Below are 71,755 nucleotides of genomic sequence, written 5' to 3' on the forward strand. Positions count from 1 at the left end.
TCCTCCTTTATGTCTCATTATCTCCACAGAACTCAGCGGCTTTACAGCCACGACGCCTCCTTCCTCTTACCCTCAGAACGCCAAAATTAGAAAGTTGCAGAGCGGCCAAGGGGAATCTTATGTACTGCCTTAGAGGCAGGTGATTTACTAAATAAGTCCAAGCATTAATAAATAAATAAATAAATAGAAATAAACACCTGCAGCCTCATTTTGCTTAAAAATGTATGTGAACGCATTAATTTATTCCAGAACATGAGCTTGAGGCTTGACCATCAGACTAAGGAAGACCTGTGTTTAGCTAACTGAAAAGGCAAGTCTGAAAAAAACCTTTATCACTGTGTGATCAAACATTGTTTTTGAATACTTTTCACCTGTGTTCAGCTGGGCTGGTGATCACCAATTTAGAGTTAGATGAAAAATCTGCAGATCTCACACGACGTCTTCAAAGGTCTAGTCCCAAACACTGCCAAATGTCCTGTCTCCCACCCGGTTTCTTTCAGATTTAGGTTGTCACAGCTTTGTCAGTCGGGAACCTGTTTAACCAATATGTGAAGCCATGGCACCTCCTTTAACAGCAAAATAGGAATTAGCTGCCCGCTAACGCCTGTAACGGCGCGGCTGCCCTCACCGCCATTAGCGGGCCAGGGCGTGAACTCCCGCCCGCCGTTGCCATGGCAGCGCGGCGCGTCCCGTAATGGCGGCGGCGCTGAGGCGACCATGGTGCGCAGTGAGTGTCGCGGGGTTAAAATTGGCTGCTGAAGGGAAGGTGGTTGTTTAGATGCGTCCAACCTTCCCCTGCCCTCTCCAAGACACTTATTTTTCCGAATAGGTTAACTTTATGTGAAGGTAGGGTGTTATCAGGGCATTATCATTTGCCCAAAGTACAATAAAAAAATAATTCTTCTGAGAAATCTCTGTGAGACAAATGGTAAGATGAAACTAAATAAATAATAAAAGGAGTAACATTATTTCCCCAGATATATAAGGCAGCTGTCAGCAACATTCACCATACTCTATGGTTAAGGGAGATTCACTAGTCCCAAATGCAAGTCATGACTACTTAAATATTCTGTAAGTCATGTGTTGTGGGGGAATCTGTCAAACAGATCTTCTAAAGCAAACAGACTCTTTTAGCAAGGGGGATCCAACCAGGGTCATCCTAGCCTGTGTAAATTAACCTTTTTCACCCCTTTCCCTACAATTGTAGATAGAGAGGCTAAATTGAAACATGATTTTTGGCTGTATTGGTTCAATAAAATTGCCATTCCATGACAGTAAATAATAAAAATGGGCAATTTGACAAAACCTCCCTGAGATAAATAAGCCAAGAAAGAACAATTTTATTTAATTGCTTGGAAGGGATTATTTGTTCTTACATATCTCTATATGTGCTTTTAACTTTATTTTTCTTCAGAGTACTTTTGAAGGGCTTTCCAATCTTCTGTAGGTATTAACAGTCATGAAAATAGCTATGGTAATTTCATTAAATCCCATTTTTTCAATCAATATTACACTCTAGTACATTGTTTTTCAGGGAGATAAAAAATGCAAGTGCTTTTTTGGTTCAGTGGGCTGGAAACAAAGTAATAGCATCTACTGCAAAACTAAGCCCTGTTCTCACAGAATTATTGTTATTAACTTTCATTATACAGAGGCTCTTTTTTGCTTGAAATATTTCCCAGCACTAAATACTGCTGTATGAAAATTCTGAAACAAGGTCTCTGGTTACTTTTGGTCACTGAAACTCTTTTGCTTGCTGCTAATGACCTCGTAGCATCCAAAAATTACCTAGGATTAATTTTTTTTCCCAACAGAGACAGTTATAAGCATGAATTAGTTGTGGCTTCTCCTTAGACAAGAAAAAAAGTTAAAAATATCTGTCCACTTTCAGCATTCATCCAGCTTATTTCAGTGCATGATTTGGTCATGGAAGCACCCCATGTAGCTATTTTACTTTGTTTTTTTTGCTGCTACCTGTGATGTGAACATCTGGCACAGCAAAATAAAAGGCCAGAAAGCACTTCACTGCTTGTCTACATTAATCAATCTTCAATCTGAAGTATACTGAAAGTAATGAATGCTCAACTCATTTCTGCAACAGCTATATTGTACTCTTGGAAGACTCAGCAGTTTTCATATAGATTTTTGAATGTGTCAAGTAACCTCAGGGTGTTTTACAAATGAGGTATGTTGTGGCAGGATGGGCTAAAGTGACCTGGTGCTTGCTGTCTCATGTAGCAGGTTTTATTTCCATTGGTATTTTTACTGAACCCCTCTTTAGTATGACAAAAGATTTATTTGATGTTATTAAGACATGTGAGGGAAATATCTAAAAGGAGATTCTTTTCCCCAGCAACTTCTAATATGTCTTTCAGTCACTGAAGATCTTGTTAGAAGACGTGCAGAACATAACAACTGTGAGATATTTTCACTGGAAGAAATCTCTTTACATCAGCAGGAAATAGAAAAGCTAGAATATCTAGATAAATGGTGTCGAGATTTAAAAATTCTCTATCTTCAAAATAATTTAATTCCAAAAATTGGTAAGTCTTTTCTGGCTATGTGTCTTTTCAAATGAAATTGCATGCATAATTCTGAAATCAAAAAAAAAAAAAAAATCTGTGGGGTGAAAGGGCATGCAGAGAGAAGAACGGCAGAAGATTTTCTGGTGTGTCTGTCCCTGCCAGGGTTTGAGCATCGTTGTTCCCTGTTACTTTAACAGATTGCTAAGAAGCTTGGAAATTTCCAAGAGAAATTTTAAGTGAGAAAGATTCTACTGAGATACAAGTCACTAAAATATGAGTCTTGAACACCTTTTACAGATGTATTAAGATTAATTTATTAAATTTCTTGCCTTTGTGGCATGAACTGTGATATCAAAGAACTAGTTCTTCCCATTATCATTTTTCAATTCAGTTTTTGTAGATATGGATTGTTTCTGCTAACAGTGGAATAATTTTTGTTCAGATAAAACAGTTATTTTTTGTGTATAAAGATGACTTTTTACAGAAAAGTTTCTGTGCTTCTCATCATGATTGGCTAGTGTTTTGTGGTGACAGGATATAGGCTACAGTCTTTGATAGGTGCTCCACAGAAAGACAGAAAATAAGGCCTTGGGCAGGAAAAGCTTCGTCTCTGTCTGTAGTGTGTAGAGTTGAAGTCAAAGACTTCATCTTATTCTTTGATAACCCTCATATTTCCTTCTTTGGTGTGATATGTTAACGCTTGCTTAATGCTTTAGGGACACAAGATTTTTTTTTCAGCAGTCTTATTTTCAAGAGATTCAGTCTTATTCTTAGATTAATATAATCTCACTGTAGGAGTTAGAAAAACATGTAACTTCCAGCTTCCATATGTTCCTGTGTAATGTAACTGCTTTCCAAGATAGCACTTCCATAACATGAAAAGAAAGAAATAGCACTACATAAGTGCTGACCAAAAGCTTTGCTAAGTATTAAAATTGAGAAGTAATTCTTCCTAGTGGGTACCAACCTTTCTGGGTTGCAGAAACAACAAATGTCCCTTCCAGAAGGGACACTGCAGAATATCAAAGCTGTATGGTTTATATCAGATCTGCTGTGACATCTCTCTCCTGTCTTTTAAAAGACCTTTACGTAGCCCTAAAGGTCAGCCTTGCTTACTGATGGAATAACAAATTATAAGGCATCCAAGTGCGCAGAAAATATAGGTGCCTAACTTCTATGACTCCGTGGATGAGACTTTGTTTTCTTTTCTATAGACAGAAGGATGAAAAAAAAGTTGGCTCCAATGCTGTCTTTTTCATATCTTCACGTGTAGAGTCATTGCCATCATAGAAATACTCCAAGAAAAATGAACAGCCAACCTCAGCTAAAAGAGTCCTTGCTGAGGACTCTTTCATTGTGTATTTGTGAATTATGAAAAATATATAATTCCAAGGTCTTGGTAAACTAGATGGTAGAATTCATATAATGTAACCTTAGACATCTATGTCTAAGGCAGTTACTGTAACCTCCTGTTATAATCAACGGAGAAAAATAGGCATATTTTTGAGCATGATTCGGTTCACTGGTTCTAGACATCCAATCTAAGATAAGACAGATTGAACCTTGAACAACCTATTTCTCTTTACTGATTTTTTAAAAAGGCTGGATAAGTAACTCCACTCTAGACATGATCTGTGTTGCTTAGATGAATCTCCCTGTTTGAATTTCTATGCTTGTCTCAGCAGGGACAGTATGTACAGCAGTTAATCTGTTCAGTTTGTGATTTAGAATATGAGATTAACTTTGTTATTTTGTTGAATGGGGTTTCCAGTCAGAAAATCTTCAGCTGACACAAGTTGTAAGGTGCACCTTGCGTCCAATTAGTACCTCAGATGTGTCATGTATCTCTAATGGCATTTGCATTTTTCACTCACTTTGGGGACTGATGTGGTGTAGTTAGTTGCTGCTGAATTCCTTCTCTACCTCCTTTGTATATTTGAAAAGGAGTAAATGTTACCCACTGCGACAGAACATGCCAAAATTTGCTGACCTCCTCCTTTCAATCACAAATCATGAAAAGCGTGTATTTCAGATCCCAGTTACGGTGCTTGGCGGCGGTTTTATCCATCTTGACAAGGACTCTGTCAACAGGACAAAAGCTTTGTTTTATCCTTCTTGAATTCTTGTAAATCTTTATATGAAAAACGTTCAAAAAGGGAGAAGGATGTACAGAATGCTTCTGCCCTTGACTGGCAACTGTCTGCCATCTTATATTTGCAGAAACAGCAGCACAGGAGGTGTATTGGCTTAAATGAGACCTTGCTGGTACACTGATTTTTTCACCATGACACTAACAATAAATTTAGATCACTATATTTAAAAAGACAAACCACTATATATATATATATATATATATATGTATGTATATACACATCTGTCAGGATGATTCCTGGAGACATTGTCTAGCAAATTTTCTCCATTCTTTCCTTCTTTCTTAAGTTAATCAATGCTTATGTCCAGTGTACTATTCCATCTCAACCACCTCTCTGTCTGGCACATTTTTTTCTATAATTAAACCAGACTTTCTAATTCTGTTCTCCCCTGAGAACAAACATCAAATGGTATCTCTTGCTTTCCTCCAATGGTTTCCATTCTGCATGTAGCATCATAAAGCTTTGAGACTATGTTGTGAGAGAAAGTGCTGCACTGAGGAAGAGCATAACTTTTATGAGCACGATATTACCAAAATGTCGTAGTAACATCAGGCTTGAGGAATCAAAGACATAGACCAGGATTTTTTTTTCCCCAAATGTTAGTGCATTCCTCACAGTATTTTTTCAGGTTTATGACAGAAAAGCAGCTTGATTTGAAGTTATTATTATTTTCAAAATTACTTTTAACAGAATTGTGTTTTCTTATGTCATTGGATTGCTTCAATGACACTAGTGAAAACACAAGTCAAAATCCAGCCCATAATTGTGGGCCAACCCATTCCTGCTATTCTGTTAACTGTGTATATAAGATGATCCAAACTGAAAATGAAATTACCTGATTTTTTAAATTTCCTCCTAACTTTCCTAATCAGAGGATTTAAAACAGAGATTTAAATAATCCTGAGTTTATTGAGAATACTGTATTGCTGCAAAAATACTAGAAAAAAAGGCATCTTTCTAAAACAGATTCCAATTATATTCATACTGTCTTATAGACAAAAAGTAACTTGCAGGTTCAGTGACTCTGTATTGTGTTAAGGCTTTATTTAAAACAACGTTAATTCTTCCAAGTCTGATACAATATGGATTTATTAATATCTTTAAGTTTCTGGTATTAGTCCTATAGACAGAAGATCTTTAGAACCTAAATATATACTAAGGAAGAAACTTTCGATTTTCCATCAAAGTGGATGTAAAAGTGTGCCTAAATATTTAGCTTGACTAAATATGGTCTAATGATTCCTGAACATCATGATGAGTGAAAAGCATGGTTTCACCAGGGTTGTTCCAGTCCTCATTTATCAGTGTGCTGCCATTATAGATTTATGATTTGTTTTTAAAAATGTTCGTAGCTTTCCTTATTCTTTCTATTTTTCTTATTTTAATTTTCATTTTTCAGAGAACTTTCTCCTCTCATCTTCATATTAATAACAAAATAAATGTGTCTGATAATCTGGTTTGTGCTTCCCATTTTTTTAGTTTATTGTTTTTAAAGCTAAGCAAATAAGTAAAATCATTATGTCCCTTCCAACAGAGCGAATTGATGTAAAAAATATATGTTTGTTACAGAAAATGTGGGCAGACTAAAGAAGCTCGAGTATTTAAATATTGCTTTGAACAACATTGAAAGAATTGAAAATCTAGAAGGTAAGATTTTTAAACGAAATATTTTGCCTTTTCATTTTGAAACATTTAAATTGTGACAAAAAGGTGTAAGGTGTAATGGAGGATATAAGTTATCAGATATGTCCACCAGTAATGATACTTTGTTGACATCAAGAAGGAATCTTCATGGTCAGTGTTTCAGTTGTCCTTCTTTCTGGCAAATCCTTCCAATACTGAAATTTTGTGACTGTGGTTTCTTAAAATTACTTTGTTTTTCACCCTTTGCATACTCTCCCACCACTGTTGCCATCTCTGACATCTCTATTCTTTATTACCTTAATTGATATTTCAAAATTCTTCATGGACCCCATATGGAATTAGTATATCTGCAACATAAAGATGTCTGTGATACCAGATAATTAGAATGGTGTGGAGTTGTTTTAATGCTGTCTAAACTCTAAAAAGAGTTTATCTTGTAATTCAACCATTTTCTTGACTTCAGTAGTTAAGTCTCACATGGGAAAGATTCACACTGTGCACAGATTGCAAGAACAGTCTGGAGTATTTTTGTGGAGTTTTTCCAATTATTTTCTTTGTTGTTACATGAAGTAATATCTATTTTATCTCTGTTTAACCCTTTATCCTGTCAGAATCATCTACAAAGATCTGTCATTTTCCATGTACAGATTCTAAAGCCTAGCAATTAGCCTAGCTAGCTAGCCTAGACTAGCAATTAGTCTAAATAAAGTCAAGAAGGAAAAGATCTCAAGCTAGAAATGATTCAAATAATACAGAATGTGTTTGTAGATGGCTCTAGGCTTTAGATGATTCTGACAGGATAAAGGGTTAAACAGAGATAAAATAGGTATTACTTCATGTAATAACAAGTTGCTATAAATTTTTTAAATGTCCACCTTGGTGAGGGAATAGTGACAAAAATAACTTTTTCTTTTTTTACATTCAGCAAGCAATTCAGCAAGGTTGAAGATGCTAGTTTAAATCAAATGTAAAAAAAACCACACATAGATTAAAGAGAAGTCTTTAAAAGTTGAAGAAATAGGCAGTACATTGCATATTTGGCAATTTATTGAGAAACTTGCATGTATTCTCATGCCAGTAAATTTTAAGGTCGTCTATCAGGCTGCATATTTATTACTCTAATTTGTAATTTATTTAGCAGTGAAAGCATTTGGGAGCGTGTCTTGCAAAAATATTGGATTATTTAAAACCCCTAATAAATCATTTTGAGTTGTTTATTCACTTTCAGCTCCATTACACATAAAATACTTGCGAAATAGACTATCAAAAAAAAAGTTGTGGTTATGGTGATGAGTGCAGCAGTCAAGCTCTTATTTAGCTGAACTTTTTACTATTAGAGCAAATGTAGTTCATGGACAGATTTTGATAAAAATCTAAGATTTTTTTTTTTAAATCTTCAAATGATTTAACTTTGTGCCTAACTAAAACAAAACCAGAAAAACCCATACTTACTGTAGTCACAGTCTACAGTAAGTATGGGTTCTTTAAAAAGTAGTAGAAAGAGCAAAGCTGTGGCCTGGGGAGATACAGCCAGATGCAAGAAATGTTGTGTCCTCACCAGTGACAGAAGTGAAGGAGTGGGAAGGGTTTGGAGAACAGGATTTAATTGTCTGCACTGAGCTCAGTTTGAGGGATGGAATGTGTTATCTTGTGTGGATATCTGCTTAGCCTTCTCTTTTTCATAGTGTACGTTTTGCCAGTCAGCCTCTGTGAAAGACAGTGAATGGAGAAGGAAACTTTCTGTGGATTTGAATCCCTCAGTGATAATTCATTCTTTCAGTAACCCAATTTTCCATTTTATTAGAGATGTACGTTTATATTATGGGCAGAATAAATAATGTTTTTTTCAAACAGGCTGTGAAGAGCTGAAGAAACTTGACCTGACAGCAAATTTTATTGGTGAACTCTCTAGTATTGAAGTTCTGAAATATAACATACATCTGAAGGAACTGTTTCTAGTGGGAAACCCATGTACTGATTTTGAAGGTTATAGACAATTTGTGGTGGCAACTCTTCAACAGCTGGAAGTAAGATTTTTTAAATTGTATATTATGTCTAAACCAGGAACCAGTAATAACAAGTAATAAATGATGCATTTTCCTTTAATAATAGCATTGTTGACTAAATATACAAAGCAAGCTAAATGCTTGTAGTAGCAACACTAGGAACACTTTGCTTAGTGTCCTCAGAATACTACCTTCTATTCTGAAGAGCAAGTGATTATGATAAATAAAGTATAATTAATAGATTGTTTATTTCCCCAGGTGCAGTTGTTAACTTCCTGTTGTTTCCATGGGAAATCTTTAAACAAAGCTCTGAAAAAATCAATACCCAGTACAGTTCTGGCCTTTTGCTTGTTTATTTTTTAAATACACAATATATTTTAAAGTATTTTCATGACTGCAGAAGGTTACCAGTGTGTTGGAACCGTGAGTTTAAATGTTTTGTGAAAGCCAGCAGAAGAATCAATGCCAAAAAAGAAAGAAAGGGCACTCAGTTACGTTGCTCGTAAATAGATACTTTAAGAATGAGGTTTTGTGAAATGAGTGAGCTTGGCTAATGACTTCTGGAATTATCCTCTCACAGTCAGTCTCACCTGACTTCTTAAGGAATAGATTCAACTCACTTCGTTGGCAATACACTAACATAACAAAATAATTTTCTAATATTTTCATAAGCTGCAGTCTGATGGACACCAGAAATGGCTCAACGGAAGGAACAGAAGAAGCAAAGGAATCACCCCATTTAGCAGCATCAGACCATTATTTGACACAGATATTTTATAAAACTAAAACAACCATAAGGGCTGTTAAATAATTGTTGCAAAAGATAGGTCACATCTAAGCAAACCTTCCCGTGTAAGACCATGAATTTAAATGTAATGCTCTTATTTTTTTCCAAATACAGCTAGAGCTGTAGAGTTCTATGGACTTTTGAAAGGTGTATTATTAGTTTAATAGAGTCATCTCTCAAAATTAACATATTATTCATATAAATACATATAAAATTTCTCACATGCTTTTTTTTTGGAAAGTGTTTGGATAGCAAGGAAATAGAACGTTCTGAGAGAATTCGAGCACTTCAAGACTATCCTGAAGTGAAGGAGAAAATCAGAGAGCAGGAGAAAGCTTACCTTCTTAAAAGAGCCAGAGAGAAAGAAGATGCTCAAAGAAGGATGCAAGAAAAGAAGGAGAATAAAGAAAATCAAATGCAATCTAAGCTTGGAATGGACAGGTAGACAGTAACCAACAGTATTTTGTAAATAGATATCTCTTTTTTTATTAAGAATTTTGTGTTCCTCATTAAATATCGATCATATAAGTCCAATCTTTCATTTGCCTTTTTTTTTCATTGATTCTAGCAGGATTTTTTTCTTCTCATACATTTTTATCTGTATTGAAAAATAACTAACTACAGACTTGCAGCAGTACAACAGATTTTTGTCCTAAAATTACAAGCTAACTTTTGCCAAAGTGGCATGATTGGCTTCCTTCAGTAGGACAATTGAAAACTGCTCTGTAAGGCAATACATATTTTCCAGTGGTTCCAGAGAAAGCAATGGCTCACCTGTAATTTCATTTGCTTTGGTGTTATTATGTGCTATGGATGAAATAGGATTTTACAGATCTTTTGAGGTGAAAAAGGCTATGGGATTTTATTTCCTATATTTCTTTTACTTAGTATAGTGAGACAGTGTAAGAAGTGGAATTTGTATCTGGGATCATCTTTCTTTGCAGTTGCCATTCATCTTATTTTTAGTCCAATAGAGTCTAAATTTCATAAAGATGGCTATGGAACTTACTATCATACGGAAGTATGATAAATCTAGATTTCACCTCATATAGTTAGAAAATTTCTGAAGATTGCAGGGGATTATGGCTAGGGGAAGAAAAAGAGAATTCTGAAGACAGCACTTGAGCAGATGTCTAAGTAAAAAGTTGCTCTCCTATAAACTTATAATCTGCTGCTGCCTACTATTTGGGCTACGTAAATATCACAGGAAATACAGGTTTTCTTTCACCTTTAAATTGTGAAGACTTCTGAAAATTCTGTCCTTGAAGTTCATCTGATGAAATATCTTTAGGCTTTCAAGGCATCACCATAGTATCACTTCTTAGTTAAGCTAATGAAATACATTCCGTCTAAATATTTTCATTAGTAGTAAAGTCCATTGTATTAGTATTCCATTGTATTTCATTTTATTGGAATAATATTCCCTGTGATCTCATATAGCCCAAACTCCCTATTTGACAGTGGAAACTATCAGCCAGAAAGAGAGCAACAAACATGGGAAGAAACTGATGATGAAGAAGACAGAAGATTCTGGGAGGAGCCTACACCATATACGCCAGAATCTAGATTGGAAACTCACAGATATATTGAAGAAAAGAGAGCTAAAGATAGTATAAGGTATATTTTTGTTTTGATGTATTTTTTGAAGATGTGGAATTTTGAAGGGAAAAGAGAAGAGGTAAGCACCTACCTCACACTGAATGTCACTGAGCACTCTCAGCTTAATTTCCTTTTGCCTCTGGAAAAGCACTTAAAAATATAAATAGACTGTTCACTTTGTTTCCTTTTTCTAAACTGTATTCATAATTTCTGTTTTTTTTGTTTTTCTTCAAATTGATTTTATATTTATATACATATAAATATATATATACATATATGTATATATATAAAAACACATATATACACACACACACACATATATATGTATATATGCATATATATATATATTTTTAGAAGTGGCATTTCGGGCACTGTTTCTGTGCATCTTATGATTTTTTTCACATACTTTATTCAAGATACCCATCCTAAGTAATAAGACTCTTTACATTTTCTATTGTATGTTGAAGATGCATGACCCCAATAATGCTTTAATATTTTTAAGGTTGCCACTGGTTTTGTCAATCATTGAGAATCAATGCAGTCATGAACAAAACAGTTTTTTTCTTGCTACAGAGTTTGTCAGTTTTATAAACAGAGTAATCCCTTCCTTTCCTTCCTTTCCATCCTTTCCTTCCTTTCCATCCTTTCCTTCCTTTCCATCCTTTCCTTCCTTTCCATACTTTTCTTCCTTTCCTTCCTGTCCTTCCTTTCCTTTCCTATTTCTTTGCTATTTTGAAATAAGCCAAGAATTTTTGGAGGAAAGCAAATTAAGTTTACATGCATAGAAAGTTTCTTTAGAAATGCTTATGTATACATCAAAGCAAATAAAAATATTGGTACATCATGATTATTGTGATTATTCATGGCTAGGAATATCTTCTTTTTTTTGAAAAAAAAAAGCAATCCACTGATATCTTAAGATAAATTTAATATATTACTATTTGATAATAGATACTCTGTGAAATATGAAAGAAGTTCAGTAATATTACAAAATATTAGCTCATCTTTAGATGATGATTTTACTGTACAGTTGGACATTTCATTTCACCTTTTTGTTCCTGAAATAAGTTATGTCTTTAAAATACCAGATAATTTTTGGTCTATTTTTATCTTTTTTTTTGCTGTTGAACATAGAAGATGAGAATGTGACAAAATAATTTTTCTTCCTACTTTAAGGGAGTCAAAGAAGAAAGAAAAGCCACTTCGGACTTTGATCACCACAGAAGGAAAAGCTCTGAATGTAAATGAGCCCAAGTACGTAAGGAAAACAATGTCCTGAAGAAGTAAAGCAATACTAATATCTTCACAGTTGATTTGGTCTAGTATTTCAAGATATATGGCAATACAGAAATAAGAGGACTGAAAAGTTCTAATGTGCGGTGTTATATTCCTGCTGAGGAGTGACTGAACTGAAGTTCTATTCTTAGTCTAGAAAAAGAATTAATTTTCAGTCATTAAAGTGTTGAAGGGTGTTTAATTTATTATCTTTTACTTTCATGATTGAAGAACTTGTTTTTTCTGTAAAAGGCCAAAGATATTTTACTCTGTTCCCTTTTATGGTAAGGTTCTCTTTCTTTGAGCACCTTGGTAACAGCGGAAAAAGTTTAACCAGAGGCTGGATGTAGAAGATAAATGTGTATGAGTAGCTACTTTAAATGTGGAAAAATATGTCCAAGTACTATTTCTGAACAAAACCTTTCCCTCTTCTGAGGACAGTTGGAGACCTGGCAGAATTCAGCACGACACATAATTCACTTGCTTTGCATGAGATCCTTTCCTTTGACACTGTGAATGGGGTCATACCCTGTCTCCTGTGTTCTGAATAGGTTTTTCCATCTTAAAACTGCCTTAGCTGCAAAAAAGCAAAGCTAAAAGCATGCTTACTGTTAGTATGAAGAACACTTTATTTAACTTGGAAGTTTATAAATCCATAAAAAATTAAGGGTTTCGAAACCTGCATTATAAGATCAATGCTTGTTTTTCATCAATGTAGGTAACATTAAAGATGACCAAAATATGTTTATCACTGTATTTGAGTACATTTTTTGCAAAAATATGTTGACAGAAGCACAAAAAAAGCATAGTCATTTAGAATAAAGCTTTTGTTGACTCTCTAGAAGAAATGTGATCCCACCGAGTTCATTGTTAACATCTCTACTGTTCATTTCACATGGGTTTCCTGGATTAGAATTTACTCTGTGGGTTGTCTAAGTAAAGCCAGATCACTGAACAGTTTGTACCAATATGTCTGCAACAAGAATATCACAGCTCTTAATTCAGTGCAATCTGGCAGAGTATTGCAGAGAAACACATTAAGAGTTACTCCTAAATGGATGCTGCTCTCAAAAATTTTTGCTTTCTTGTATAGGTCTAGTAAACCGGTGTCTTTTCGTAAGTTTACAAAGGGAATAACTGCATACTACTCAAAAAAGGAGGCAACTTCTCTTCCTCATTTCTAGCTAAGCTTCTGCCAAGAAAGTTTTGCAGTTCTTTTCTCATTCTCACTCTTCATTCTTTAGTGAATTCTCCTCAAAATATGTATTATAAGAGAGAGGCATGAACGGGAAAGAAAAAAAAAAGTTATGTTTTATTCTTCTTTGCACTTCCCATTAAAAATACTCATAAAGTGAAAGCTCCATAAGCTTTCCTGTGGGATGAGTATATGAGAATACAATAGCGTAAAGAGCGAAGGGTATAGATGGCAAATGTTTTTTTTGCTGAGAAAATTTAGCCAATCTGAAAATCTGAACTAATTCTGTTATCTGAACCCAAAGTGTCAAAGTACTAAAATGTTCCTGAAATTTACCATATAAAGTTAAGCCTTATCTCACCATAAGAATCTCATTTGTTGATCTCTCTAAGTGGTTCTTAAGCTGGGACTTTTTTCTAACACTCTGGAAGCATTTGAAGTCCTTATTTAGTTTATCTCCTTAGAGTAATAATAATAGATGTGATTCTTTCACAATTTTAAAAACTCATCCAGCAGATCATAAACACATACTTAATAAAATTCACGTTTAAAAAAGGGTTTAAAGCTTGTAGAAACAAGGATGTTCTTCAAACCATTCTTTATATCAGAAATACACAGCCATACATTTGTACTACAGACAATTTAATTGAACAAATGAACAAATATGCAGATTTTTTACAAATTATGAGGTTCTTCGTTCTAAGATCTTCATTTTTTTCATGAACTTTCTTTCTGATAGCACTAAAAAATGATTTTACCAGCAGGTGTCATTCTTTCTGCACTGACAGACTGATTTTAATTAACTCATCTTCAGCACTATTTTTATTTCCGTGTCTGGGGAGTTGAGTGAGGACAACAGAAAATAAATTTCAGACTCACCCTGATTCAAATGCCAATAGTTTTTTCTGTTTGTATAATAGAATTGCAACTCTTTCTAAAATGATAATATGGCATATTTTCTAAGTATTCATATTCATGAATTCATATTAATCCAAAATTGCTAGCAGCTTAATTTTAAGCATGCAGTAATGTTTGTTTGTGCGCTCCGCTTGTATATATCCTGTAGGTGTTTCTTATCTTATTAGGCTTCATTTCACTTTGGAAGATGACGAAGAAACCAACCAATTCGTCTTGGATCTTGCTGTTTACAGGTCATGATTGTTATTATTTTTTTCCTTTTCCTTTTTACTGTTCTTAATTTCTGGTACCTAATATTTCAAATATACCCCTCTGTTCACTGGGACTTTGCAAGAGGAGAACAAATAATATAGTATGTTATAGAACCAGCCTGGAAACCTCTGCAAAAGAAATGGGACTGTATAAACCAGAGACCCTTCAGACTGTTCTGTTCTCCTGAGTAAGCATAGTTTAATAGTTTAATTTTTTGAGTATTCTGTTGTCCACATGCAGGTTGCCTCTGCACTTGTCCATTTTCACTTACGTAAAATCCCTTCCACTCTTCACTGGCACATTAGGATTATAGGGAATGGGGTTTTATGCCCGTACCCTGGCCCCAGAACTGTCACAGTACAGTTCATGACATTCTGTTTAGATTCTTCTTGTCCTCAAGACCAGGTGGCCTTATCAATAGTGCCTGTTGGAAAGAGTCTATGGCTCATATATTTCCCAAATCATGACATGATGCTTGAAAAAAGTCTGGTCGAACCAGGCCAAAATATGACAAGGGATCCAGCCAACTGTTTGAAAGCAGAGTACTCCTAAGCAGGACTGTACTGGTGCTAAACGCTATCATGCCCAAGAACTGATTAGAAACCAAACGTCTTATTTACCCCTACTACAAACTTGTAATGATAAAGTTTATAGAACATGTTTTCTAGCATACAAACACTCTTCATGCTAGGGCTTGCTCTACTTGAGCTCATTAATTTGCCTCAAAACAGAGCTACTCCATTGTTTATGAATTTTTAAATAGAAAATTGATGAATTTCCTATGAAATAAAGCATTAAATATATAGAAAAATACTGCTTACTTTCAATGAAGTCAATGAAGACTTTGAAATCTTGGAGTAGTGTAATACCCTGGAGTTATATAGTGTATTGATATACCCCTGAGGTGGACTTGACAGAACTTAGACATTATTTTATTTGACATTTTGTCAACACATACAAAAAGCATATCCTTCTTACAAAGACTTTAAATCCTAATAATATTTTATATAACTTAATAACTGAAATTGCAGTTTTTAATTTACAACTTACAAAAGCATAATTAAAGATACATATAGTCTGAACTGCTTATTTGCTGGACTGTATTGTATATTGCATTCATTTATTTATATTTCATTGTAAAGACATCTAGACACTTCTCTGCTTGATGTTGATGTCCAGCCAACTTACGTACGAGTACGGGTGAAGGGAAAGGTTAGTGGATTTTTTTTTTTCTACATTAATTTCAAATTAAGGGTTATAGTTATCGTGAATTTTGTTATTTATTTTCAGTGTTTACTTCGGGCCTCTTACAGGCCTCCAATGTGTTCTGTTGCACAAGAACTGATCTTTGTTTATTGAAGTTTGATGGTATTTTTTAACCAACTTCAGTCGAATTTATACCTGACTTTTAGTGATTACTAACCGTGTACACCGGTGCAAAAAAGAAGCACTTTCCTAGTGGCATTATTTTGAACCACATATAAACTATGGAAGTGCTAACCAGAAAGGGTACAAAGTCTGGAATAAGATTTGATCCTCTTTTTCTCTCCCTCTCTTTTCTTTTTTTCCCCTAACAATGTACATCATTTACATCTGATGACCGCTTACTGGTTGCCCTAGAGTATTGCAATTTTATAATCTGAAATTTATAGCTGGTAGAAATAAGTGAATATATGTATATATATATACACACATATACATTTAGAAGGGCCTTTCAACTATCATTCTAGTTTTTGTTTTTTTTTCTTTCTTCTCAAAGATTATAATTTTATATTCATTTAAAAGAAAAGTACTCATGTAGTAAACCAAAATCCGTATTTATAGCTATACCAACTGCATAAACAAAACTTCAGAATTGCTTTACATCTAAAATAGACTGGATAATCATTCTCATTTAATTGCTAATATAAGTCAAGCATCATTTTATAACCTTCTTTAGAAATGTCACTTCAGGAATGAGAACAATTCAAGCATATACATGTACTGTACTTGTAAGTAAAAGCTGCTTAACATGCTAATCATTTATTAGGATTAGTAGTAATATATTTAAATCAAGAGGATTTAGATGTATACTGTGCTAAATATCAAAGTATATGACAGTGATGTTTCTGTGTATGTTCTGTTCAGGTCAAAAAAAAAAAAAGATTATTAATAATGTTACACTTCACTCTTTAATTTTATTTTAGCCGTTTCAGCTTGTGCTCCCTGAGGAAGTGAAACCAGATAGCAGCATTGCTAAAAGATCACAAACAACTGGGCATTTAGTTGTCAGCATGCCAAAGGTACGTAAAATAACTTGGAGAGGCATCATGCAAAGGTACTTGGAAGTGTTGGGAGTACTTTGGAGGTATTTCTGAGTTGTAGGTAGCATCTATTGATGCTCCAAATTTTGAATTGGTTTTAAAAACTACCGATATAGGAGGGACACAGAGATGTATGCTCTACTACCTGTATTGTCAACAGATCCACACTTCCTGGATCTGCTGACCTAAGATGCGTATGTTCCCTTGCAGCAGTTCCACTAAGTAGGTATAGTGACAGAATCGGTTCCCTTTCTCGAGGATTCAACAGAGTGAACACCTGGTATTTTTGAGATACCCATCATTTTCAAACTCTGGTCTATCATAGAAGATGCATTGATATTACTAATATGTATTCTAGGAAGCTAAATATAATGAATAAAGATTAGCAACAACTGAAAGCCCAAAAGTTATTTTTCTTGCAGAACATTGTGGCCAGCATTATCAGCAGTGGTTCAGAATGCTAATTTGATATCATCAACTCAATATTCATTCCTTTCAGTTGTACGATAGAAAAGCCAAGTTCATGCAAGTTTTTCCAGGATGTATCAGTGATAAGACAAGCCTAATTTCTCCATTCCATTGTTTTTATAATCTCTCTTTTCCTGATAAACATTTTTTCTCAAAATTAAATTGTTTGCAACTAGATAAATGGTCTATCACATTCCTTTTGTAGTTGAAATTTTAAGAATACTACTAAGAATAGACTCCCATGTTAGGCTTTCTGCAATACTATGAAAAGACCTCCCTCTTATCAATAATAGAACAAAAACTAACCAAATCCTAAAAGAGTATTTTTTACCTACTTTAGTGAATTTCTGATCAAGTTGCTAAGCCTTTCAAGATTCATGTTACAATCTGTTCATAGTTTCCTGTCTTTAAAATGAGAAACAAAATCTCTTTTCTTGCCTCTCTGACCTTGCTATACCGTAAATCGAGGATAGTAATTTCCAAGTGAAATAAAAGAAAGCATTTTCACGTTTTAAAAGTTTATTTTTCCCTAAATTGATTGCAGAGTTATTATCTTGTTAAGGCAGTCCCTACCAAAAATTTTTGGAAGGTCAGCAAAACACATGCAAAATATGCAACATTTAGTGAAATTAAATAGTGCCAATTTTCAAGTGCAGTGTTTACACTGTAATAATCTTAAAATAATAAGATTAAAAATACTGTTTTCACAAATTCCTTCTATTTTCTCAAATATATGAAAGCTTCTGTCCAAAAAATCGATTTCTAAAGTTCTCTGGGTTATGTTCTTAAGTATTCTCCTTTCTATTTCCAAACAATCCAAATAGCGGTAGTTTAATTTCTATCAGAAGAATTTATATCAGAAAGCTTCATTACATTTATGTATTCTTCTTGTGTATCACAGGCCTTAAATTTCGTTCAGTTATTTTTCTACTGAGCCTAAAGTCTTATATTTGGCCACAGTTATATTTATGGAAGTTCTGTTTTTAACGAACAGTTATTCTCACTTGATCTAACTTACTAAGAGACGGATAGTCAACCCATGCCTTGGTGAAGCTCACGTATTATTGCATATTGAGATGTGCTTCACAGATGAAAAAAATAAGAAAATATCACTTAAAATTTCTCTTGAATTTCTTGTCCCTTGGGTAGAGACAGTAGGACATCTTTTGAGCCAAAGAAGTTTTGAGTGAAATGATATTGGATAATTGATAATAGGTGCTGTGACAGTCAAATCCTAATCGTTGCCGAAGGTCCAGGATCACTTCTTGTCAAGCAGGCCCTTTCAATCAATTGCAGAATCAGCAGGTTTGCTCACCATCCTTGACAATGTTCTCTGACGGCAAAGAAAGGAACATTACTCTGGAGGTGATCAAAGAAATGAATTACTTTCACAAAATCAGAATATTATGGGATGTTATTCTACTTGGAACTAGAAACTTTATAGGCGGATTTGAAGAGAATGCGTGTAAATCAATTGTGCTAGAGATAGTACAATGGACTGTTTTAGTAAAGCAGCTGAGAGAGGTTGTGGTCACCCAGGTCTTTTTATAAGGAATGAAAGAAATTCATAGAGCAGCACAGACTTTCACATTAATTTCTTCAATAAAAGTGTCTGAGCAGGGATGCCAAAACTGAAATACAAGTGTGAAGTGCATCATGAGCAACTTCTCTACGAGGAGAATCAAGAAGTGCATTATTAAAATGTTACTAAAAAAGACAACATATATTCATATATTTGTGTCTATATATGTATTTTCACATGTATATACGTGTGTGTATATATACATGTCCTCATTATTTAGTTAAATATAACTTTATTTATTATATATATTTATAAGTTATATAGTTAAATATATCTGCTTAAAATTTCCTTATGCATGTGTTGAGTGAGGAAGCATCAGGAAGGGTTAAAGTCTTAACAGAATGAATATCAGACGCGAATTCTTTTTTTTTTTACACCGTTTATTTTCTATTTTAAAAGATTATTTAAATGCTAATGAGCCTAAATCTCAATATTTTTTTTTTTTGGTGAGAATTATGGCTGTGTATTTTACTTTTTTTATTTTAGGCTAATGGAATAATCCTGGCTAGGCAAAAAGTGTCAACTTCAATCAAAACATCTGACAGCAATACACCGCAAAAAAACACAAGAAGGTAATTCCATTTTTCCTTTTCTGTTAGTTTCACTTTTTTGTACCTTCTTTATTCACTTTCCAGAATTGTGCTGCTTATTGACTAAGTTATTGTTGGAAATAGGAAAATATTGATTTATATAGAGTAAAGAAGAGATTTGGACTAATGGCCTGTCTGGTACGTTATAAAGTTATCTGCTCCAATAACAGAGCCAAAAAAGTACTTATTTCTGCAATCAGTTTGTTCTATCAACTCCTTCAGATCATTAAACTAGAATACACGAAATCCAGATCACCTACTGTGAACTGCATCTGCAGGGCTCCTTGCTGTGTAGCCCAAGTCTCAAAATTTTCTGAAAGCAGCAGCTTTGAATCTCTGGCATGAATTTTTTGTATCTTTCCCATGAAGTGGTCACTGCTAAAGTATATCAGCTGAGCCATTTCACTAAGAAATGGGATCGAAAAGCAATTTGGCAAGATTATATAACATAGGTCCATCCTATTAAATGAAGTGTAAACTCTGGCTCTTGGAGTCCATCAGCCAGTGATTGCCAGAAGAAAGCAAGTCTTAAAGGATGTACTATTTGTTATTCTTTACTCCTAGCAAGTGACAATTGGTGATTTTTTTCAAGGCAATTTTTACTGGCGGTTACTAGAGACGGACACTGAGGCAGATGTGTACCACTGCTCTGGTCTGAGCAGGTACAGATACTATGATATGTATTCTAAACTTCTCCCCTTTTTTCTTACTTTAAGCAATGACATTCATACCAGAACAAGCTATAGTAACAGGTAAGTTTGTTAAGTTCTAATACTTGAAAGGCTGTGTTTGTTTCCTTGTTTGATTTTATTGTGGTGCATACTAATGGAAAAACTAAATAGTTAAAATTGAATTATGGATCCTACAGATTCTTCTTGGTCTCATGATTTAGGACTCTTAACCAAGTGGCTACCAACAGTCACTTATGTCATTATTTCTGTTTTTTTATTTTCTTATTAAAAAAAAAAATACCAGCCTTACCTTCTTTCTCTTGAATGAACCTGCATGTTGAGTAGGTAATAAGGTGCTGCAAGGATTTGTGAAGATCTTGCTAATGACATAGAACCATCGCACCCTTGATTATAATTACTTCTTGAATACTAATGGTTTCTAGTATATTTTAAAAGGTCTAAGACAAAGTAGTGGATACTTACTTTGCAAAAGCAATGGCTCTTTCCAGCAGGATTTCAGCTGAAGCCTTAGAAACATCTAAAGAAATCAACAGAACTGTCAGTTTTTCTGCAAGGGAAAACAAGATCTTCCCTGTTTAGATACCAGACACAATCTGTCTTCCAAACAGTAAGAGCAATGGGGACAAGTTCCCTTTCCTGCTAACTGATGATCTAAAGCTGCTCCATGGCATAGTAAAGGGACAAATCCTTGCATTTGACTTCATTAGTTTTGAGCAATTAGGAGTTTGCTTACTGAAATTTTGGAAGCAAAAATACAAATTTTACTGTTAAATTTTAGAGGAATACACGTTACAAAAGCACAAGTGGGAAAGAAGTATTTTGAATTACGGTTTTTACTAAAAATAGTAAGTTTTGACCTCTTCAGCTGGAAAATCACTGACTAGACAGATGTTAAAATTTGTTGAATAGTTGTCTCTTAGATTACAGAAGAACATTCATTACAGTGATTTCATTTGACAGCTACAGATATGTTAGCTAAATCCTCTGTCAGACATTTAATCTACTAAACTATGATGCAATGCTTTAAATCTTTTAAATTCTTGTTAGCTTGATTACGTGACAATACTATTATTACTTCAGCCACATAAAAGAGATTCCTTCAATGGTTGTATTCAAAACTATTTCAGATTTTCAAAGGCACAAGTTGCCTTGGAAGGAATTTGATGTATTGATTTATAAAGCTTTTACATATATAGTAGCTGCAAATGCCATAGTCTTTATTGCATGTGCCCACACAATTCATCTGGGAGGTAGAAAAGCTGAATTTGCCAGAGTTTCACAGGAAAAAGTCAAATATAGGAAAGGCCAAGAAAAAAATGATGTTTTCAATCATTTTATTGGATTTTAATTCTAATCTTTGTCTACACGCATTCAGTGATAGATTTCTTTTGTGGGTTGCAATTCTGCAGTGATGTACAAGAATTAATTTACTTACCTTGGAGAATTATTGCTTATTTTTAGTTCAGGTCTTTTTCATTTATTGACCAAAAAAAAAAAAAAAAAAGCACTGATTATTTCAAAAAATATTTTCTTTGTCAAAGGAGATCATTAGAGATGAGACTTAGTACTGAGAAGCCCTAATTTACTGCTAGACCTTGACTTAGTTTGATTCTTTTTGGTGGAGAGGATGCAAAATACAAATCTATTGGAGAAAACTGTAGGTGAAGGTGTAGGAATCTTTTCTTATGTGCAAGGAGTCCTAATTTGAGTGCTTGAAAGAATCCTTGCAAAGTCCTGGAATATTCTCTTTCCTCTCCATGGACTTCATGACTGAGCATAGAAACATAACAAACTGGAGAGAACATGGAATCATAGAATCGTTATGGCTGGAAGAGACTTCAAGATCATCAAGTTCAACCATAACGTGATGCTGCAAATATGCAAACAGTAGAATAAAATGAATAATGTGTTAAGATTGGGAATGTGAGATGAGGTGAAGTCAGAACTTGAGTGGAGATGCAGACACGCACACACGTGCACGAGGGAGTAGCAAGAGGATTTACCTGATCTTTCAAAACCAGAATTCACCATCACTTCTGCTTCTGCACTAAACATCAACATTTTAACTTGGAAAAAACCCAAGATGTATCTGAAATTTGGCCTGAAAAAGAGCTGAAAAAATATGTAGAAAGAGCACAGATGGCAAATATATTATTTGTCCTAATGGCATGTAATATGTGGTCTCCATAAAGACCTGGCAGTAGATTGCAAATCTGTGGAGCTGAAGAGCATTACAGAAATACCTTTGCAGGCTATATAGCTTGTTAACTGCTATGAAGACATGAACTTTCGCCATGCAATTTATGCTGGCTGAAAGGGGAGTTCAGCTGACCTCTTGTTCAGGAAGTGGATTCAGGTATAAGCAACATGTTAAAGAGGCTTTTTACCTCACTTAAGCATAAAATGTAGTTTCATCTGCATTCTCATAAAGACCAGAACTAATCAAAGTGGGTGGTATACACCTCTGTGTGATTCACGATGAACATGAGAGGTGTGGCACCTAGAGGAATGATTTAAAAGTTCATTTGCACGCATGAAGATCTGGTAATCCATGACCATAATAAGAGTGAAAAGGTTTTAAAATAAGGAGGATAGCATATTCAAGAGCAGCAGTGAGTTAAACTTTGATTACTACAGCTTCAAGTCATCTTGAGTAGTCCTTATCTGAATAGGACAAAAGTTCAAGGGCAGGTGTATTCACCTCAGTAATGCAAAACATGAATCTCACTGTGGAAATGACCTATGGATAAGACCATGAAGACCTATGATTTACCTATCATCTCCTTCCTTTTCTTCACCAAAAAAACCCTTCAGCCTAGAAAACAGTCCTAAGTTTTTTACAGTCCTTTTCATAAAGATATCATTTGTCCCATCCTGTATTAACATACCCAAAAATGATAAACAAAAAATGCAGTCTTCCAACAAGTCAACTTCGAAACATATACAGAATATTTATGAGTATATATGAACATGACAAAAACACTCTCTTTTTGGATACCCGAATCCATGTTGCTTCTCAGTCTATCCTGTTGTCAGTCACTGATAGGCATTTGTAGATAACATGCGCAGATTACATCTTGAGAATGATTGATGTGTGTAATCCTTTCTTAGATTAATGACATGGCCTCATACTAACGACACTCGCTGTTAATTAGTTTCTTTTGTATTTAAGCACATTCTGCTAGTAAGCCACAAGCTATTCAAACTCCATAAAGTTATTATATTTTCATGACTAGTAATTTGTAAAATTTCAGAGCTGTTGAGCAAATGCAAGCTATCACTAGTAATTAAATACATCAAATCAAGGAAAATACTTTCTACCATGTGACTGAAGCACATACTGAGGCTAGTGAATTTTCATATTTATGCTTTTTTAGCTTTAGAGCTAAAAAAAGTGCTTTTGGGTGGCAAGTTCACACTTCTCAGAAGCATAACATTCTGGACAGAGTGTACTCATTTTGAGGCCTCCCCAATAGCTAATAATAAAGTGAATCAAGGCCACAGCACATTTCACAAATTATACAAAAGCAAAGAAACAAAAAATTATTGCCTCTTGGGAATAAACGTTTTCTAGAATGTTGCCACAAAGTGAATCCACTTCTATTTCACTAAGAAATAATAGAATAATAAGAAAAAATTGAAGAACATCCAGGGTGATGAAATAGGAAGAGTTGTCTTGCATTTCTCTTCATTACCCATAAAATTCTCCTCTAATAGTTTTTCTTTGTGCAATTTGTGCTTATCTGGATTATTAGAACAGGGGGGCTTCCCCAGTTGTCCATAATCCTGAGTTTAGAATTGTGACCCGATGTATCACACGGGATAAAAGAAAAGTTAGTATTGGGATGTACAAATCATGTTGGAATTTGCAGAAATTAGAACATCATTGTACAATTACATTTCATTTTTTCCTATAAACAGTTGCAAATTACTTGAAAATAGATGACCTTTTTCCATGAAAAGGTCTTAGCTCCTCTGTTGGAGAACAACAGTGGTTTTAAATGCTGCAAGGCAGTAAGTATTGGAATATTTAAAATCTCTGATAGTGATGCAGTATCTGCAACCCTGTTAAATGGACTGTACACAACTTTAAGTGAGATTTAAAAGACAATGAAAAGAAAAGCAAGAATTAGGTGATACAATCAAATAAAATAGTGCAATTATATTTTCTCTCTAAATAAAGGTGTATTTCTACTTTTACAGTTTTAATCTGTAGAGCTTAATAAACATTCCTGTGAAGGTACTGAGCTAAAAATGAAAGACAAAAAGAAAGAAAAGATAATTATGCTCAAAATTTTTATTGCATCAGAAGTCAAACATTTATAATGTGATACCAACAATCACCATCTTTTGAATTAAAACAAATCATAGATGCCAAAAAAAAGCTATTGCAATATTATTAGGCTAAGGTTTATTTTCTACCAAGTCTTAAGGATTTCTCTGTTTTTGTGAGTTTCTGCTAATAGTCACTTTATAATTAGTATAATCTCTTAGCCCTTCTTTAATTGCACTCAGCAGCAAATCTCACACTAAAGTCAACAGGCTTATAAACAGCCCCGAAAATAAGGCTGTTAAATTTAACGCTGAAATTAACTATTTTCCGTTTGTTTCCCTCTTGTTACAGAAGTGGACGAGTTGAGAAATTAGAAGTGGATCCTAGTAAATATTCATTCCCTGATGTGACAAAGATAATCCAAGAGAAGGAACAAATTGGACAGGGACCTGTTAGTTTCCAACCAAGGAAAATTATGGAGAATGAGAAGAGTTATGTTGATGTTGAAAATAATGAAGAAGTTCCACCCTTAATTTGAAATGTTCTCAAATAATTCCTTTGTATGTGACCAGTATCCCCAAGTTGTTCTCATGACTCTATATGTAATCATTATATATTATAACATGCTGAGGTGGGAGAATATTGCTACAGTTCTTATCATAAAGTTTGTTAAATTTGTGTTTTATGCAGGGTTTTCTGTTAATATATTGCTTCTATAAATTCTGTTTTCTTCATTGTTTCCTTACTAAATCTCAAATCAGAATGGGGCTATACAGGTCAGATACTGTCACTGCTCCATGGAATTTACTGTCTACCTTAAATATGTGATTATTTTGAGTAAACTGAAGCTACCTGAAACCTCTGTGGATCCCTCCCCTTCCTTTCCCTTGTGAATATTTTGTGGTTGTACCTTATTCACATCTTTAAGATAGAAAATTAAAAAACAAAACAGGTTGTATAATACCACTTTTGATGTCACAGAGCATTTACATATCCGTAATGAAAAATGTAGATTATTTTCTGCTTCACACATAAAACATGTAAATCTGAGAGATAAATTGTTAATGCGTGAGTCAAAAAGGACATTGTTTTGCTCTCAGATCTTTGGCAGAATTTTTCTTAACAGTGATGAGGGGAGAAACTTTCTTACTTTAAAACATCTTAATTTTTATGATAAACTGTTGTGAGTTATGTGCATTATCCAGCCTCATTTTTTTTTTCACTTTATTGTAATTATGTGGATTATAGCCACAGGAAGTCCTAAAGCTGATACTTTCTTATAGAACTTTGTACCGTAGGAGGAAGATAAGGTAACAGCTAATGTATTTTTTAGCATTCAGATGGGCTTTATTACCATCTTTATTAAAACTTCATGTTTTAATTCCTTTCAAGTCTACTTCCCTTTTTTTTTTTTTTTTTTTTTTTTTTTTTTTTTTCTGGAGTCTGAATTTGGCTGATTTGGAGTTGGGTGAAGAGAGGAAACTCCAGAACCACTGAGATTAATAGGTTTGTTGCCAGATGATCCAAAGATGTACTTTCTATGGCTTTACTTACTGGTGTTTGGATTTTCTGATGTTTCTTATTTTGATGGACCTGTCAAGAAGTTCAGAAATTATGGAGAACACATAAGACACATTACGGAAAACACATAAGACACACAGTCTGATCATTTAGGATTGTTTTGTTCTTCCTAGGATTTTCCTATCCTAGAATAATCAAAATTGACCCTCTGCTGTCAAACCCAAGGATAGTTTTATTAGGCCTTTCCCCATTCCAAGTTAGTTCTCTATTTCATCTAGTTTCCACCGGATAAATAACACTCTCTTTTGTAGCTCTTGAGCTACAATTACATCTCATGGGGAAATTAATAACTGGTGCCAGAATTCATGTGGAGCTCCTGAATGAGCAGCAGGTGCTGTGATCTTAGGATCCAGTCTAAGGATGGGGTATTTTTTGAGAGCCAGCTCCAGCAGAAGTGTCAGTTGTGTGCCACACAGAAGCCAAGCAGAGGTTGACAGCAAGGATTCCTCATAGTACAAGCACAGGATGATACTGGAGGCCCATAAGAGCAGAAACAGAAATTTTACGTTATTGTCGTTAAATGCAACCCTGAGAGCTGGATAAACCAACTTTAAGGAATAAGAAAGAGAACAAGGAACATATAACCAACATAGATAAAATATCCCCTAAATGGTGAAAATACGAAGATCATAAAAAGCTAGAGAAGGACAAGGACAGAGGCAGAACAAAGAAGAATAAACCTTAGCACTGTCTCCTCGGCTAAGGACATGGCACCTGATCAATGCCAATGATTTTCAGGACATATTCAGCTCCCTCACTTTCAGCAGAAAAATCACCACTTTTTGATTTGCCATTTGCCTTATTTTTCCACTGCAATCTCAGAAATTGTATGTATTCCTTTAAGCATTTAAGAATTTTGAACAGTACCCAGTGTGTGTATGTGTGTGTGCGTTGCCATCTTTCACCTCTAACTGTGGCTCTGCGAACTGGGTGACTGAATCACAGACTCACAGAAAGGTTGAGGTTGGAAGGGACCTCTAGAGATCATCTAGTCCAACCCCCCTGCTCCAGCAGGGACACCTAGAGCATGTGGCACAGGGTGGCATCCGGGCGGGTTTGGAAGATCTCCAGAGAAGGAGACTCCACAACCTCTCTGGGCAGCCTGTTCCACGGCTCTGTCGCCCTCACTGTCAAGAAGTTCTTCCTCACATGGAGAGGAAACTTCCTGTGTTTCAACTTGCACCCATTACCCCTTGTCCTGTCACTGGCCAACACCGATAAGAGTTTGGCCTCATCTTCTTTACATCCTCCCCTCAGATGTTTGTACATGAATCCAAGCGGAATGCAGCAGAGGGGTCTATTGAGGAGGTATGGGGATAAGTGCAGTTCCTAGTAGCATTGAGAGTAATGATGATGTACAATGATGTGCAAGGACCTTGGATTTGCCATGGAATCTATCCCTTGCTCCAAAGCTGGGCGATGGGAAGACAGCTTTGGATTTGCTTTGTCTGAAAAATGAGTTCTTCATTTTGATGGACAAGACAGAATATGTCTGAGGAGGAGTCTGAAGGAGTCTGTTTCTTCCCTGAGTTATGTTGATCCAGGAAAAAAAAAGGAAAAAAGCAGACTACAGACAGGAATGTTATACTGTATCTGTATGAAACTATGCTGCGTATAATGCACATACCTTATTACAACTCTTCTGGAGAGAAGCACACTCCAGAATAGCCAAAGCTTGACTCACGACTGCCTTTTGCCTTGTAGTCCTAGGTGCTCAGTATGGACATAGCAAAAGGAGTAGGGATAACTTCTTTGGACATGCAATGTCTGCTTTCCCATTGCATGTTTCTAATGAAAATTCCCTTTAGGGCAAGCCAGTGAGTACCAAATACATTTCTTGCTGGTTAATGATTTGTGAAAGAAAACCCTAAGGTAGCCTCAGTATTACTCTTTTTCTGAGCAGTTGCTAAGTCCAGCTGCAAACTGTCACAGCTTGGCTGGGTTTGCAGCTCTAGTCACATCTACCCAAACTTTATGAATCTCACTTGCAGCGGGTCAGGCTCTTTCTTTTAAAATACACCTTTATAGATAGCATGCTCTACCTGCTGGTGAAACCTAAAATACAGGCTGTGACATGGACAGAAACTACTGTGATTGCCAGGATTCTGATTGGAGCCCATCAAAGCCACAGTCAGGTTAAGCTTTAGAAGGAGGTGCTAATGGTGGGAATGTGACAAAAGAAAGACACTTGTGCAATCAGGATCAGAAGCATTCTGACTGCGTGGCAGGCAGCAGATCCCATGTACTGCATGGAGCTTACTGAGAAACAGGTTTTCATGCAATAATCATAGAATCATAGTTGGAAAAGGCCTTCAAGTCAGATCAAAGATCGTCAAGTCCAGCTGTAAACCCAAATGAAGAAGCGCTGTGGTTTTGGTTGGAAAGGATTCACTGCAGGTAACATTTATCCACCATCCTAATTATCTCTACTCCGTTTGCAGGATGAGGTACTGGAGCCTAAGCACTGATTTGGGTCCAGAAAGTTACTGTTTTTCAACAGCTTCCTGCATGAGTGCACTTCTAACCTTCTAGGAAGGCTGGAATGCCACATTTTTGGATCTAAACCACAATGTAGATGGCATCATGCTTTCTCCTACTCTTCAACACATAGGATTTTTAGTCATTATTTAACTATAAATGTTTGCAAATAAATATATTTTTTCTGTTATGGAATCAACTGCAGCACGTTGGGCCTTAGCTCTCCCTCAGACCTTGTGGGTGATAATGACATGGTTTAGAACTGTCTCCTTCCGGTATTAGAAATGTGTTTTAAAAGGCAGAAATGACCAAGCAGAGTTTGAATAGGGGTAATTTTGCTATTAGCTGCACAATAGCGCACAGGACCTGCAGTCATCAACTGGGATCTGTCTCCCAGTTAGATTTTGTGCAAAATGCTCCTGCACGAAGCAGCTTGCAGTCCAGTCCTGTTGGAGCTACAGAGCACACCAGGCTCCAAAACTGTTTCCTGGATTGGTTTCAGAATCACTTTACAATTATTAAAAGTGGTGCAAGCTTTTAGCATTATCATTTAATATTGATCTATGTCCCTAGTTTCCTTTAAGCATGAATTAGCTGAGCCAGTTTTAAAATTTATGATAATTAGAAGAAGGAAGGGAAATCATGTTCCTGTTGACCTAAGCCTTGGAGATGTTACTGCTTCTCACTTTAACAAGGAGGCTGGACCATCTCCTGCGTTCTGCCTCACAAGCCCTTTCTGAAGACAGTGGAGACCACGTTCCTTCAGAACAGAACCACTCTTGGACAGAAAGCTTCATGTGACCTCACATGTTTCATTAAAAAAGAAAAAAATCTACACCTACCATAGCAATATAGTTGTCTGTTTCCTATCTGCCTTGGCAGGAATGCAACAGGGATCAGGAGTTAAAAGTCTGTTCATTCAAACAGGTCATATGTTATAGCATCAGCTCTCTCCTTTTTCTAGGCATCAGGCACTTGCCCTGAGATGAGTTCAGATATTTACAGGGCGGCGCCTTTTCCATACACGACACTGTATCGATGTAACTCAAACTTCAAGATCTCCTCCTCCTTTTGACAATAACATTTCTAGTGTAAAGCATAGTGATATTGTAAACAAATCTGCATTAGGAATTGCACTGTTTTATCAGGAATGCAACTTTCAGTGTAGAAAAGCTTCGGCACCTTAGAGGGACCCCAAATCTCTGAAATTATAGCATGTATCATATGGACAGATGTATTGAAGAGCTCCATGACTCTGAACTGTTGGCGTCTTCCTCTTCAGAAACTCTACAGAGATAATATATATAGAAGAAGAGGCTGGTGAACATTTGATTATAAAAATGTGGGCTGTGGCTACGTTTTGACCCTTGTTTGTCTGCTTCCAGGGCTAACCATCTGCAAGTCTACCAGCAGGATAATTCTGCCTGTTTACAGTGTACATAAATTAGTGCTGGCTCCTCTGGGGCTGCAGCCAGGCAGGCAGCCATCTGACTTTTAAACTAAGTATTTCACTCACATGGATAATAAAGTTCCAATATGCTTCCAGATTTAAATGAAAATGCAGTACAAAAGAAAATTCAAAGGATATATATCCACAGAGATTTTATGGTCATCTGTGTGGCAGAGCTGAAGTGAAGTATTATGTCAGCTATGAAAGAAATCCAAGTTTTCTGGTTCTCATGCACAGAACTGCATTCTGCAATGGGAATCCTCTAAGGGAATAAAATTATTTTTTTTCTCTTATTGCCTTTTATTTTATTTTCCAAGAGCCTGAGACTGTGGATTAGACTTCGGAACATTTAAGGACACTGGTATCCTGTGGGATTTTCAAAAGCTCCTGTGCACTTATTCTCATCACATAGTTATATCTTCTGATGTTTAAATGCTTACAAAAAGATTATCCCTCCCTTATGTTTAGAGTAAAACCTGCGTTGGTTTCACTAAAATATTTTTAGCTATTCTAAATAAAAATTCTTGTCTGTTTTATTTGGTGCTAAATTAAGTCTCTTTTAAGCATTTTTTAAACTTTTTAAAATGTGGCCTCGCTGCTAGTCTGCAGCGTCTTAAGTGGATCAACTTAAATGGACTTCTTCAATTTACAAAGTGATCTTGAGATTCACTTTGAACATCCTTGCAGTGGTAATGAAGCATCAGAGGCTCCTGAGACACATTAATGTGTACCTTATAGATATGAACACGAAGTCAGATTACTTCATGCTGTTGGGATGATTTCTGTGAGCATAAAGTTATTTATGACACTTTATCAGCTGTGATGAGATTTAACTATATGACCGTGATCTGTAAAGCAAATTCTCCCTCCTTATCAGTGTTTGACAGTGGACGCTTAACAACCTGGCTAATCAAAACTAGAATTAATGAGGCATTGAAAAGGTTTAGTGACTAATTAAAGCTTTTTAAAGCTTGTTCCAAAGGGGTTACTTACTTTAATATTTGCTTCTAGTGGTAGAGAAATATTTGGTGTAGAAGTTAGTTATTCAGTCAAATGATTTTCCCTGGGTCAGCCCAACCCTGATATCTCATCGTTGATTCACCTTAGATCATGTTGTTTTGATAGACATGCTCTTTCTTCTTTCCTGAAATATCAGTTCATTTGAGGCCATCATTGTACAGGATTCAAGGTCAGCTGGCAAAAATGACCATTTAAATCATCTTGGGATTGAAATGGAAGTCATTACTGAGAATAAGATGGCTATAATATCTGAATCATAAGATTAAAGCAAATTGCTATCTACCATTAGAGGCAGAGATGTCTGCCTTTTATATGATGTACTGAATTAGTTTCAGTCCCTGCTAACTCTTGAGATATCAGACCTTAAATTTGTTCCTGGGCTCTTCAGTCAGGAAAATAAATACACGGCAGGGATCACATAATCTTAGATTCTGGGTTTCCTTCCTTGGCTTCAAGACTTTCTGTAGCATTCCTTGGTCTGGAGCTTTTTTTTATCAGGTTGAGACGATCTAAAACACTGTTCATTTTGTCCAAGGAATGAGCACTTGTGTATAAACACCTGTAAAAGTGTTCTCTCCACTACCTATGCTGTGAAATGCTTCCCTGTTTTGTGCTTGTGCATACTGGGTACAGCAATCGGTTCATGCGGTTCTAGGATCTAGGAAAAAATTGCCTGTGCTTCAATGTAAAAGTAAAATGGATGGAAAAAATCCCTCTGATGTCTCCAACTTCATTTCAAAGCAGATAACCCCTCCTGAGCTAAACAGGGTGTATTTTTTCAGCAGGTTCAGGGATAAATACAACACAAAACATAAAACCCAGACTGTCTCAGGAAGGCCACTGAGAGACCACCCAAATCTGTCTTATCTTGTTAGAGATAAAGACTTATAGCTGGGCTCAAACAGACCTGAAATCACCCCGCAAATGCTTGGTGTTTGCCATCTGTAGTATCTCTCATATCTGTGTGCCAGACCCGTGTCCCATTCCCTGCTGTTCAGACCCTTGTCTCCCCATTAGCAGTGGGCTGCATTAGATGCACTCCACACTCCTCAGCAATATTTCTCAGCTTGGTTTCATCCAAAAGGAATCAGTTTGCACAATGGCAATGCAAACAAGGACCCTGCAACTTAGACCCTGCAAATTCTCATAAACGTTTGAACTGCATAAATGTTATAGTCTCTGCTAGCTCCCTGAGGAGGGCTGGGAGCCTTCCACACATAGCTCAGCTTCACTGACACTTAAATTTTCTGTGTTCCAGAGAGTCACAGGCGAGAAAGGAGCTTTATCCTCTTCTCACAGATGAACAAATCATAGAATCATAGAATCATAGAATGCTTAGGGTTGGAAGGGACCTCTAGAGATCATCTAGTCCAACCCCCCTGCACACGCAGGGACACCTAGAGCACGTGGCACAGGACTGCATCCAAGCGGGTTTTGAAGATCTCCAGAGAAAATGATGAACCTTACATAAAGTGACATACCTCATTCACTAAATTCAGCAGTTCAGATGTTCAGAAGTCATGGTAATAAATTTGTTATGCAATGAGCTGTAACAATCTATGTGAGAAATGACAGATGAGGCCAGGCCAGGAATCTATCTAGCCTAAGATGTGTCTCATTACTAAGCCGGACACTACCCAGGCCAGCACAATGCAAAAAAAGGCCCATAGCTCTGTGTGTGGAGAAGTGATGGGACGTTCTAATGCTCTGAGGGAGGATGCACCAGGACTGCAATTGCTTTGCACACTCCGAACTAGTCCTTTCCCTTCTCTCTAATTCTGATGGAGGCAGAATCCAATTTTGCTTACTCTGCTTGGAAGTACTGACCCATTTCTGTGATCTTTCCCTGATATAATCCCAGGCAATTCGCAAATGAAGGTTATTCTGGCCTAAGAGAGGCCTAAGGTGCATCTGTGATGGAACACTCCTCCATTAATTTGTGTAGTCATTTTTTTGGTACCATCTATACTTTTAATCTATTATAAACCTTTGTTCTACATCCTGTAGCTATGTGTTTCATAGTCTAATTATGTATCTTTATATAATTAGACCAAGATATTGGTCTTTGTCCATTCTAAGCTTATTAACTTTTGGGGAAGGATTCCCAGTTACTTTGATCATTCCTGCCATTTCTCTCAGACTTTTCCTACTTCTATTACATCCTAGAATGGCCAGGACAACATGCAAGAAGTGAGTTGGTTTTACACAAGGGCATGCAATCTCCCACTTCCTACATAGTACTTATGCTCTATTATCTTTTCATGACTGTCAAGAACTGAAACTACCTACAAGGACCTCAAATTTTATTTTTTAGGTGCAAATAACTAGACAAGATCAAGTTGTTTTAGGTAGGGTTATTTTCTCCTTTGCATTTGGGGACACTGAATTGTAGCTTCATTCAACCACCCAACCACTCAGGATTTTGAGTAATTTTTGAAACTCTTCTCAGACAGTTTGAGATATGGCTGCTCCAAACCTTTTTATTGCCCCAAAATTTATTTCAGCAAATGCTGTCATCTCACTATTCTTCTGTTTTCTGGATCGTTTGAGAAGATGTTTGAGCAGCTCAACTTTGAGCACGTCTCTTTGGGGAATCCACCGATAACCCTACTCCATTCTGATCATGTATTCCTGCTCAGTTTCCTGTCTGTAAGTAATACTTAATCCATGAAATGACATTCCTTCTTATTCCATGACAGTCTAGTTCCTTTCATAATCTTTCAACCTTGTCAAAAGCTTTTTGAAAACCCAAGTGCATTGTCAGCTACAACATCCTTGTCCACATGCTCACTATTTTTTTTTCTGTCAGTTGAAATATTGACATTAAAGCTTCAAAGTAACAATTGATTTCTTTTGCTTCCATTTTTGATATCTAATCTGTGATGCCTCAAGAAGACTGTGCTTTTAACTGTTTTTCAGAAAGCCCTGAGACTCTACTTTTAGGAGGAATTGAGTTCCCTTGGAGGAATTTAAACTTGAACATATAGCATCATGAGTTCCTACTGATGTTGGTTTGGTGAGGTGAGTATATACAAATAGAAAGTGTAACAAAACAGAATTTCTTATTATTCAGACTGAAGCTGAAGCCAAAACAAAATGTTAAGGAATTAAAAAAAAAAGGTTTGTTCAAAAAAACATGTAAAATATAGACAGATCTTGCTTTGTATCCAGGTTTTTTCATTTCAGTAAAGTAAGTTTTACTTACACAGGCTAAAATGCTACCAATTCCAGAGAAAACAAAGGAGAAAGCTGGAGTGGACTCAGGCTCAGGAGGAGGCAGAAAATGCTGAGGCACCACAGTACAAAAATCCTTCGGGAAGTTTTGTCCATTTCATCTCCTGACAGTGAAATGAGGGGAAGCTTGTAGGTGGGTCCCGGACAACAGGCATCTTCATTGCCACAAGTGTTGAAGTGTTTTTCAAAAACGTCATTTTCAATTGAAAATTCATTCTACCAGAAAGGTTCTCCTACAGTTGGTAGTGTGGAATTCAAACATACCTTTAGGGACCTATTTTGAAATGTCTTTTTATTTTTATTTTTTTTTATTTTTAATGGTAAGGGACTCTTATTTTACACTAGAACTGGAAAGAACTGAATGCTCTTTTGTTCCTCTACAACTTGAAAGAATATGTCATTTTCATGTCAACAGTCTCAGCATTCATCTTGGTAGACCCAATTTGTACATCATTTGCATGCATTTGATTCTACGGCAATTAAAAAATATCTCATGTGGTGTGTTTTTCTGGGAAACAGTAAGAGGTCAGTGAGGAGCTTTACCATATTCGTCATATGCACAGGCATTATGGGGAGAGGCAATTATAGTGGTTCTGCTAAATTTATTACTGCAGTTTGTCAGATGATTCAGACTTTTGACAGTCTACCCTTGGATACCCTGAGAGGGTAATATAGAAATATGGTGAGACATAAAATGCAGGAGTTTTTTAGACCTTAGTTAACTCATTGTGATTTTCATTATGAAGTATGACGCTGTAGTCTAAACATAGCCTTTCAAAGAGAAGTAGAGAATACATCAGTGAACTTGGGAACAGCAGTCAGGAGAAACCTGTGGTCTTATTTACAGGATATGCAAATAAATGCTAAGCCTTCTTTCACCAAATTCTTATGAATCTGGGCAGGTTTTATCAGTGTTTTTCTCCATTATATGTATTTCAAGATGTGAAGAATTCCACTGCATCTCCATTCCAGGATTTTGAGAGGTGAACAGAAAGATTCTGGTCCACTTGTATCATCATAACCTCCATATGTCAGACTTTCACCCCATATGTCTTTCATGGCAAATATACAAATTTCTCCCGTCTACCCTTGGAAATAAGGTCTGATAGCTAATGCAGCTACTCATGCACTGTGCAAATTGTACAGGAGTTACTGCGTCTGCTTACTGTGCCAGCTCTATTGCCTTTCATGGAACACTGTCTGTCAAGTGCATAATTTAATCCGTAACAAGGCCTGGAAATGAGAGGACTGTTGGCTGTTCCCTGTTAGGCAAAGCTTCTTTGTCCTTCTGAGGGTCTCAGCGAATGTGCAGGTCACAGAGAACAGCTTGGTGGCCAAGATCACTCTTCATAGTGCTTTGATGGCCGCTGGCCCTGAGTAACATGTGGTATTAAATAGATAATCGAACCTGATGAGCTAAAGATCCCTGTTGACCTTCAAATCAATGCCTATGCAGCAAATGAAGAAAGCTTCTGTACGTCAGAGAATGACAGCAGATAGCATTGTAGTACTAGGACCACGAGTGTCCAACAGACTCATGGTTTCCACTGCAAAGCTTCCATGGTTTACTTTTAGATGAAATGTAGTTCCTGAAGCTGCAAAACGATTGCCAAGCAGAAGAGTTTGCATGAAATAAAAATTGTGTCAATAGCTTAGCAGAATGCTGCTTTTGGAAGCGGGACTATTCATCTGTTTGCTCTCTGAGTCAGTATTTCTGGTATAAGAAGTGCTCTCTTCTGATTATAAACATACTCCACTTTTTCCTAGTTGAAAGATTTTATTTTCCACTGGCATAAAGACCTATTTTTGATCATTTTTCTCTGTTTCTTTTTTGCTGTTTCTTGGGACAAGCTTATGCTTTTTGCAGGTAGCCATAAGTCTGGACCCACATGAGTTGCTGTATGTGCCAAAGCACAGATTTAACATCAAATGTGTCAAAGGAATGTCAAAGCACAAAAAAATAATGGTCTAAGAAGTGCTGGCTCCTGCCCTGCAGATACTAAAATCTTAAGACTAAAATCTTAGGACTTAGGAACTATTTTCTTGTGAAGACAACTCATTTATAGCCAAGACAGATAGAAAACAGGCATAAGGAAGAAAATGTGGTTAGAATGCCAATTGCTTAAGAGCGTGAGCTTTAATCCCTGCCCCTCCTCTGACTCTGGAGAAAAACACTGCTCTTTCAGAGCACAAATGAGTGTGTTTGTTTGTTATCATCTATATCTAAGTGACGTGCTTCTCACACTCATTGTCAATATCAAGAGATAGGACCTCGCAAAAATTCTCCATAAAGTTTCTGTATGGTTAAAAGGTTCCTAACCCTAACACTACAGCATTCATCTATGCATGTGGACAAAATCAGATATCGTGTAAAATCTGATCATGTAATATTTTGTAATGAATTTCTTCTGATAGCTGCACATCATCTTTAACAACTTATGAAGCTTGCTGTGAAAATGTCTTAGAAATCTGCATATTCCTCCCTGTGGCAAAGAAGAATGATTTTTGGGAGGAAAAAAAATGGAAATGGATTTTCTGAATTTTCTCAGATCCTGTTAAAACTACAAAATGAACTGAAATGGATCAACTTGCTGCATTTCTCTCTGACATTCTATGTTTAGCTAAGTGAGTTCTAATGCAGAAAAATGCTAATAATTATTCTTCCCTATCCACTATCTTACAACTTTTCACTAGGGAAAAAGAAAGATGAGACAGTACTGGAACATGGCCTAGAATACTTAGCATATGTTCAAAAACAAAACAAAATTTTGTAACCAATACTGTTGTTTATTTCTGGCCATTACTCCTCAACTATGAAGCTGAAGCATTTAAAAATACAGTTCCTGGCAAAATTCATGATGAAAACTTTTCTGTTTGAGACATAACCAAGGGCTTCAGGGAATGGAAACCTAAAAAGAAAGACATCCATGATATGCCTTGGTTTGATATTAACTTTGTGCTGGGGTTAATTTGAAAAAGCAAACTGTATGTCATAGGAAGGACAGGGTTTGAGTATTCTTTGGGGAAAAAAAAAAAGATCACTATCTCCTACAAGAGTCCAGAGAACAACAGTAAGGGAGGAGGGTCATGTTAGAGGTGATCCTAAAGCCTGAAGGACAACTGGATCCATCCTAGGGAATCCCCTTGCAGAGGTGTTGAGGTTAGGGATGCACAGTAAGATTGCAGGTGAGGAAGATGTGGGAAGGCTGGCATGAGCAACTTCCAGTTAGTTCATATTGGAGGTTATAAATAAGACAGAGCTTTGATTAAACATTCACGGCTCGTCCCACTCGTCCTCACTGCAATGTTCATAGCATCATGTTCCAGCAATGACACTTCACGTTCTGGTTTAGGCCTGAATCATAGTCACAGAATCTCAGAATGGGTGACGTTGGAAGGGACCTCCAGAGATCATGAAGTCCAACCCCCCTGCTCAGGCAGGGACACCTAGAGCACGTGGCACAGGAAGTAATCTTCATCAGACTGAATATGTCTCATGAATGCTTGTAAAAGAAAGCTGAGGGAAGATTGTAACCTGATGGTTACTTTTAGTACCCGTTAGCAGGTAGTAACCAAGGGAGTCTCAGAGAGCAGGCGTCATCCTGAGCTCTTCAAACAGTGGGAGTGAACTGGTGTAGAACACTGCAGGGCTGAGGGCAGGTGATCCATAGCATGCAGCATTCGCTCTTTCATCCCTGCCTTTTGATAGGAAGGGAAGATCTTTAGGACTTTTTGGTTAAATTAGCTCATGGCAAACAAAGAACTGTGAATGTAAAGCTTGTTAAATGCTTGGCAAATCTGTTGTTTGTACATGTCTAGTTAGTTTGAGAGTTAAAGATACCTCTAGGGGAACCCAGAGGGTAGGATATGCATCATATTCTGCTTGTCACTTCTTCTTTGTCGAACTCATGTCATTTATGTTAAATGCCTTATTAGCCAGAGCTTGACTTTCTGACAGACAAAAATACATCATCTCTTTAAAACTGAGATTCCTGGAATATGAAAAAACAAGACACCTTTCTCCCAGCCTTGCAAAGGATTAGACTATGTTACTAGCTCAGTGAGCAGTGACATCTTTCTCATTTGATAGTTCTGCATATTTGGTCACTGAGCACAGGTCCCTTTTTTTTTTTTTCCCCCTTTTTTCATTTGGGTGCAGTGCCAAGCCACTATCTAGCAGCAAAGCATTTCAATGAGGTATTTTATGGAAGCATCAGAACTTGGTTATGCCTTCCATGTACTAATTCCAGTTCAGCCTTGTTAATTTTAAGTCCTAAGGAGTCTTTAAATGGGACATATGCAATCAGTCTATTTTAATTGAGATTCTGTATTTCTCAAGACTCTGTTCCTGCCTCTGTCCAATCATACTTACATGAAATGCACTCAAAGCAGCCAGCTCTTCGTATGTCCCTCAGCATGTCCTCAGCATGAGCCTCAGATGTCGGCACCCATCCTCGTTGCCGCTCGGGCTCCGTCACCGCCCGAGTCGACCAGCAGCGCCGACAGCGAGGAGCCCGCGGGAGCACCAGGCCTCCATCGCTGGGACACCGTGCAGCTCTGGTCCCCGGACGCAGAGTCTCCCCCTCCTCCTGCAGCCGGCACCGGCTGGAGAGCTGCGCTGGGCTCCCTGCTCTGCCCCGGATGCCCTTGCGGGGGCTTCCGAGCGCTGAGAAGGGGGCTCCGAAGATGCGCCGCAGCCCTCAGGAGGAGAAGAGGGCGCCGCCGGGCTAGGCAGAACATCAGCGGGCCGCTGTAAAGCGCCCACTAAGCCCGACGCCCCTGTGCCCTTGAGGTGGTGCAAAATACATCTGTGCGCTGCACCAAGGGACCCGAGGCCAGCATCATCGGGAAGAGGCGCACAACACCAGTGCCTCTCCCTCGGCCTCTCCTCTCACCTTCACCAGACAGCCAGGGAGCACCAGGACAGAGCTGCAGGAAGTCCTGCTTCTGACCCTGCTGCTGGCAGCAGCAACACCTCCCTGAGCACTGTCTTCCATTGCAACATCCTCAGGCATCTCAGGAAGAGCGGATGAGACGAGCAGCCAGGAGATGACCTGAGAGGTGGCAGAATAGACCAGCTCAGGCTTGTGCTCAGGGAGAGGCTTGAGGAGGCCTATGGCTAGAGGAGGCCTCCCCAGCTCTTACTGGCTGTGGTCTAATTGAACTTGACGGAGCGAACGACCCAGGAGGAGCTGCTCCGGACAATGGAGACCTCCGCACTGGGGCAGAGACTCCACCGATCAGTCCCGCACTGAGCCCAGTGTCCCTCTTGCCTCGGGTCAGTGCAATAAACATGCAATAAACATTTGTGCACTGTGCAGTGGTCAAGAGTCATTCTTCTTCCCTAATCTCACCCTCCTCTTGATCGCAACAGTCCCACAGGCAGGGATCATGGGGATGGAGCTGCAGGAAGCCCCCCTGCTCCTGGCCCTACTCATGGCAGCAGTGATGCCTCCCTGAGCACTCTGCCCAGCGCTGCTCGCGTGGGAGCTCTGGCTGCGGGACCAGCTCCTGCTGGGCCAGGCCCCTCGGCAACTGCAGTCCAGGCAGCTGTATCTCCAGCCCTGAAGAAGCCTGCAGGGTATTGAGGAGCAGGGTCTCTTTGATGGTGAGCCAAAGACCTTTATTTAAGGTTAAACCCCCGGAGCTGCCCCCGCCCTGCCCGGCGGCACGCGGAGCCCAGCAGCCCAACCAGCCAATCAGGAAGATGATCCCGCGCTGACCGCGCGCGAGGCCGCCCAATGAGCTGCCTGGTCACGCGCTGGCCACGTGGCTGCAGCTCCCGCCTCTCCCGCTCAGCGACCCCGTCTGCCGAGGAGACACTGCCCAGCACCGGCCCCGGGCTGACTGCAACATATCCCCCTCTTTTTGTTTTTTTTGCCGTTATGATTCCAGTGAGGATGATGAAGAAAGGGATCAGAAGACTGCTGCTAGTGCGTTGGACCCATCGCGCAGGAATCCACTGCGGGCTTTGATCTGTGGAGACACATGCATACCCTCACCCCCATGTTATCAGTGGTACTGCTTTCCCCACTGCCCGGCCCTGGGTCCTGCACCTCCACCGTGGCTTTACTAGGTTGGGATGGTTCTTTTCCGCCAAAGTGTCGCAGCACTGGCAGGGCCTCGTCCACTTTCCTTATCCTCGTGGTAACATATTTGCCGTAGCAGAATTCGTACTTCCACCAACCAATTCCCCCATGGAAGCAGTAGGAACCACTAAGAAACTCCTTCATAAGTTAGTCATCAGTCAGTTTGGAGATATGGGTTGTTCCCACAGTCAATAGTTGGCGGTTTCCAACAGCAGCTGGTTTATGGATGGAAGAAAATTCATCTTTTTTTGTCAAATGCATTTCTTCCTCTTCAATTCTTCTAAAAGGCATCTTCATCAATTCTCGCTGTTTCTCCAGCTGTTCCGGGGTATGGGGTTTAAGTGGTGATCCTGGTAGTGGCTGGCAAAAGATGTCATTCACAGGGGAAGCCCTGAACCTATATTTAGGATGGCTGCGTAACAGAGGGGTCAGTATAACCACATCATATTCACAAGTTGTGATTTTGGCGATGGAGAAGATCTCGTACTTAGCTTCTGGATGGCAGGTGTACATCACTGTGCTTGATTCGGGTAGGTTTTGTCTCAAGCTACAAGGTGCGCCATTTCCCATTTCTACAGGATAGTATGGCGTCATTTACTCTTGTATATTTTTGTAGGGTATCTCTTTTGCACTCTCTTTTGGATTTTCCTTTTCTTCTTGATCTGGTTCTGACGGTGGGTTCTTTATCATCGTTTTCCCAAGATCGGACCAGTTTCTTTCTCTTCTCAAAAAGACGTTCCAGCAGTTCCCCTGCAGCAGGACCGTTGCAGCCCTTCTCTTCTCCTCGCTGCCCCGGACACGAGCGCTCGGGTCTCCGCAGCGCCATGACGAGGCGGTTACACAGACCCCGCTCGCGGGCCGGGCTCGGGGCGGGCCGGGCCGCCCTGCAGGGGTCTCTGTCCAATCATACTTACATGAAATGCACTCAAAGCAGCCAGCTCTTCGTATGAGCCTCAGCATGTCCTTCAAGCTCTGCTGCAGAGCTGTCATGTGCAGCACAGTCTCATGTCACACCCAGCACGTCACGACACTGGGTGACGAAACTCTTCAGTTTGTTCATCTTTTGTCCAGACAATACTTGCTCAGCATTTTCTGAGCCTGGAAAGCCTGATAAATGCATTAACATAACTGCTACTCTTCATCTATAGTAGATGAATTTGCAATCCCCTTTTTTGTCTGGGAAACCTCAGAGGAAGTTATTTGCCATACTCAGCAAATGTTAAAAGGCAAAACAATCCCTGCTTTGGTGCAGCAACAACAGCATGATCTACAGCTAAGGGGACCTTGAGGGGGAGTGCTGAAATGGACACTCCAAATCGGAAGTTGTTTTTGAAACTTCTGGCCCACAAACAGCTGGCCTACCAGCAGCTTCCACCTGCGGGTCGGTGACTATTGGCAGATACCATCAATATATTCAACGAACTTCTCTACAAGTAGCACCTATTTACTTCACTTCTGTTCAAACACCTTTAACAGTACAAAGCAGAGCTTAGTATCACCATGACCATACAGTTCTGATTGATAGCTTTCTCAGATGGACTAACTGTTTGGGGAGATGTGGGGAGATCACTGGATGTTGTCTTCAGGGAGGCTTTGGACACTGTCGCCCATAACATCCCCAACAGCAAGACTGAACAGACAACAAGACGTCTTGAGACGCGGCAAAAAGGCAGCACTTGGAGTTTTGATGAGGGGCTTAGAGAATAGTGGGATGCCTGTAGCTACGGATCTCGGGGCATTCAGAGGGGCTTTGAGAGGTTGGAGATATGGGCCAAGAGGAACCTCCTGACGTTCAGTGAAGGGAATTCCAGAGTCCTGCACGTGGGGTGGAAGAATCCTACGCACAGGCTGGGGGTTGACCTGTTAGAGAACAGTTCTGCAGAGAAGGACCTCTGGTAGACATCCTGGTGGACAGCAAGGTAACCATGAGGCAGCAATGTGGCCTTATGGTCAAAGGCCAATGGTCTCCTGGGGTGCATTAGGAAGAGCATTGCCAACAGGTTGAGGAAGGGGATTCTGCCCCTCTGCTCAGCACTGGCAAAGCCATAACTGCAATCCCGTGTCTGGCACTGAACTCGCTAGGGCAAAAGAGACTTGGCGGAAAGATTGAGAGAGTTGGGTGTGTTCAGTATGGAGAAGACAGGAGAATCTTATGAGTGCATTTAAATTTCTGAAGGGAGGGTGTAGAGAGGATGAGGCCAAACTCTTCAGTGGTGCCCCACAATAAGACAAGAGGCAATGGGCACAAGCTGCGATGCAGAAAGGTCTATCTGAACATGAGGAAAAACTTCTTTCTGACCATGAGGGTGACACAGCACTGGAGCAGGTGCCCAGAGAGGTTGTGGAGGCTCCTTCCTCATCCAGGTAGTACCGTCTGGACACAGTCCTGGGCAATGTGCCCTAGCTGACCCTCCTTGAGCAGCGGGCAGTCTCATCTCGAGAGGTCCCTTCCAACCTCAACCATTCTCTCATTCAGTGATTCTGCGGTCATGTGCACTCTCAGTAACTACTGGGTCAGGGAGGATCAAGAGGTGTATATACGGTCCATCATTTTCCTGCCCAAATCTCCTTCCTTGTTTCCACACAGAGACAGCACTGATGAATGCAGGGCCTTTTCAGGAAGTAAAACATTTGGTGTCTCATCCCTGCTGGCCTTCCCTGCCTGGCCAGGTATGAGAGTCTGACACTGCCGGGCAAAGGCCACGGCCTGCACATGGGCTTGGCCATGACATCTCTCTGGTGCCGCTGGGCTTGTGCTGCCGGAGCCGCCTTGGGCTTGTCCTTGCAGTGCTGGGAAGTGTTGGTGTTTGGGTGACCATAGTGTCAGTGCAGTACTGGGGTGTCACCAGCCCCAGGGGTACTGCCATGACATCGTCACATCACAACCTCAGGCCCTGGGGTGTTGCCAGGCCCAGGGATGTCAACATGATGTTGCTATCGCATCACAATCCTGGGCCGTGGCGTGTCACCAGGCCCAGGAACGTTGCCATCACACCATTACATCACAATTCCAGGCCCCTTATAAAGGTGGCGCTGGGGCAGCCTCGGGTGTCTCTTTGCCTATGAGCGAGCAAGTTTGCGAGCGAGCGGGCAAAGAGCTTGTAGGACGAGGGAGCGAGGCAGCGGGGTAAGAGCTGGCTCCTGGGCTCCCTCCCCAGACCCTCTCCCCTCACAGCTCTCCCTGTCCTCGACGGCATCCCCATAGCTACCAACACCTGCCAGGGGTGAGCAGGAGCTCTGGATGTGCTGCTGCTTGGGCTGCAGCCAGGCATGGGCTGTCCCTGCCTCAAGATGCCCTGAACGCGGAGCAGAGTCACGGGAAGGTCCCCACGTTGATGGCTCGCAGCATTGGGAATGAATCTGGGCACTTGCTGCCAGGGATCGGGGGCGCTGGCACGGCCATGGGAAACCCAACCTCTCTTTCCAGGTCTCTTCTCAGCGGCCTTTGCTCCTCTCCTTGTGTGGCTAATCGCCAGTTTTCTTTTCCATCGCGGACACTGCTGCCGAGGGTGAGCCCCAGAGCAGAAGGGCCAGGGCCAGGAGGGAGGTGCAGCGGGAGGGAAGGGAGCTGCTGAGCAGGACAGTGGCTGACACCCGACCTGGGGCTGGCAGGCTGAGGGTCACTGCTGGGAGGCACCATCATGAGCTGCTCTGGGTTTTCTTTGTCTCTGCAAACAGGACTCGGGCTCAGAGTACGCACACGGCTGCGCGCCAAGGCCCAAGCGCGTCAGCGCCATGGAGCCTCGTGCGCGAGCCGTGAGCGAGCTCGTGGCAGTGAGCCTCGTGCTCTTCTGCCTGCTCGGCATCCCAGGGACATGCAGCGTCCTAACGACCTTCATCCTGGTCGTCATGTTAGTTCCAGGCCTGAGGCTCTCCTGGCCCCAGGTAGGTGTGCAGGGTGCACAGGCTGCCTCCCGCCCTCCCCATGCAGCCCTGTCCAGTGTCAGTCCTGGGCACCGCAGGGCTGCTCCCCACTAACCTGGCACTCCCTGGGCCTCTGCAGGGGCCCCTGGCCGCTCCTGGCAGCCTTGGCAGCGTAGCCAGCATGGAGGAGCCCCAAGGTGAGTGGCCCTGTCCCCAAGTGCAGCCGAGGTAGTGCCTCCCTGTGAGCACCCCCACTGCCGGCGCCCACCCCGCTGCCAGCCGGGGCTGCACAGGGGCTGCCTCGCGGTCCTCACGGCCTTTCGGCCCCCTCTCCCACAGCCTCCACACTCCCCATGGAGGTCCTGGAGGAGCCTGCAGGGAGGGAGGCAGCAGGGTAAGTGGAGCACCAAGGCATCCTGCTGGGAGACAACGGGCAGCCCCGCACTCCCTCCTCACCTCCCTCCTCCCTCCCAGGTGCCCAGGCATGGACGGCGAGGTGGCTCGGGAGCCTCAAGATGCATCCCTGCCTCGCCGTCGCGTGCGGTTTGGGGCCAATCAGATGGTGCTCCTGGGGGAAGGCGAGGAGCACGAGCTCCTCGACTGCCTGCCCCGAAGGCCCCACCTGGACTGGCCCCCCAACATGGTGTGCAAGTCCATCCTACGGCGCACCTCGGCACCCATCCTCGTTGCCGCTCGGGCTCCGTCACCGCCCGAGTCGACCAGCAGCGCCGACAGCGAGGAGCCCGCGGGAGCACCAGGCCTCCATCGCTGGGACACCGTGCAGCTCTGGTCCCCGGACGCAGAGTCTCCCCCTCCTCCTGCAGCCGGCACCGGCTGGAGAGCTGCTCTGGGCTCCCTGCTCTGCCCCGGATGCCCTTGCGGGGGCTTCCGAGCGCTGAGAAGGGGGCTCCGAAGATGCGCCGCAGCCCTCAGGAGGAGAAGAGGGCGCCGCCGGGCTAGGCAGAACATCAGCGGGCCGCTGTAAAGCGCCCACTAAGCCCGACGCCCCTGTGCCCTTGAGGTGGTGCAAAATACATCTGTGCGCTGCACCAAGGGACCCGAGGCCAGCATCATCGGGAAGAGGCGCACAACACCAGTGCCTCTCCCTCGGCCTCTCCTCTCACCTTCACCAGACAGCCAGGGAGCACCAGGACAGAGCTGCAGGAAGTCCTGCTTCTGACCCTGCTGCTGGCAGCAGCAACACCTCCCTGAGCACTGTCTTCCATTGCAACATCCTCAGGCATCTCAGGAAGAGCGGATGAGACGAGCAGCCAGGAGATGACCTGAGAGGTGGCAGAATAGACCAGCTCAGGCTTGTGCTCAGGGAGAGGCTTGAGGAGGCCTATGGCTAGAGGAGGCCTCCCCAGCTCTTACTGGCTGTGGTCTAATTGAACTTGACGGAGCGAACGACCCAGGAGGAGCTGCTCCGGACAATGGAGACCTCCGCACCGGGGCAGAGACTCCACCGATCAGTCCCGCACTGAGCCCAGTGTCCCTCTTGCCTCGGGTCAGTGCAATAAACATGCAATAAACATTTGTGCACTGTGCAGTGGTCAAGAGTCATTCTTCTTCCCTAATCTCACCCTCCTCTTGATCGCAACAGTCCCACAGGCAGGGATCATGGGGATGGAGCTGCAGGAAGCCCCCCTGCTCCTGGCCCTACTCATGGCAGCAGTGATGCCTCCCTGAGCACTCTGCCCAGCGCTGCTCGCGTGGGAGCTCTGGCTGCGGGACCAGCTCCCGCTGGGCCAGGCCCCTCGGCAACTGCAGTCCAGGCAGCTGTATCTCCAGCCCTGAAGAAGCCTGCAGGGTATTGAGGAGCAGGGTCTCTTTGATGGTGAGCCAAAGACCTTTATTTAAGGTTAAACCCCCGGAGCTGCCCCCGCCCTGCCCGGCGGCACGCGGAGCCCAGCAGCCCAACCAGCCAATCAGGAAGATGATCCCGCGCTGACCGCGCGCGAGGCCGCCCAATGAGCTGCCTGGTCACGCGCTGGCCACGTGGCTGCAGCTCCCGCCTCTCCCGCTCAGCGACCCCGTCTGCCGAGGAGACACTGCCCAGCACCGGCCCCGGGCTGACTGCAACATATCCCCCTCTTTTTGTTTTTTTTGCCGTTATGATTCCAGTGAGGATGATGAAGAAAGGGATCAGAAGACTGCTGCTAGTGCGTTGGACCCATCGCGCAGGAATCCACTGCGGGCTTTGATCTGTGGAGACACATGCATACCCTCACCCCCATGTTATCAGTGGTACTGCTTTTCCCACTGCCCGGCCCTGGGTCCTGCACCTCCACCATGGCTTTACTAGGTTGGGATGGTTCTTTTCCGCCAAAGTGTCGCAGCACTGGCAGGGCCTCGTCCACTTTCCTTATCCTCGTGGTAACATATTTGCCGTAGCAGAATTCGTACTTCCACCAACCAATTCCCCCATGGAAGCAGTAGGAACCACTAAGAAACTCCTTCATAAGTTAGTCATCAGTCAGTTTGGAGATATGGGTTGTTCCCACAGTCAATAGTTGGCGGTTTCCAACAGCAGCTGGTTTATGGATGGAAGAAAATTCATCTTTTTTTGTCAAATGCATTTCTTCCTCTTCAATTCTTCTAAAAGGCATCTTCATCAATTCTCGCTGTTTCTCCAGCTGTTCCGGGGTATGGGGTTTAAGTGGTGATCCTGGTAGTGGCTGGCAAAAGATGTCATTCACAGGGGAAGCCCTGAACCTATATTTAGGATGGCTGCGTAACAGAGGGGTCAGTATAACCACATCATATTCACAAGTTGTGATTTTGGCGATGGAGAAGATCTCGTACTTAGCTTCTGGATGGCAGGTGTACATCACTGTGCTTGATTCGGGTAGGTTTTGTCTCAAGCTACAAGGTGCGCCATTTCCCATTTCTACAGGATAGTATGGCGTCATTTACTCTTGTATATTTTTGTAGGGTATCTCTTTTGCACTCTCTTTTGGATTTTCCTTTTCTTCTTGATCTGGTTCTGACGGTGGGTTCTTTATCATCGTTTTCCCAAGATCGGACCAGTTTCTTTCTCTTCTCAAAAAGACGTTCCAGCAGTTCCCCTGCAGCAGGACCGTTGCAGCCCTTCTCTTCTCCTCGCTGCCCCGGACACGAGCGCTCGGGTCTCCGCAGCGCCATGACGAGGCGGTTACACAGACCCCGCTCGCGGGCCGGGCTCGGGGCGGGCCGGGCCGCCCTGCAGGGGTCTCTGTCCAATCATACTTACATGAAATGCACTCAAAGCAGCCAGCTCTTCGTATGAGCCTCAGCATGTCCTTCAAGCTCTGCTGCAGAGCTGTCATGTGCAGCACAGTCTCATGTCACACCCAGCACGTCACGACACTGGGTGACGAAACTCTTCAGTTTGTTCATCTTGTGTCCAGACAATACTTGCTCAGCATTTTCTGAGCCTGGAAAGCCTGATAAATGCATTAACATAACTGCTACTCTTCATCTATAGTAGATGAATTTGCAATCCCCTTTTTTGTCTGGGAAACCTCAGAGGAAGTTATTTGCCATACTCAGCAAATGTTAAAAGGCAAAACAATCCCTGCTTTGGTGCAGCAACAACAGCATGATCTACAGCTAAGGGGACCTTGAGGGGGAGTGCTGAAATGGACACTCCAAATCGGAAGTTGTTTTTGAAACTTCTGGCCCACAAACAGCTGGCCTACCAGCAGCTTCCACCTGCGGGTCGGTGACTATTGGCAGATACCATCAATATATTCAACGAACTTCTCTACAAGTAGCACCTATTTACTTCACTTCTGTTCAAACACCTTTAACAGTACAAAGCAGAGCTTAGTATCACCATGACCATACAGTTCTGATTGATAGCTTTCTCAGATGGACTAACTGTTTGGGGAGATGTGGGGAGATCACTGGATGTTGTCTTCAGGGAGGCTTTGGACACTGTCGCCCATAACATCCCCAACAGCAAGACTGAACAGACAACAAGACGTCTTGAGACGCGGCAAAAAGGCAGCACTTGGAGTTTTGATGAGGGGCTTAGAGAATAGTGGGATGCCTGTAGCTACGGATCTCGGGGCATTCAGAGGGGCTTTGAGAGGTTGGAGATATGGGCCAAGAGGAACCTCCTGACGTTCAGTGAAGGGAATTCCAGAGTCCTGCACGTGGGGTGGAATAATCCTACGCACAGGCTGGGGGTTGACCTGTTAGAGAACAGTTCTGCAGAGAAGGACCTCTGGTAGACATCCTGGTGGACAGCAAGGTAACCATGAGGCAGCAATGTGGCCTTATGGTCAAAGGCCAATGGTCTCCTGGGGTGCATTAGGAAGAGCATTGCCAACAGGTTGAGGAAGGGGATTCTGCCCCTCTGCTCAGCACTGGCAAAGCCATAACTGCAATCCCGTGTCTGGCACTGAACTCGCTAGGGCAAAAGAGACTTGGCGGAAAGATTGAGAGAGTTGGGTGTGTTCAGTATGGAGAAGACAGGAGAATCTTATGAGTGCATTTAAATTTCTGAAGGGAGGGTGTAGAGAGGATGAGGCCAAACTCTTCAGTGGTGCCCCACAATAAGACAAGAGGCAATGGGCACAAGCTGCGATGCAGAAAGGTCTATCTGAACATGAGGAAAAACTTCTTTCTGACCATGAGGGTGACACAGCACTGGAGCAGGTGCCCAGAGAGGTTGTGGAGGCTCCTTCCTCATCCAGGTAGTACCGTCTGGACACAGTCCTGGGCAATGTGCCCTAGCTGACCCTCCTTGAGCAGCGGGCAGTCTCATCTCGAGAGGTCCCTTCCAACCTCAACCATTCTCTCATTCAGTGATTCTGCGGTCATGTGCACTCTCAGTAACTACTGGGTCAGGGAGGATCAAGAGGTGTATATACGGTCCATCATTTTCCTGCCCAAATCTCCTTCCTTGTTTCCACACAGAGACAGCACTGATGAATGCAGGGCCTTTTCAGGAAGTAAAACATTTGGTGTCTCATCCCTGCTGGCCTTCCCTGCCTGGCCAGGTATGAGAGTCTGACACTGCCGGGCAAAGGCCACGGCCTGCACATGGGCTTGGCCATGACATCTCTCTGGTGCCGCTGGGCTTGTGCTGCCGGAGCCGCCTTGGGCTTGTCCTTGCAGTGCTGGGAAGTGTTGGTGTTTGGGTGACCATAGTGTCAGTGCAGTACTGGGGTGTCACCAGCCCCAGGGGTACTGCCATGACATCGTCACATCACAACCTCAGGCCCTGGGGTGTTGCCAGGCCCAGGGATGTCAACATGATGTTGCTATCGCATCACAATCCTGGGCCGTGGCGTGTCACCAGGCCCAGGAACGTTGCCATCACACCATTACATCACAATTCCAGGCCCCTTATAAAGGTGGCGCTGGGGCAGCCTCGGGTGTCTCTTTGCCTATGAGCGAGCAAGTTTGCGAGCGAGCGGGCAAAGAGCTTGTAGGACGAGGGAGCGAGGCAGCGGGGTAAGAGCTGGCTCCTGGGCTCCCTCCCCAGACCCTCTCCCCTCACAGCTCTCCCTGTCCTCGACGGCATCCCCATAGCTACCAACACCTGCCAGGGGTGAGCAGGAGCTCTGGATGTGCTGCTGCTTGGGCTGCAGCCAGGCATGGGCTGTCCCTGCCTCAAGATGCCCTGAACGCGGAGCAGAGTCACGGGAAGGTCCCCACGTTGATGGCTCGCAGCATTGGGAATGAATCTGGGCACTTGCTGCCAGGGATCGGGGGCGCTGGCACGGCCATGGGAAACCCAACCTCTCTTTCCAGGTCTCTTCTCAGCGGCCTTTGCTCCTCTCCTTGTGTGGCTAATCGCCAGTTTTCTTTTCCATCGCGGACACTGCTGCCGAGGGTGAGCCCCAGAGCAGAGGGGCCAGGGCCAGGAGGGAGGTGCAGCGGGAGGGAAGGGAGCTGCTGAGCAGGACAGTGGCTGACACCCGACCTGGGGCTGGCAGGCTGAGGGTCACTGCTGGGAGGCACCATCATGAGCTGCTCTGGGTTTTCTTTGTCTCTGCAAACAGGACTCGGGCTCAGAGTACGCACACGGCTGCGCGCCAAGGCCCAAGCGCGTCAGCGCCATGGAGCCTCGTGCGCGAGCCGTGAGCGAGCTCGTGGCAGTGAGCCTCGTGCTCTTCTGCCTGCTCGGCATCCCAGGGACATGCAGCGTCCTAACGACCTTCATCCTGGTCGTCATGTTAGTTCCAGGCCTGAGGCTCTCCTGGCCCCAGGTAGGTGTGCAGGGTGCACAGGCTGCCTCCCGCCCTCCCCATGCAGCCCTGTCCAGTGTCAGTCCTGGGCACCGCAGGGCTGCTCCCCACTAACCTGGCACTCCCTGGGCCTCTGCAGGGGCCCCTGGCCGCTCCTGGCAGCCTTGGCAGCGTAGCCAGCATGGAGGAGCCCCAAGGTGAGTGGCCCTGTCCCCAAGTGCAGCCGAGGTAGTGCCTCCCTGTGAGCACCCCCACTGCCGGCGCCCACCCCGCTGCCAGCCGGGGCTGCACAGGGGCTGCCTCGCGGTCCTCACGGCCTTTCGGCCCCCTCTCCCACAGCCTCCACACTCCCCATGGAGGTCCTGGAGGAGCCTGCAGGGAGGGAGGCAGCAGGGTAAGTGGAGCACCAAGGCATCCTGCTGGGAGACAACGGGCAGCCCCGCACTCCCTCCTCACCTCCCTCCTCCCTCCCAGGTGCCCAGGCACGGACGGCGAGGTGGCTCGGGAGCCTCAAGATGCATCCCTGCCTCGCCGTCGCGTGCGGTTTGGGGCTAATCAGATGGTGCTCCTGGGGGAAGGCGAGGAGCACGAGCTCCTCGACTGCCTGCCCCGAAGGCCCCACCTGGACTGGCCCCCCAACATGGTGTGCAAGTCCATCCTACGGCGCACCTCGGCACCCATCCTCGTTGCCGCTCGGGCTCCGTCACCGCCCGAGTCGACCAGCAGCGCCGACAGCGAGGAGCCCGCGGGAGCACCAGGCCTCCATCGCTGGGACACCGTGCAGCTCTGGTCCCCGGACGCAGAGTCTCCCCCTCCTCCTGCAGCCGGCACCGGCTGGAGAGCTGCTCTGGGCTCCCTGCTCTGCCCCGGATGCCCTTGCGGGGGCTTCCGAGCGCTGAGAAGGGGGCTCCGAAGATGCGCCGCAGCCCTCAGGAGGAGAAGAGGGCGCCGCCGGGCTAGGCAGAACATCAGCGGGCCGCTGTAAAGCGCCCACTAAGCCCGACGCCCCTGTGCCCTTGAGGTGGTGCAAAATACATCTGTGCGCTGCACCAAGGGACCCGAGGCCAGCATCATCGGGAAGAGGCGCACAACACCAGTGCCTCTCCCTCGGCCTCTCCTCTCACCTTCACCAGACAGCCAGGGAGCACCAGGACAGAGCTGCAGGAAGTCCTGCTTCTGACCCTGCTGCTGGCAGCAGCAACACCTCCCTGAGCACTGTCTTCCATTGCAACATCCTCAGGCATCTCAGGAAGAGCGGATGAGACGAGCAGCCAGGAGATGACCTGAGAGGTGGCAGAATAGACCAGCTCAGGCTTGTGCTCAGGGAGAGGCTTGAGGAGGCCTATGGCTAGAGGAGGCCTCCCCAGCTCTTACTGGCTGTGGTCTAATTGAACTTGACGGAGCGAACGACCCAGGAGGAGCTGCTCCGGACAATGGAGACCTCCGCACCGGGGCAGAGACTCCACCGATCAGTCCCGCACTGAGCCCAGTGTCCCTCTTGCCTCGGGTCAGTGCAATAAACATGCAATAAACATTTGTGCACTGTGCAGTGGTCAAGAGTCATTCTTCTTCCCTAATCTCACCCTCCTCTTGATCGCAACAGTCCCACAGGCAGGGATCATGGGGATGGAGCTGCAGGAAGCCCCCCTGCTCCTGGCCCTACTCATGGCAGCAGTGATGCCTCCCTGAGCACTCTGCCCAGCGCTGCTCGCGTGGGAGCTCTGGCTGCGGGACCAGCTCCCGCTGGGCCAGGCCCCTCGGCAACTGCAGTCCAGGCAGCTGTATCTCCAGCCCTGAAGAAGCCTGCAGGGTATTGAGGAGCAGGGTCTCTTTGATGGTGAGCCAAAGACCTTTATTTAAGGTTAAACCCCCGGAGCTGCCCCCGCCCTGCCCGGCGGCACGCGGAGCCCAGCAGCCCAACCAGCCAATCAGGAAGATGATCCCGCGCTGACCGCGCGCGAGGCCGCCCAATGAGCTGCCTGGTCACGCGCTGGCCACGTGGCTGCAGCTCCCGCCTCTCCCGCTCAGCGACCCCGTCTGCCGAGGAGACACTGCCCAGCACCGGCCCCGGGCTGACTGCAACATATCCCCCTCTTTTTGTTTTTTTTGCCGTTATGATTCCAGTGAGGATGATGAAGAAAGGGATCAGAAGACTGCTGCTAGTGCGTTGGACCCATCGCGCAGGAATCCACTGCGGGCTTTGATCTGTGGAGACACATGCATACCCTCACCCCCATGTTATCAGTGGTACTGCTTTCCCCACTGCCCGGCCCTGGGTCCTGCACCTCCACCATGGCTTTACTAGGTTGGGATGGTTCTTTTCCGCCAAAGTGTCGCAGCACTGGCAGGGCCTCGTCCACTTTCCTTATCCTCGTGGTAACATATTTGCCGTAGCAGAATTCGTACTTCCACCAACCAATTCCCCCATGGAAGCAGTAGGAACCACTAAGAAACTCCTTCATAAGTTAGTCATCAGTCAGTTTGGAGATATGGGTTGTTCCCACAGTCAATAGTTGGCGGTTTCCAACAGCAGCTGGTTTATGGATGGAAGAAAATTCATCTTTTTTTGTCAAATGCATTTCTTCCTCTTCAATTCTTCTAAAAGGCATCTTCATCAATTCTCGCTGTTTCTCCAGCTGTTCCGGGGTATGGGGTTTAAGTGGTGATCCTGGTAGTGGCTGGCAAAAGATGTCATTCACAGGGGAAGCCCTGAACCTATATTTAGGATGGCTGCGTAACAGAGGGGTCAGTATAACCACATCATATTCACAAGTTGTGATTTTGGCGATGGAGAAGATCTCGTACTTAGCTTCTGGATGGCAGGTGTACATCACTGTGCTTGATTCGGGTAGGTTTTGTCTCAAGCTACAAGGTGCGCCATTTCCCATTTCTACAGGATAGTATGGCGTCATTTACTCTTGTATATTTTTGTAGGGTATCTCTTTTGCACTCTCTTTTGGATTTTCCTTTTCTTCTTGATCTGGTTCTGACGGTGGGTTCTTTATCATCGTTTTCCCAAGATCGGACCAGTTTCTTTCTCTTCTCAAAAAGACGTTCCAGCAGTTCCCCTGCAGCAGGACCGTTGCAGCCCTTCTCTTCTCCTCGCTGCCCCGGACACGAGCGCTCGGGTCTCCGCAGCGCCATGACGAGGCGGTTACACAGACCCCGCTCGCGGGCCGGGCTCGGGGCGGGCCGGGCCGCCCTGCAGGGGTCTCTGTCCAATCATACTTACATGAAATGCACTCAAAGCAGCCAGCTCTTCGTATGAGCCTCAGCATGTCCTTCAAGCTCTGCTGCAGAGCTGTCATGTGCAGCACAGTCTCATGTCACACCCAGCACGTCACGACACTGGGTGACGAAACTCTTCAGTTTGTTCATCTTTTGTCCAGACAATACTTGCTCAGCATTTTCTGAGCCTGGAAAGCCTGATAAATGCATTAACATAACTGCTACTCTTCATCTATAGTAGATGAATTTGCAATCCCCTTTTTTGTCTGGGAAACCTCAGAGGAAGTTATTTGCCATACTCAGCAAATGTTAAAAGGCAAAACAATCCCTGCTTTGGTGCAGCAACAACAGCACGATCTACAGCTAAGGGGACCTTGAGGGGGAGTGCTGAAATGGACACTCCAAATCGGAAGTTGTTTTTGAAACTTCTGGCCCACAAACAGCTGGCCTACCAGCAGCTTCCACCTGCGGGTCAGTGACTATTGGCAGATACCATCAATATATTCAACGAACTTCTCTACAAGTAGCACCTATTTACTTCACTTCTGTTCAAACACCTTTAACAGTACAAAGCAGAGCTTAGTATCACCATGACCATACAGTTCTGATTGATAGCTTTCTCAGATGGACTAACTGTTTGGGGAGATGTGGGGAGATCACTGGATGTTGTCTTCAGGGAGGCTTTGGACACTGTCGCCCATAACATCCCCAACAGCAAGACTGAACAGACAACAAGACGTCTTGAGACGCGGCAAAAAGGCAGCACTTGGAGTTTTGATGAGGGGCTTAGAGAATAGTGGGATGCCTGTAGCTACGGATCTCGGGGCATTCAGAGGGGCTTTGAGAGGTTGGAGATATGGGCCAAGAGGAACCTCCTGACGTTCAGTGAAGGGAATTCCAGAGTCCTGCACGTGGGGTGGAATAATCCTACGCACAGGCTGGGGGTTGACCTGTTAGAGAACAGTTCTGCAGAGAAGGACCTCTGGTAGACATCCTGGTGGACAGCAAGGTAACCATGAGGCAGCAATGTGGCCTTATGGTCAAAGGCCAATGGTCTCCTGGGGTGCATTAGGAAGAGCATTGCCAACAGGTTGAGGAAGGGGATTCTGCCCCTCTGCTCAGCACTGGCAAAGCCATAACTGCAATCCCGTGTCTGGCACTGAACTCGCTAGGGCAAAAGAGACTTGGCGGAAAGATTGAGAGAGTTGGGTGTGTTCAGTATGGAGAAGACAGGAGAATCTTATGAGTGCATTTAAATTTCTGAAGGGAGGGTGTAGAGAGGATGAGGCCAAACTCTTCAGTGGTGCCCCACAATAAGACAAGAGGCAATGGGCACAAGCTGCGATGCAGAAAGGTCTATCTGAACATGAGGAAAAACTTCTTTCTGACCATGAGGGTGACACAGCACTGGAGCAGGTGCCCAGAGAGGTTGTGGAGGCTCCTTCCTCATCCAGGTAGTACCGTCTGGACACAGTCCTGGGCAATGTGCCCTAGCTGACCCTCCTTGAGCAGCGGGCAGTCTCATCTCGAGAGGTCCCTTCCAACCTCAACCATTCTCTCATTCAGTGATTCTGCGGTCATGTGCACTCTCAGTAACTACTGGGTCAGGGAGGATCAAGAGGTGTATATACGGTCCATCATTTTCCTGCCCAAATCTCCTTCCTTGTTTCCACACAGAGACAGCACTGATGAATGCAGGGCCTTTTCAGGAAGTAAAACATTTGGTGTCTCATCCCTGCTGGCCTTCCCTGCCTGGCCAGGTATGAGAGTCTGACACTGCCGGGCAAAGGCCACGGCCTGCACATGGGCTTGGCCATGACATCTCTCTGGTGCCGCTGGGCTTGTGCTGCCGGAGCCGCCTTGGGCTTGTCCTTGCAGTGCTGGGAAGTGTTGGTGTTTGGGTGACCATAGTGTCAGTGCAGTACTGGGGTGTCACCAGCCCCAGGGGTACTGCCATGACATCGTCACATCACAACCTCAGGCCCTGGGGTGTTGCCAGGCCCAGGGATGTCAACATGATGTTGCTATCGCATCACAATCCTGGGCCGTGGCGTGTCACCAGGCCCAGGAACGTTGCCATCACACCATTACATCACAATTCCAGGCCCCTTATAAAGGTGGCGCTGGGGCAGCCTCGGGTGTCTCTTTGCCTATGAGCGAGCAAGTTTGCGAGCGAGCGGGCAAAGAGCTTGTAGGACGAGGGAGCGAGGCAGCGGGGTAAGAGCTGGCTCCTGGGCTCCCTCCCCAGACCCTCTCCCCTCACAGCTCTCCCTGTCCTCGACGGCATCCCCATAGCTACCAACACCTGCCAGGGGTGAGCAGGAGCTCTGGATGTGCTGCTGCTTGGGCTGCAGCCAGGCATGGGCTGTCCCTGCCTCAAGATGCCCTGAACGCGGAGCAGAGTCACGGGAAGGTCCCCACGTTGATGGCTCGCAGCATTGGGAATGAATCTGGGCACTTGCTGCCAGGGATCGGGGGCGCTGGCACGGCCATGGGAAACCCAACCTCTCTTTCCAGGTCTCTTCTCAGCGGCCTTTGCTCCTCTCCTTGTGTGGCTAATCGCCAGTTTTCTTTTCCATCGCGGACACTGCTGCCGAGGGTGAGCCCCAGAGCAGAAGGGCCAGGGCCAGGAGGGAGGTGCAGCGGGAGGGAAGGGAGCTGCTGAGCAGGACAGTGGCTGACACCCGACCTGGGGCTGGCAGGCTGAGGGTCACTGCTGGGAGGCACCATCATGAGCTGCTCTGGGTTTTCTTTGTCTCTGCAAACAGGACTCGGGCTCAGAGTACGCACACGGCTGCGCGCCAAGGCCCAAGCGCGTCAGCGCCATGGAGCCTCGTGCGCGAGCCGTGAGCGAGCTCGTGGCAGTGAGCCTCGTGCTCTTCTGCCTGCTCGGCATCCCAGGGACATGCAGCGTCCTAACGACCTTCATCCTGGTCGTCATGTTAGTTCCAGGCCTGAGGCTCTCCTGGCCCCAGGTAGGTGTGCAGGGTGCACAGGCTGCCTCCCGCCCTCCCCATGCAGCCCTGTCCAGTGTCAGTCCTGGGCACCGCAGGGCTGCTCCCCACTAACCTGGCACTCCCTGGGCCTCTGCAGGGGCCCCTGGCCGCTCCTGGCAGCCTTGGCAGCGTAGCCAGCATGGAGGAGCCCCAAGGTGAGTGGCCCTGTCCCCAAGTGCAGCCGAGGTAGTGCCTCCCTGTGAGCACCCCCACTGCCGGCGCCCACCCCGCTGCCAGCCGGGGCTGCACAGGGGCTGCCTCGCGGTCCTCACGGCCTTTCGGCCCCCTCTCCCACAGCCTCCACACTCCCCATGGAGGTCCTGGAGGAGCCTGCAGGGAGGGAGGCAGCAGGGTAAGTGGAGCACCAAGGCATCCTGCTGGGAGACAACGGGCAGCCCCGCACTCCCTCCTCACCTCCCTCCTCCCTCCCAGGTGCCCGGACACGGACGGCGAGGTGGCTCGGGAGCCTCAAGATGCATCCCTGCCTCGCCGTCGCGTGCGGTTTGGGGCCAATCAGATGGTGCTCCTGGGGGAAGGCGAGGAGCACGAGCTCCTCGACTGCCTGCCCCGAAGGCCCCACCTGGACTGGCCCCCCAACATGGTGTGCAAGTCCATCCTACGGCGCACCTCGGCACCCATCCTCGTTGCCGCTCGGGCTCCGTCACCGCCCGAGTCGACCAGCAGCGCCGACAGCGAGGAGCCCGCGGGAGCACCAGGCCTCCATCGCTGGGACACCGTGCAGCTCTGGTCCCCGGACGCAGAGTCTCCCCCTCCTCCTGCAGCCGGCACCGGCTGGAGAGCTGCTCTGGGCTCCCTGCTCTGCCCCGGATGCCCTTGCGGGGGCTTCCGAGCGCTGAGAAGGGGGCTCCGAAGATGCGCCGCAGCCCTCAGGAGGAGAAGAGGGCGCCGCCGGGCTAGGCAGAACATCAGCGGGCCGCTGTAAAGCGCCCACTAAGCCCGACGCCCCTGTGCCCTTGAGGTGGTGCAAAATACATCTGTGCGCTGCACCAAGGGACCCGAGGCCAGCATCATCGGGAAGAGGCGCACAACACCAGTGCCTCTCCCTCGGCCTCTCCTCTCACCTTCACCAGACAGCCAGGGAGCACCAGGACAGAGCTGCAGGAAGTCCTGCTTCTGACCCTGCTGCTGGCAGCAGCAACACCTCCCTGAGCACTGTCTTCCATTGCAACATCCTCAGGCATCTCAGGAAGAGCGGATGAGACGAGCAGCCAGGAGATGACCTGAGAGGTGGCAGAATAGACCAGCTCAGGCTTGTGCTCAGGGAGAGGCTTGAGGAGGCCTATGGCTAGAGGAGGCCTCCCCAGCTCTTACTGGCTGTGGTCTAATTGAACTTGACGGAGCGAACGACCCAGGAGGAGCTGCTCCGGACAATGGAGACCTCCGCACCGGGGCAGAGACTCCACCGATCAGTCCCGCACTGAGCCCAGTGTCCCTCTTGCCTCGGGTCAGTGCAATAAACATGCAATAAACATTTGTGCACTGTGCAGTGGTCAAGAGTCATTCTTCTTCCCTAATCTCACCCTCCTCTTGATCGCAACAGTCCCACAGGCAGGGATCATGGGGATGGAGCTGCAGGAAGCCCCCCTGCTCCTGGCCCTACTCATGGCAGCAGTGATGCCTCCCTGAGCACTCTGCCCAGCGCTGCTCGCGTGGGAGCTCTGGCTGCGGGACCAGCTCCCGCTGGGCCAGGCCCCTCGGCAACTGCAGTCCAGGCAGCTGTATCTCCAGCCCTGAAGAAGCCTGCAGGGTATTGAGGAGCAGGGTCTCTTTGATGGTGAGCCAAAGACCTTTATTTAAGGTTAAACCCCCGGAGCTGCCCCCGCCCTGCCCGGCGGCACGCGGAGCCCAGCAGCCCAACCAGCCAATCAGGAAGATGATCCCGCGCTGACCGCGCGCGAGGCCGCCCAATGAGCTGCCTGGTCACGCGCTGGCCAAGTGGCTGCAGCTCCCGCCTCTCCCGCTCAGCGACCCCGTCTGCCGAGGAGACACTGCCCAGCACCGGCCCCGGGCTGACTGCAACATATCCCCCTCTTTTTGTTTTTTTTGCCGTTATGATTCCAGTGAGGATGATGAAGAAAGGGATCAGAAGACTGCTGCTAGTGCGTTGGACCCATCGCGCAGGAATCCACTGCGGGCTTTGATCTGTGGAGACACATGCATACCCTCACCCCCATGTTATCAGTGGTACTGCTTTTCCCACTGCCCGGCCCTGGGTCCTGCACCTCCACCATGGCTTTACTAGGTTGGGATGGTTCTTTTCCGCCAAAGTGTCGCAGCACTGGCAGGGCCTCGTCCACTTTCCTTATCCTCGTGGTAACATATTTGCCGTAGCAGAATTCGTACTTCCACCAACCAATTCCCCCATGGAAGCAGTAGGAACCACTAAGAAACTCCTTCATAAGTTAGTCATCAGTCAGTTTGGAGATATGGGTTGTTCCCACAGTCAATAGTTGGCGGTTTCCAACAGCAGCTGGTTTATGGATGGAAGAAAATTCATCTTTTTTTGTCAAATGCATTTCTTCCTCTTCAATTCTTCTAAAAGGCATCTTCATCAATTCTCGCTGTTTCTCCAGCTGTTCCGGGGTATGGGGTTTAAGTGGTGATCCTGGTAGTGGCTGGCAAAAGATGTCATTCACAGGGGAAGCCCTGAACCTATATTTAGGATGGCTGCGTAACAGAGGGGTCAGTATAACCACATCATATTCACAAGTTGTGATTTTGGCGATGGAGAAGATCTCGTACTTAGCTTCTGGATGGCAGGTGTACATCACTGTGCTTGATTCGGGTAGGTTTTGTCTCAAGCTACAAGGTGCGCCATTTCCCATTTCTACAGGATAGTATGGCGTCATTTACTCTTGTATATTTTTGTAGGGTATCTCTTTTGCACTCTCTTTTGGATTTTCCTTTTCTTCTTGATCTGGTTCTGACGGTGGGTTCTTTATCATCGTTTTCCCAAGATCGGACCAGTTTCTTTCTCTTCTCAAAAAGACGTTCCAGCAGTTCCCCTGCAGCAGGACCGTTGCAGCCCTTCTCTTCTCCTCGCTGCCCCGGACACGAGCGCTCGGGTCTCCGCAGCGCCATGACGAGGCGGTTACACAGACCCCGCTCGCGGGCCGGGCTCGGGGCGGGCCGGGCCGCCCTGCAGGGGTCTCTGTCCAATCATACTTACATGAAATGCACTCAAAGCAGCCAGCTCTTCGTATGAGCCTCAGCATGTCCTTCAAGCTCTGCTGCAGAGCTGTCATGTGCAGCACAGTCTCATGTCACACCCAGCACGTCACGACACTGGGTGACGAAACTCTTCAGTTTGTTCATCTTTTGTCCAGACAATACTTGCTCAGCATTTTCTGAGCCTGGAAAGCCTGATAAATGCATTAACATAACTGCTACTCTTCATCTATAGTAGATGAATTTGCAATCCCCTTTTTTGTCTGGGAAACCTCAGAGGAAGTTATTTGCCATACTCAGCAAATGTTAAAAGGCAAAACAATCCCTGCTTTGGTGCAGCAACAACAGCACGATCTACAGCTAAGGGGACCTTGAGGGGGAGTGCTGAAATGGACACTCCAAATCGGAAGTTGTTTTTGAAACTTCTGGCCCACAAACAGCTGGCCTACCAGCAGCTTCCACCTGCGGGTCAGTGACTATTGGCAGATACCATCAATATATTCAACGAACTTCTCTACAAGTAGCACCTATTTACTTCACTTCTGTTCAAACACCTTTAACAGTACAAAGCAGAGCTTAGTATCACCATGACCATACAGTTCTGATTGATAGCTTTCTCAGATGGACTAACTGTTTGGGGAGATGTGGGGAGATCACTGGATGTTGTCTTCAGGGAGGCTTTGGACACTGTCGCCCATAACATCCCCAACAGCAAGACTGAACAGACAACAAGACGTCTTGAGACGCGGCAAAAAGGCAGCACTTGGAGTTTTGATGAGGGGCTTAGAGAATAGTGGGATGCCTGTAGCTACGGATCTCGGGGCATTCAGAGGGGCTTTGAGAGGTTGGAGATATGGGCCAAGAGGAACCTCCTGACGTTCAGTGAAGGGAATTCCAGAGTCCTGCACGTGGGGTGGAATAATCCTACGCACAGGCTGGGGGTTGACCTGTTAGAGAACAGTTCTGCAGAGAAGGACCTCTGGTAGACATCCTGGTGGACAGCAAGGTAACCATGAGGCAGCAATGTGGCCTTATGGTCAAAGGCCAATGGTCTCCTGGGGTGCATTAGGAAGAGCATTGCCAACAGGTTGAGGAAGGGGATTCTGCCCCTCTGCTCAGCACTGGCAAAGCCATAACTGCAATCCCGTGTCTGGCACTGAACTCGCTAGGGCAAAAGAGACTTGGCGGAAAGATTGAGAGAGTTGGGTGTGTTCAGTATGGAGAAGACAGGAGAATCTTATGAGTGCATTTAAATTTCTGAAGGGAGGGTGTAGAGAGGATGAGGCCAAACTCTTCAGTGGTGCCCCACAATAAGACAAGAGGCAATGGGCACAAGCTGCGATGCAGAAAGGTCTATCTGAACATGAGGAAAAACTTCTTTCTGACCATGAGGGTGACACAGCACTGGAGCAGGTGCCCAGAGAGGTTGTGGAGGCTCCTTCCTCATCCAGGTAGTACCGTCTGGACACAGTCCTGGGCAATGTGCCCTAGCTGACCCTCCTTGAGCAGCGGGCAGTCTCATCTCGAGAGGTCCCTTCCAACCTCAACCATTCTCTCATTCAGTGATTCTGCGGTCATGTGCACTCTCAGTAACTACTGGGTCAGGGAGGATCAAGAGGTGTATATACGGTCCATCATTTTCCTGCCCAAATCTCCTTCCTTGTTTCCACACAGAGACAGCACTGATGAATGCAGGGCCTTTTCAGGAAGTAAAACATTTGGTGTCTCATCCCTGCTGGCCTTCCCTGCCTGGCCAGGTATGAGAGTCTGACACTGCCGGGCAAAGGCCACGGCCTGCACATGGGCTTGGCCATGACATCTCTCTGGTGCCGCTGGGCTTGTGCTGCCGGAGCCGCCTTGGGCTTGTCCTTGCAGTGCTGGGAAGTGTTGGTGTTTGGGTGACCATAGTGTCAGTGCAGTACTGGGGTGTCACCAGCCCCAGGGGTACTGCCATGACATCGTCACATCACAACCTCAGGCCCTGGGGTGTTGCCAGGCCCAGGGATGTCAACATGATGTTGCTATCGCATCACAATCCTGGGCCGTGGCGTGTCACCAGGCCCAGGAACGTTGCCATCACACCATTACATCACAATTCCAGGCCCCTTATAAAGGTGGCGCTGGGGCAGCCTCGGGTGTCTCTTTGCCTATGAGCGAGCAAGTTTGCGAGCGAGCGGGCAAAGAGCTTGTAGGACGAGGGAGCGAGGCAGCGGGGTAAGAGCTGGCTCCTGGGCTCCCTCCCCAGACCCTCTCCCCTCACAGCTCTCCCTGTCCTCGACGGCATCCCCATAGCTACCAACACCTGCCAGGGGTGAGCAGGAGCTCTGGATGTGCTGCTGCTTGGGCTGCAGCCAGGCATGGGCTGTCCCTGCCTCAAGATGCCCTGAACGCGGAGCAGAGTCACGGGAAGGTCCCCACGTTGATGGCTCGCAGCATTGGGAATGAATCTGGGCACTTGCTGCCAGGGATCGGGGGCGCTGGCACGGCCATGGGAAACCCAACCTCTCTTTCCAGGTCTCTTCTCAGCGGCCTTTGCTCCTCTCCTTGTGTGGCTAATCGCCAGTTTTCTTTTCCATCGCGGACACTGCTGCCGAGGGTGAGCCCCAGAGCAGAAGGGCCAGGGCCAGGAGGGAGGTGCAGCGGGAGGGAAGGGAGCTGCTGAGCAGGACAGTGGCTGACACCCGACCTGGGGCTGGCAGGCTGAGGGTCACTGCTGGGAGGCACCATCATGAGCTGCTCTGGGTTTTCTTTGTCTCTGCAAACAGGACTCGGGCTCAGAGTACGCACACGGCTGCGCGCCAAGGCCCAAGCGCGTCAGCGCCATGGAGCCTCGTGCGCGAGCCGTGAGCGAGCTCGTGGCAGTGAGCCTCGTGCTCTTCTGCCTGCTCGGCATCCCAGGGACATGCAGCGTCCTAACGACCTTCATCCTGGTCGTCATGTTAGTTCCAGGCCTGAGGCTCTCCTGGCCCCAGGTAGGTGTGCAGGGTGCACAGGCTGCCTCCCGCCCTCCCCATGCAGCCCTGTCCAGTGTCAGTCCTGGGCACCGCAGGGCTGCTCCCCACTAACCTGGCACTCCCTGGGCCTCTGCAGGGGCCCGTGGCCGCTCCTGGCAGCCTTGGCAGCGTAGCCAGCATGGAGGAGCCCCAAGGTGAGTGGCCCTGTCCCCAAGTGCAGCCGAGGTAGTGCCTCCCTGTGAGCACCCCCACTGCCGGCGCCCACCCCGCTGCCAGCCGGGGCTGCACAGGGGCTGCCTCGCAGTCCTCACGGCCTTTCGGCCCCCTCTCCCACAGCCTCCACACTCCCCATGGAGGTCCTGGAGGAGCCTGCAGGGAGGGAGGCAGCAGGGTAAGTGGAGCACCAAGGCATCCTGCTGGGAGACAACGGGCAGCCCCGCACTCCCTCCTCACCTCCCTCCTCCCTCCCAGGTGCCCAGGCACGGACGGCGAGGTGGCTCGGGAGCCTCAAGATGCATCCCTGCCTCGCCGTCGCGTGCGGTTTGGGGCCAATCAGATGGTGCTCCTGGGGGAAGGCGAGGAGCACGAGCTCCTCGACTGCCTGCCCCGAAGGCCCCACCTGGACTGGCCCCCCAACATGGTGTGCAAGTCCATCCTACGGCGCACCTCGGCACCCATCCTCGTTGCCGCTCGGGCTCCGTCACCGCCCGAGTCGACCAGCAGCGCCGACAGCGAGGAGCCCGCGGGAGCACCAGGCCTCCATCGCTGGGACACCGTGCAGCTCTGGTCCCCGGACGCAGAGTCTCCCCCTCCTCCTGCAGCCGGCACCGGCTGGAGAGCTGCTCTGGGCTCCCTGCTCTGCCCCGGATGCCCTTGCGGGGGCTTCCGAGCGCTGAGAAGGGGGCTCCGAAGATGCGCCGCAGCCCTCAGGAGGAGAAGAGGGCGCCGCCGGGCTAGGCAGAACATCAGCGGGCCGCTGTAAAGCGCCCACTAAGCCCGACGCCCCTGTGCCCTTGAGGTGGTGCAAAATACATCTGTGCGCTGCACCAAGGGACCCGAGGCCAGCATCATCGGGAAGAGGCGCACAACACCAGTGCCTCTCCCTCGGCCTCTCCTCTCACCTTCACCAGACAGCCAGGGAGCACCAGGACAGAGCTGCAGGAAGTCCTGCTTCTGACCCTGCTGCTGGCAGCAGCAACACCTCCCTGAGCACTGTCTTCCATTGCAACATCCTCAGGCATCTCAGGAAGAGCGGATGAGACGAGCAGCCAGGAGATGACCTGAGAGGTGGCAGAATAGACCAGCTCAGGCTTGTGCTCAGGGAGAGGCTTGAGGAGGCCTATGGCTAGAGGAGGCCTCCCCAGCTCTTACTGGCTGTGGTCTAATTGAACTTGACGGAGCGAACGACCCAGGAGGAGCTGCTCAGGACAATGGAGACCTCCGCACCGGGGCAGAGACTCCACCGATCAGTCCCGCACTGAGCCCAGTGTCCCTCTTGCCTCGGGTCAGTGCAATAAACATGCAATAAACATTTGTGCACTGTGCAGTGGTCAAGAGTCATTCTTCTTCCCTAATCTCACCCTCCTCTTGATCGCAACAGTCCCACAGGCAGGGATCATGGGGATGGAGCTGCAGGAAGCCCCCCTGCTCCTGGCCCTACTCATGGCAGCAGTGATGCCTCCCTGAGCACTCTGCCCAGCGCTGCTCGCGTGGGAGCTCTGGCTGCGGGACCAGCTCCTGCTGGGCCAGGCCCCTCGGCAACTGCAGTCCAGGCAGCTGTATCTCCAGCCCTGAAGAAGCCTGCAGGGTATTGAGGAGCAGGGTCTCTTTGATGGTGAGCCAAAGACCTTTATTTAAGGTTAAACCCCCGGAGCTGCCCCCGCCCTGCCCGGCGGCACGCGGAGCCCAGCAGCCCAACCAGCCAATCAGGAAGATGATCCCGCGCTGACCGCGCGCGAGGCCGCCCAATGAGCTGCCTGGTCACGCGCTGGCCACGTGGCTGCAGCTCCCGCCTCTCCCGCTCAGCGACCCCGTCTGCCGAGGAGACACTGCCCAGCACCGGCCCCGGGCTGACTGCAACATATCCCCCTCTTTTTGTTTTTTTTGCCGTTATGATTCCAGTGAGGATGATGAAGAAAGGGATCAGAAGACTGCTGCTAGTGCGTTGGACCCATCGCGCAGGAATCCACTGCGGGCTTTGATCTGTGGAGACACATGCATACCCTCACCCCCATGTTATCAGTGGTACTGCTTTTCCCACTGCCCGGCCCTGGGTCCTGCACCTCCACCATGGCTTTACTAGGTTGGGATGGTTCTTTTCCGCCAAAGTGTCGCAGCACTGGCAGGGCCTCGTCCACTTTCCTTATCCTCGTGGTAACATATTTGCCGTAGCAGAATTCGTACTTCCACCAACCAATTCCCCCATGGAAGCAGTAGGAACCACTAAGAAACTCCTTCATAAGTTAGTCATCAGTCAGTTTGGAGATATGGGTTGTTCCCACAGTCAATAGTTGGCGGTTTCCAACAGCAGCTGGTTTATGGATGGAAGAAAATTCATCTTTTTTTGTCAAATGCATTTCTTCCTCTTCAATTCTTCTAAAAGGCATCTTCATCAATTCTCGCTGTTTCTCCAGCTGTTCCGGGGTATGGGGTTTAAGTGGTGATCCTGGTAGTGGCTGGCAAAAGATGTCATTCACAGGGGAAGCCCTGAACCTATATTTAGGATGGCTGCGTAACAGAGGGGTCAGTATAACCACATCATATTCACAAGTTGTGATTTTGGCGATGGAGAAGATCTCGTACTTAGCTTCTGGATGGCAGGTGTACATCACTGTGCTTGACTCGGGTAGGTTTTGTCTCAAGCTACAAGGTGCGCCATTTCCCATTTCTACAGGATAGTATGGCGTCATTTACTCTTGCATATTTTTGTAGGGTATCTCTTTTGCACTCTCTTTTGGATTTTCCTTTTCTTCTTGATCTGGTTCTGACGGTGGGTTCTTTATCATCGTTTTCCCAAGATCGGACCAGTTTCTTTCTCTTCTCAAAAAGACGTTCCAGCAGTTCCCCTGCAGCAGGACCGTTGCAGCCCTTCTCTTCTCCTCGCTGCCCCGGACACGAGCGCTCGGGTCTCCGCAGCGCCATGACGAGGCGGTTACACAGACCCCGCTCGCGGGCCGGGCTCGGGGCGGGCCGGGCCGCCCTGCAGGGGTCTCTGTCCAATCATACTTACATGAAATGCACTCAAAGCAGCCAGCTCTTCGTATGAGCCTCAGCATGTCCTTCAAGCTCTGCTGCAGAGCTGTCATGTGCAGCACAGTCTCATGTCACACCCAGCACGTCACGACACTGGGTGACGAAACTCTTCAGTTTGTTCATCTTTTGTCCAGACAATACTTGCTCAGCATTTTCTGAGCCTGGAAAGCCTGATAAATGCATTAACATAACTGCTACTCTTCATCTATAGTAGATGAATTTGCAATCCCCTTTTTTGTCTGGGAAACCTCAGAGGAAGTTATTTGCCATACTCAGCAAATGTTAAAAGGCAAAACAATCCCTGCTTTGGTGCAGCAACAACAGCATGATCTACAGCTAAGGGGACCTTGAGGGGGAGTGCTGAAATGGACACTCCAAATCGGAAGTTGTTTTTGAAACTTCTGGCCCACAAACAGCTGGCCTACCAGCAGCTTCCACCTGCGGGTCAGTGACTATTGGCAGATACCATCAATATATTCAACGAACTTCTCTACAAGTAGCACCTATTTACTTCACTTCTGTTCAAACACCTTTAACAGTGCAAAGCAGAGCTTAGTATCACCATGACCATACAGTTCTGATTGATAGCTTTCTCAGATGGACTAACTGTTTGGGGAGATGTGGGGAGATCACTGGATGTTGTCTTCAGGGAGGCTTTGGACACTGTTGCCCATAACATCCCCAACAGCAAGACTGAACAGACAACAAGACGTCTTGAGACGCGGCAAAAAGGCAGCACTTGGAGTTTTGATGAGGGGCTTAGAGAATAGTGGGATGCCTGTAGCTACGGATCTCGGGGCATTCAGAGGGGCTTTGAGAGGTTGGAGATATGGGCCAAGAGGAACCTCCTGACGTTCAGTGAAGGGAATTCCAGAGTCCTGCACGTGGGGTGGAATAATCCTACGCACAGGCTGGGGGTTGACCTGTTAGAGAACAGTTCTGCAGAGAAGGACCTCTGGTAGACATCCTGGTGGACAGCAAGGTAACCATGAGGCAGCAATGTGGCCTTATGGTCAAAGGCCAATGGTCTCCTGGGGTGCATTAGGAAGAGCATTGCCAACAGGTTGAGGAAGGGGATTCTGCCCCTCTGCTCAGCACTGGCAAAGCCATAACTGCAATCCCGTGTCTGGCACTGAACTCGCTAGGGCAAAAGAGACTTGGCGGAAAGATTGAGAGAGTTGGGTGTGTTCAGTATGGAGAAGACAGGAGAATCTTATGAGTGCATTTAAATTTCTGAAGGGAGGGTGTAGAGAGGATGAGGCCAAACTCTTCAGTGGTGCCCCACAATAAGACAAGAGGCAATGGGCATAAGCTGCGATGCAGAAAGGTCTATCTGAACATGAGGAAAAACTTCTTTCTGACCATGAGGGTGACACAGCACTGGAGCAGGTGCCCAGAGAGGTTGTGGAGGCTCCTTCCTCATCCAGGTAGTACCGTCTGGACACAGTCCTGGGCAATGTGCCCTAGCTGACCCTCCTTGAGCAGCGGGCAGTCTCATCTCGAGAGGTCCCTTCCAACCTCAACCATTCTCTCATTCAGTGATTCTGCGGTCATGTGCACTCTCAGTAACTACTGGGTCAGGGAGGATCAAGAGGTGTATATACGGTCCATCATTTTCCTGCCCAAATCTCCTTCCTTGTTTCCACACAGAGACAGCACTGATGAATGCAGGGCCTTTTCAGGAAGTAAAACATTTGGTGTCTCATCCCTGCTGGCCTTCCCTGCCTGGCCAGGTATGAGAGTCTGACACTGCCGGGCAAAGGCCACGGCCTGCACATGGGCTTGGCCATGACATCTCTCTGGTGCCGCTGGGCTTGTGCTGCTGGAGCCGCCTTGGGCTTGTCCTTGCAGTGCTGGGAAGTGTTGGTGTTTGGGTGACCATAGTGTCAGTGCAGTACTGGGGTGTCACCAGCCCCAGGGGTACTGCCATGACATCGTCACATCACAACCTCAGGCCCTGGGGTGTTGCCAGGCCCAGGGATGTCAACATGATGTTGCTATCGCATCACAATCCTGGGCCGTGGCGTGTCACCAGGCCCAGGAACGTTGCCATCACACCATTACATCACAATTCCAGGCCCCTTATAAAGGTGGCGCTGGGGCAGCCTCGGGTGTCTCTTTGCCTATGAGCGAGCAAGTTTGCGAGCGAGCGGGCAAAGAGCTTGTAGGACGAGGGAGCGAGGCAGCGGGGTAAGAGCTGGCTCCTGGGCTCCCTCCCCAGACCCTCTCCCCTCACAGCTCTCCCTGTCCTCGACGGCATCCCCATAGCTACCAACACCTGCCAGGGGTGAGCAGGAGCTCTGGATGTGCTGCTGCTTGGGCTGCAGCCAGGCATGGGCTGTCCCTGCCTCAAGATGCCCTGAACGCGGAGCAGAGTCACGGGAAGGTCTCCACGTTGATGGCTCGCAGCATTGGGAATGAATCTGGGCACTTGCTGCCAGGGATCGGGGGCGCTGGCACGGCCATGGGAAACCCAACCTCTCTTTCCAGGTCTCTTCTCAGCGGCCTTTGCTCCTCTCCTTGTGTGGCTAATCGCCAGTTTTCTTTTCCATCGCGGACACTGCTGCCGAGGGTGAGCCCCAGAGCAGAAGGGCCAGGGCCAGGAGGGAGGTGCAGCGGGAGGGAAGGGAGCTGCTGAGCAGGACAGTGGCTGACACCCGACCTGGGGCTGGCAGGCTGAGGGTCACTGCTGGGAGGCACCATCATGAGCTGCTCTGGGTTTTCTTTGTCTCTGCAAACAGGACTCGGGCTCAGAGTACGCACACGGCTGCGCGCCAAGGCCCAAGCGCGTCAGCGCCATGGAGCCTCGTGCGCGAGCCGTGAGCGAGCTCGTGGCAGTGAGCCTCGTGCTCTTCTGCCTGCTCGGCATCCCAGGGACATGCAGCGTCCTAACGACCTTCATCCTGGTCGTCATGTTAGTTCCAGGCCTGAGGCTCTCCTGGCCCCAGGTAGGTGTGCAGGGTGCACAGGCTGCCTCCCGCCCTCCCCATGCAGCCCTGTCCAGTGTCAGTCCTGGGCACCGCAGGGCTGCTCCCCACTAACCTGGCACTCCCTGGGCCTCTGCAGGGGCCCCTGGCCGCTCCTGGCAGCCTTGGCAGCGTAGCCAGCATGGAGGAGCCCCAAGGTGAGTGGCCCTGTCCCCAAGTGCAGCCGAGGTAGTGCCTCCCTGTGAGCACCCCCACTGCCGGCGCCCACCCCGCTGCCAGCCGGGGCTGCACAGGGGCTGCCTCGCGGTCCTCACGGCCTTTCGGCCCCCTCTCCCACAGCCTCCACACTCCCCATGGAGGTCCTGGAGGAGCCTGCAGGGAGGGAGGCAGCAGGGTAAGTGGAGCACCAAGGCATCCTGCTGGGAGACAACGGGCAGCCCCGCACTCCCTCCTCACCTCCCTCCTCCCTCCCAGGTGCCCGGACACGGACGGCGAGGTGGCTCGGGAGCCTCAAGATGCATCCCTGCCTCGCCGTCGCGTGCGGTTTGGGGCCAATCAGATGGTGCTCCTGGGGGAAGGCGAGGAGCACGAGCTCCTCAACTGCCTGCCCCGAAGGCCCCACCTGGACTGGCCCCCCAACATGGTGTGCAAGTCCATCCTACGGCGCACCTCGGCACCCATCCTCGTTGCCGCTCGGGCTCCGTCACCGCCCGAGTCGACCAGCAGCGCCGACAGCGAGGAGCCCGCGGGAGCACCAGGCCTCCATCGCTGGGACACCGTGCAGCTCTGGTCCCCGGACGCAGAGTCTCCCCCTCCTCCTGCAGCCGGCACCGGCTGGAGAGCTGCGCTGGGCTCCCTGCTCTGCCCCGGATGCCCTTGCGGGGGCTTCCGAGCGCTGAGAAGGGGGCTCCGAAGATGCGCCGCAGCCCTCAGGAGGAGAAGAGGGCGCCGCCGGGCTAGGCAGAACATCAGCGGGCCGCTGTAAAGCGCCCACTAAGCCCGACGCCCCTGTGCCCTTGAGGTGGTGCAAAATACATCTGTGCGCTGCACCAAGGGACCCGAGGCCAGCATCATCGGGAAGAGGCGCACAACACCAGTGCCTCTCCCTCGGCCTCTCCTCTCACCTTCACCAGACAGCCAGGGAGCACCAGGACAGAGCTGCAGGAAGTCCTGCTTCTGACCCTGCTGCTGGCAGCAGCAACACCTCTCTGAGCACTGTCTTCCATTGCAACATCCTCAGGCATCTCAGGAAGAGCGGATGAGACGAGCAGCCAGGAGATGACCTGAGAGGTGGCAGAATAGACCAGCTCAGGCTTGTGCTCAGGGAGAGGCTTGAGGAGGCCTATGGCTAGAGGAGGCCTCCCCAGCTCTTACTGGCTGTGGTCTAATTGAACTTGACGGAGCGAACGACCCAGGAGGAGCTGCTCCGGACAATGGAGACCTCCGCACCGCGGCAGAGACTCCCCCGATCAGTCCCGCACTGAGCCCAGTGTCCCTCTTGCCTCGGGTCAGTGCAATAAACATGCAATAAACATTTGTGCACTGTGCAGTGGTCAAGAGTCATTCTTCTTCCCTAATCTCACCCTCCTCTTGATCGCAACAGTCCCACAGGCAGGGATCATGGGGATGGAGCTGCAGGAAGCCCCCCTGCTCCTGGCCCTACTCATGGCAGCAGTGATGCCTCCCTGAGCACTCTGCCCAGCGCTGCTCGCGTGGGAGCTCTGCCTGCGGGACCAGCTCCTGCTGGGCCAGGCCCCTCAGCAACTGCAGTCCAGGCAGCTGTATCTCCAGCCCTGAAGAAGCCTGCAGGGTATTGAGGAGCAGTGTCTCTTTGATGGTGAGCCAAAGACCTTTATTTAAGGTTAAACCCCCGGAGCTGCCCCCGCCCTGCCCGGCGGCACGCGGAGCCCAGCAGCCCAACCAGCCAATCAGGAAGATGATCCCGCGCTGACCGCGCGCGAGGCCGCCCAATGAGCTGCCTGGTCACGCGCTGGCCACGTGGCTGCAGCTCCCGCCTCTCCCGCTCAGCGACCCCGTCTGCCGAGGAGACACTGCCGACACCGGCCCCGGGCTGACTGCAACATATCCCCGTCTTTTTGTTTTTTTTGCCGTTATGATTCCAGTGAGGATGATGAAGAAAGGGATCAGAAGACTGCTGCTAGTGCGTTGGACCCATCACGCAGGAATCCCCTGCGGGCTTTTATCTGTGGAGACACATGCATACCCTCACCCCCATGTTATCAGTGGTACTGCTTTTCCCACTGCCCGGCCCTGGGTCCTGCACCTCCACCATGGCTGTACTAGGTTGGGATGGTTCTTTTCCGCCAAAGTGTCGCAGCACTGGCAGGGCCTCGTCCACTTTCCTTATCCTCGTGGTAACATATTTGCCGTAGCAGAATTCGTACTTCCACCAACCAATTCCCCCATGGAAGCAGTACGAACCACTAAGAAACTCCTTCATAAGTTAGTCATCAGTCAGTTTGGAGATATGGGTTGTTCCCACAGTCAATAGTTGGTGGTTTCCAACAGCAGCTGGTTTATGGATGGAAGAAAATTCATCTTTTTTTGTCAAATGCATTTCTTCCTCTTCAATTCTTCTAAAAGGCATCTTCATCAATTCTCGCTGTTTCTCCAGCTGTTCCGGGGTATGGGGTTTAAGTGGTGATCCTGGTAGTGGTTGGCAAAAGATGTCATTCACAGGGGAAGCCTTGAACCTATATTTAGGATGGCTGCGTAACAGAGGGGTCAGTATAACCACATCATATTCACAAGTTGTGATTTTGGCGATGGAGAAGATCTCGTACTTAGCTTCTGGATGGCAGGTGTACATCACTGTGCTTGACTCGGGTAGGTTTTGTCTCAAGCTACAAGGTGCGCCATTTCCCATTTCTACAGGATAGTATGGCGTCATTTACTCTTGTATATTTTTGTAGGGTATCTCTTTTGCACTCTCTTTTGGATTTTCCTTTTCTTCTTGATCTGTTTCTGACGGTGGGTTCTTTATCATCGTTTTCCCAAGATCGGACCAGTTTCTTTCTCTTCTCAAAAA

The 71,755-nt window shown here is 45.9% G+C and overlaps 1 protein-coding gene across 2 annotated transcripts; it reads left to right on the forward strand.

Moving 5' to 3' along the window:
- The first annotated feature begins 690 nt into the window (after nucleotides 1-690).
- On the forward strand, nucleotides 691-24,813 carry DNAAF11 (dynein axonemal assembly factor 11). 2 transcript variants are annotated; one of them, XM_088535110.1, is made up of 12 exons: nucleotides 691-727; nucleotides 2,376-2,543; nucleotides 6,248-6,325; nucleotides 8,177-8,349; nucleotides 9,357-9,556; nucleotides 10,556-10,732; nucleotides 11,891-11,968; nucleotides 14,270-14,335; nucleotides 15,497-15,566; nucleotides 16,541-16,636; nucleotides 19,194-19,279; nucleotides 24,614-24,813. In XM_088535110.1, the coding sequence occupies exons 1-12, from the start codon at nucleotides 718-720 to the stop codon at nucleotides 24,798-24,800; spliced, it is 1,389 nt and encodes a 462-aa protein (XP_088391236.1). In that variant the 5' UTR covers nucleotides 691-717; the 3' UTR covers nucleotides 24,801-24,813. The 2 variants fall into 2 exon arrangements, with proteins under 2 accessions (XP_088391236.1, XP_088391228.1); XM_088535102.1 differs by lacking the exon at nucleotides 6,248-6,325 and having other exon boundaries at nucleotides 703-727.
- The last annotated feature ends 46,942 nt before the right edge of the window (nucleotides 24,814-71,755 follow it).

Source organism: Tinamus guttatus, unplaced genomic scaffold (assembly GCF_059628265.1).
Source record: "Tinamus guttatus ecotype Peru unplaced genomic scaffold, ASM5962826v1 Tinamus_guttatus_pri_ptg000038l, whole genome shotgun sequence".
Classification (NCBI taxonomy): Eukaryota; Metazoa; Chordata; class Aves; order Tinamiformes; family Tinamidae; genus Tinamus; species Tinamus guttatus.

Coding starts and splice junctions, on each gene's coding strand:
- DNAAF11 (XM_088535110.1), top strand. Junction 11,969..14,269: donor CTGAATGTAAATGAGCCCAA/GTACGTAAGGAA, acceptor TTATCTTATTAG/GCTTCATTTCACTTTGGAAG. Junction 15,567..16,540: donor GAGTACGGGTGAAGGGAAAG/GTTAGTGGATTT, acceptor ATTTTATTTTAG/CCGTTTCAGCTTGTGCTCCC.